This window comes from Seriola dumerili, unplaced genomic scaffold (genome assembly GCF_002260705.1).
Source record: "Seriola dumerili isolate Sdu_G_001 unplaced genomic scaffold, Sdu_1.0 BDQW01000068.1, whole genome shotgun sequence".
NCBI lineage: Eukaryota > Metazoa > Chordata > Actinopteri > Carangiformes > Carangidae > Seriola > Seriola dumerili.
This window is the reverse complement of record NW_019174323.1, coordinates 8,998,192-9,068,792: the sequence shown is the minus strand read 5'-3', so window position 1 is coordinate 9,068,792 and position 70,601 is coordinate 8,998,192. Positions and strand designations below refer to the sequence as shown.

Below are 70,601 nucleotides of genomic sequence, written 5' to 3'. Positions count from 1 at the left end.
GTGTCACTCATAAACAGAAAGCAGAACAAAGGGCAGTATGCAGAGAATTGCTGTGATAGTAATCCTGATGAAGACGCTCTCACAATAATTGACAGGTTATAAATGTAATAATGAAATAATTATACTGAATTTAACGTAACTAACAATAAGCCCAAAACAGAGCAGGTTAAAGTTCCAATGAGTGACCAAAATTACGAGAAAAGCAATGAAAAGAAAAAGAGAAAAGGTTGGCCTTTTACGGCCTGTATAACATTGCTCTAACCACTGAACAATCACATAACCATAAAGTGCTTGTGTGTGTCTGCTCACAGAATAGAAGTGCATATTATGTGAAGGCGGCGGTGTGGAGCTGCCCTCCTCCAAGAGCTGGAGCTGGCTCTGGACAATTAACTGGTAAAGAGGTGAGAGGCTGGGTGAGGTCTCAAACACTGGGATCGCTGGGGGGGAAAAAAAGAGGTTTAAGTTTAAATCATCACAAAAAAAAAAAAAAAAAAAAGTCAGTCAGTCATCTAAGGACATATTTATGAATTAAGAATACAGTGTTCCTGTGATGCACTCACAAGTAGCATTTCCCATCCTCTGAATAAAGGACAGTGAAAAAGGCATGGGGCGGTTCATCTTGAGGAAAAAACAAGCTGGCAGGTCCACGCAGTTGGAGTTAGTCACAGTGGAAAAGGACGGTGTCCTGAAATGCACCGAAAGTAAAATCATCAGTTGTCTCCCTTTTTTCTCAACTAGCTCTGCGATAGGACCGCTAACATAACCTGCACATGATTGATAGGTTCTCTGACAGGTGTGCTACACTTTCTTACCCCTTGTTGTCCACTGGGTGGGATCCAGTGATGAGTGGAGCGATTGGGAGCTTGTAAATGGCGGAGGTTCCCTCGATTGTCACGGAGACACTGACACCCAGAGAGCGCGGAACTGCAAAAAAAAAAAAAAAAGTGCCAGAGGTCACACAAGGATAACTGCAATCCCTCAGCAAATCACATGGCTAGTGGCTGGTGGATATTCCTTTGCTCCTGTGGACGCTTGTCGTCCATGTCATCCACGCACTTACCATTGTTGTCTGTTAAGTTGAGCTGTGTGCCTGTTCCCTCTTCAAATATGTCATAAGGGGACACATAACACTGAAGAGTAACAAGATGGCCACCACTCCTGGCTGTCAGCAAACCCACACTGCCATGAAGAATAGTCTCCACTGTATTTGCATTGGTTGCTAACCTAGAAAAGACACATCAATTACAAATCATTCGAGAAATGCTCAAAGTTGGCTTTTTACTCCAAATTTTTAATTGATACTACGAGTTAAGTAAATTTATATTTTACGTAGTGTACTGATTTATTACATAGGATACATTCTTTTAATATTAAATCCTCAAAAATGAACAGTTCCACCCTTGCTACCTCTCCTAAGTTTACCTTTAATACTCTGATTAGGTCTCTCTTCCTTACATAACTGTGAATGATCACAGTGCTCCTTCAACAATCAAATGATATTAAAAAATGTACATTTACTGTTAGCTTCATTAGCCCATAGCATGACATCATATCCCACACGATACTAAGGCTGATGTGCAAGGTAACAAAAAGAGATTTTGTGAACTTACCTAAACATGTGCATCATCTTGGTGAGATCAAGCTCCAAAGACTGCAGCGCTATATACATCTTGGTTTTCAGCTTACTGGAACAGAAGCAAAGAAGGGTAATTAGCTATAACGGATACAAAAACAATAACAAGCATAAAGATACGTGGCATCTGTGTCTTATAAAAGAACTCGTCTTTGATTGGGTCTTCTGGGGATTCACATTTTCACACAAAGGTGAAGGAGAGAGATGTTCAATTTTCCTTTCATGGAATCGATGGGTTCACCATCAAGTCAATCTATCATTTGTGTAAAAAAAAACAAAAGTCCACTTACTTGTCCCCAGGGAGCTTGTATAGGCCGACCAGTCCCTTCAGATGTTTGGAGAACTCTTCAAAGTTCTTTTCCCTGATGAGAAGCAGGAGAAGAGGTGGTTGAGACAAGTATTTCTCACAGACGCCAGCATTAGTCCACAAAATACAACTAAGAAATTCAACACTGAAGTCTGTGTATCAGATGGGAGTGTACAGTAAAGTGTGCGGTTTCTACTCACCTTAGATGCTGAATCAGCTCGGGACAACTCTGTAGCCAACAAAATAAAGAAAATAAGGATTTAATACACTCATTGACAACGCCTTTACTAAAGGTGGATGAATGAAAATAAATTGAAGGGCGGAAAGGTAGTCAACTTCTCTTCAAGGACAAAGACTAAGAGAAATTCTTGTGGTAATGTGGTAAGCTAGTATAAAATTCATGGTAAGCAATGACCAAGCTTTGACTCATGAGCCTTATGGAGAAATATGGAAGTTAGAGTAGACTGACCGTGGGGTTTTCTCCCTGATGAGCCACCTTGACATCCACTAGCTGGCCAGTGGTGTCCAGCTGCACTTCCACATAGAACATGTCCGATGTGATGTAGCACTCTGTCCCTGATGGGCTGAGGTGAGAGCCCAGCCTGCGCAGGTGAGACAAACAGAAGAAGATGACTGAGACAGAGAGAAAACACATTCAATTTCGGGAATACCCACTCATCTGTTCCAATTTAGTCCATTTAAAAATGGTTTTAGTGTATTGGACAAGCAAGTAATTACGACAATGCATAATTGCAAGGAATACAGTTCAGATGATAAGAACCTGCAATGTTTTAAGGTTAACCCAATCAGCAGTTAATTCTCTGCTGAATTTAGAAAAAAATAATTATCAACTGAACACCTTTCATCCCCCTCAATTTCCTGTACTGAGGGTGGCCCTCTCTATCAGTCATAGACCAGGTTAGAGTACGAGAGAACAAGTAAAAGAGAAAGAACTCACATGTTTTGTCGAGCGATGGATTCTAGACGATCTGTCATGGAGGGCAGAGATGACACTGAAAGAGGAGGCAGAGATGAGTGGGAAATTTTAAAATCACGTAATGTAACCATGTCATAAAATTGTTGCCTAGTGTTCCTTCTGTCCACAGACGAGTTTGCCCTAAAACAGCCTGGCAGTACCACTGGAATTTTCCTGGAATGTTTAACAGTTCATTTAAGTCTAAACAGTTACAGTTATGATCCCCTGTCTAATGAAAGAAAGTAACATGTTTTAATGGAAAATGCTGCCCTTGAGTCTCACCTTTCAGCGCTCTCTGCAGGGTCTCCAGACAGGTGAGCAGGAGCTGGTGACCTGCGGCATTCATCGCACCGCGTTTCTCCTGGGACACATCATGAGGAAAAACAGAGGAATAAGGGAGAAGTTGAGAGAAAAAAAAAAGTCTTTTATCAGCAAGATTTGATATTCACGTTTGTTCCACCACTGGCTTAGTCAGCACAATAGGTCAGACATTTAAATGTCATTACTATAATTTCACCGGCCTAGGAGATAAGTTATTAAAGTAAAAACTTGTTTGTGCAATGCAGTGATTAATTGCTTTAATGTATTTTAAATTGGTTAGTGAGTCTCTCTTGTGGGTACTAATGTGATCTGATGAGGGATTGTCTGGCTGTCTAGCTGGCACTGCTGGGTCTTTATGGATATTATATCTGTGTTTGTGGCAAAGGACTTTAAAAATCACAAATTCAAATGTTAATACTCAACTAAAAAGACAAATAACTGATTATTTATTTTCAATGCAGGGAAAGAGTTCCACCCATAATGACAAAAAATTTTTTTTTAAGTGCTCATTTGAGAATTCAAACAGATTATTTTTTATTTTCTCTCACTGAATCATGTCTCTGTCTCACCATGGCCTGACGCACAACTTTGCAGGTCTCCTGCCATGGCCGTGAAGCGTTGTGTTTGGCATGAAGCCTCTCGAGCAGAGCGGTCATGCGACTCTGCTTTTCCGCTTCTGAAAAAGATGTAACACACATTAATGTATTTTTAACATATTTAATTTCCTTGTTTGAGATGCTGTAAGCCTCACTACACCTCTACACTGATTCCATCTCTTCTCATGCAACTCCAACAACACATAGTGAAAACGATTCGTCTTTGTACTTGACATTCACCATTTTAAAACATCTCTCATATCTCTACAGAATATCTACTAAGGCTATAACAACATGATCATAACTATGTGTCAGGACTTCCCAAAATGTCACTGAAACAAAAATAAACAAGTATACAGCAAATAGCCAACAACCTCAGAACACATGTACATTATATGTATACAAGAACATGTGGAAAATTTTCCAAAGTGATGAAAATTAAGGGTAGATATGATGAACAATAAGTCACGCAAGTTTACTGCTTTTTTAATGTGAGGCCAAATCAAGTGAACAGCTTTTCTTTAATTAGCCCACAAGTAGTACGTTTTACATTAATGTCTTTTTTATAAAATTAGTTAAGTAAATTATTAATGGTAGGGTGTCAATAAGACTATTAGTAAGTCCCTTACTTCCTAGTAGTTTCTTGGAAAGAACCCTACAGTTTGGTGCCAATTAAGTAAAAAACTAGAGCAAGTTATTTCAAATAGTTGTGTTAAGTGTTTCGTTGAAATTGCTCCATTTAAACCCAAGTTAATATTTATTAATGTAAACTTTATACTTAATTTATAGTGTTTATTTTGAATACATTCACATTTGCACGTTTACCTCACTTACTACCTTCTGAATAAAAGTATCTTGGTTGTTCTTCCTTAGAATTTCAAAAGACTGGAAGTGTACTAACTGATCACTCTATTTTATCTGTCATTAGTATCAAATTATATGGTTCTTCCGTAAACTTGGTAAATAAATTTGCATTGTAAAATAAGATGTTAATTAATCAAGTCACATGACATCCCTCAAAAAACAGGAGAATTAGCAACCCGTGTCTGGCCAAAAAGAAGCTAATGTTTTGTTATTATAAACTGTCAGAAGAGTTAGCTACTGCGATGCTACAGTTTCCTAGTTAATATCGGGTAGATAAGCGGGTTGCACCTTTCGTTCAACACAACAAGTCAAAATAAGGCAAACCTATGTGATGCCAATTATTACTTTCAGAGACATTTTGTGAAATACCTAACATTAGTGCTGGCGTTCCTACAAAGTTGATGTTAGCGAGTTGCTAACGTTAGCTATTAGCCCACTACAGAGAGCTAGCTACTACTCTACCAAAAACAACACTGCTCAGAGCCACCAACATGTATTCACGGGCGATCGTTCTTGAGTTTTTAATTTGCCCACATACATGTGAACTCACCCACTTAAAGACGTGTTAAGTCAAAGACACGTCAAAGACGTATTAAGTGAGCAATCGTTAGTGTTACACAGCCGGCTAAGTTAGCTGTTAGCCATCGTCAGCAAGCTAGATCATTATAATAACAAAAATCAGTAGTAAAACACGGGTCATATTCTTACCTGTTACCTCTTCGGTTTTGGCCCGATCCCCATGAGTCTGATTCCCTCCTTGCTGAACCGAGATAGAAAGTTCTCTTGCAGGGCTGCTGCTTTGCATTGAAACACCAGGCCCCGCCGCCATTGTTACCCACTTCGGCTCACCCACTTCGGTTTCCCCGCTTCGGTTCCCCGCTTCACCATCCGGGGATCCGTACAGTCTGAGCAGGGGAAAGACAAACCCACTTTCGTTGTGGGGATTTCTTTCCATTTCACACTTCAGTATGTTTTACAGACAGATGACTTTCGTCTTTAGCTTCAGAATAATTTATTTCTTAGACTTATTTACTTATGTAACTAATTTAGACTTAAAAAATAAAACAAAATTAAAAAAACATAATCTTTGATCTGTAATTTGGCACATCCTCACAATTATTTCTGAATATTTAGCAGCATAATTTAGGGGGAAACATAGCTTTTGTCTCTATTCAAACAAAACCAATACCCAAATCTCTTGACTGGACTTCCTAAATTAAAGTCAATGGTCTGTTTATGACTCCAGATGGCGTGCGATCACCGCAAGTAAATGATTCATGATTTGCCAAGAGCAACTAACCACGAATATCCAAAGGAAGGTTGAAATAATCATGTTAATTGTCTTCAAAAACAGAACAATGCAGCACCTTAATGTGGTGATCGTTTTTCCCTACAAATTCTACTTTTTTATGCCCTCTTCTATGAAACAATCACATGAAGCAATAGGTAATTAAGCAGTAGATAAAGATATTTTAAACAGCAAAAGCAGAAACTGCAGAAAATGCCACACACACACACACACACACACACACACACACCCACACACACACACACACACACCCACACACACACACACACACACCCACACACACACACACACACACCCACACACACACACACACACACACACACACACCTGAGCCTATTGTACAGCTGAGCCTGTGGCAATGAGTGCTCTCTGGGGAGGATTTTCCCACCAACCATTATGACCTGCAGAAGAGAGGGAGCAGGAGTGTGTGCATGAATACATGTGCATTTGTGCATATGCAAAAATATATTTGTGAACATGGGTTTAAAAACCACACACACACCCTCAAGCACACACACCCACACAGACACACACACACACACACACACACACACACACACACACACACACACACACACACACAAGAGATAGCTATAGACAGCGGTGGAGATGGAGAGGGACCAGATTGGCATCGTCTGAGACAGTAGGCAGACCCACAGATAGACATGAGAAAAGAGGGGAGGTGCCGCTATGTAATTGATGTGCCCACCAGGAGCTTTAGCTGGCTGCCTGGCATGGAAGAGAAGGTGGGCACCGCTGCCAAGACAGCAGTAGGAGAAAGGAAAGGGAGGCACGGGCCTTGGGGAGCACAGTAGCAGGCTGAAACCATGCCCATCAATCAGAGGCTAGTTCACCTTGCCATGCCAAGCGGGACCCCCCTCTGTGCCGAGGGAAGGGGTGGCACAGGGAGCGAGGCTGGCACAGTGGCTAAAGCTTCCCTAATCCTCCTGGTGGGTGTATCAGTGCCACGTCCGAATGGCAGTAGAGTGGGCAGAGCCAGACATGACAGGAGAAGAAAAGAAAGTTCAGCCCCTGTGCTGAAAGAGGTGTCACTGCATGTTGTTAACATTGTGATGTGGAAATGTTAATATCATTTCAGCTAAAGGCTGAAAAATTCCACAGCTTCTCATAAAAAGAACACATTTACCAGAAAGGGTATCTTGCCTACTATACATTATTACTATACACTTTTTTCTACAGCTTTGGAAAAGACTGTCATGTCAGAAATTTACACCAATCTATCCATCAGATTTAGCGACACACACTGCATGCATTCTGTGATTAGGCCGATTGTTACTCTGAGTTTTTGCATTATAAAATAAGATGATAACAGCACATCTTTTACATTACTACTCTGTCACAAACGACTGTAAGCGGCTGATCCCACAACAGAAGAGGCCCGGTTACTGTGCATTCCTTTTTTGTAGTAAGGAAATATAATATACCCCCATTTGAGCATATTTCCATAGTCACACATATATATATATATATATATATATATATATATATGGATCTGCATAGTTATAGACACACATACGCACCTGTGCACAAACACCTCCATATAGACACTGTATCTGGGATAGTATACATCTTCCCCACGTATAGGCCCACATAAGGAAAACAAAATGGATGTTACTTTTTTTTTTTTCTTTTTCACAGTGTTATGGTGTTGAAGGAGATGACTGTGTAACATCTGTATGAACACATTTGATTTCTTCTGCATGTTTCCAGTTTTAACACAGGGGATAGCAATGTGTGAACAGCTTGGCAACCTTATTGAGTGCTTTGAAGTTGACTACCCTCCTTTTCACACCATCTCTCTAGGTGAGCTCACATTTTACCTGCAGCGAGTAAAGATAGAGCCTATTTGATGCATACATGCCTCCTTCACAATTCGTGGCTGCAAGACAAATTAACCAGACGACGCAAACAACAGATTTGCTATATGCTTTGGTGGTTGGTTTACAAGGGGCTTCATCAAGCCGACTCTTGTATGAAAGTGCCCAACAAAAGGAATCAACCGAGCCTTTTGCTTTTCACCAGTCATACAAGTTTGAGATCAGTGAGCCTGAAGGCTGGAAACGTCCAGAAAAGCGTGAAGCATTAGCAGGACACAGTTTCTGCTTCTTTGGCACCGAGTGCCTTGAAGTGCAAGGGCAGCTGGGAAGAGTAGCTGGGAGGGTGGTGGAGGGAGGGAAGAGCAAGAGACAGAGGGAGAGGGAGAGGGAGAGAGAAAGGAGGGGTCGGCCCTATAGGACCATTTGTGATGAGGCTCATTTGCACAACGGCACTTAATTGGCTACAACAATTAATTAATGTGTTGGAAAGTTGGCACAAAAAGTTCATTTAAGAGGGTTTTAATAAGCAATTAGGGAGAAGTAACCAGTGAGGTAGAAGCAACCACAAAAAAAAAGATGCTGAAAACTCTGAAAGTATCAACTCCAGCAAGGGCTTTTTGGGAATAATGTGCCATATCTAGAAACCAGGATGTGGTTTGTTATTATGGGTAGTTACTGTGCGTCCCATTGCGAGCGCTGATGACATTAAGCTACATTATTTTTACCCCATACTTTTACAACCCCAACTGTTCATGGCACCCACTTTCCAAAAACAGCATTGTCTCCTCTCCCCTTCATTCTCCCTCCCACTGTCTGCCTCCCTCTCTCTTTCTCACTCTGTGTATGAAATATCGCATGTCTAATGAGTGGAGCAGGTTGAAATCCTGGGGAAGATGTCCTTGGAAGACGAATGCATTTTCAGCAGAATAATTAACTTAATTAACAAATTCACATGCATATTCATCAGCCTATTAATGTCTCTTCTGCGCGGCTTGATGAGCAGTGGGGTAATAACCATCTCATTTGCATTGCCTGTTCACACGACTCCCCGTTTAAAGACAAAATAAGGGAAGGAAGAGCACAGGAGGAAGAAGGAAGAGAGAAATTGGACAAGGAGACAACAAATAGAAAACAAGGGAGAGGCACAGCGGGGTAACACGCAGAGGTGAGGAAGTGACGTGGGCTGGTTGGAAATAGGCAAACAGTTTATCTGATAGATGGGTGACACGAGGAGGGACGGCAAACATGAGCCCCAACAGATTGTCTCAATCTCCCTCTCTCTCTCTTTCTCATCCCTCCAGTCAACCTTGTAAGCCATCTTCCCCCTCCTGCTGTTCCATCATCACCATTTCCTTGCATCCATGCCATAATATCCCCTTCCCTCAAAGCTGGAATAAGTGGGGTTTTTTCTTTTTTAATGACCCTCTATATCTTAACCCTATATCCAAGTCATTACCCATTAGATGTTTGTCTTGGTAAATTGCTGTTGTAGCATTCAGCTGAAAACACAGGATCATATCAGCGTGCCCTCTCCATGTTTCTCTCCCTCTCTGTCTGTTTCATTCTCTCCTTCCTACAGTCTCTCAGGGGGAATCTTCTTGGCATTGCTCCACTCCTTTCTTCTCCACTGCCAGGCTGCTGCTGCCGCCGTCTCTACTCTGTTACCACTGTCTGCACACAACCTGGTGCTCCTAGCAACGCCACCTCTCTCACATACACTCCACATGGCGGTCCGAATGGCATGTGTGTGCGTGTGTACTAAACACACACACACACATACAGACACACACACACACACACACACACACACACACACACACACACACACACACACACACACACACACACACAGACACACGTGTTTGTTGTAGGTTTATTGCCACTCTTATATTTGTGTCTGTAGTATCATAAATCCTTGGTCTACAACATCTAAGCTGAATATTTATTCTACCTGTTTTAGGCACTTGTCAATTAAAAAAAGATTATTTACTATCTTATCAGACAATTATAATACTCTTTATTCCCTTTATTAATCCAATTTTGCCTTTTTCATGGCAACATGCATTACATGTTGTCAGAATATTGCTTTATGAATCAAGCATGTGCATTTTAAATTACTTTTCTTGTGTTCTTTTTAGGTTTTACACCTATTTTCATTCTTACCACCCAGATTTGTTGTCACTTATTGGGATGTGGCTGTGTGTACGTGGTTATCTGCAGCCTGTCTTGTTGTGCTGTCATGGCAGGCTGGTTTATGCACGGTGTAGTGTGTCTTTTAACTTGATATTTTTGCCTTGGCAATGTGCAACACCATTCCATTATCCCATGCGAATTATGTGAAAACTAGGCTATGCAACGTGTTCAAATTGTTTCTTACAGCACCAAAGATAGGTGTTCATGTACATAACCATGGAGGACTGACAGCCTGCAGATTTTACTGCCAACCAAATCTAAAACAACTAATTTCACACATTAACACGTATAGGAGAAATTAATCTGTGGGAAGAAATATACACCACAAAATATACCTCATAAGACGCATCACACAATGAAGCCCTGCTGAAGACTTGCACATGATGTTTTGTTCTTCCAGCAAATTTTGTGGCTTTTGAGTTGTCCATATTGGCCAAATCATGATCTGATGCTTCCTCGGGGGGCGTGCAATGCTCCGGGATCTTTTTTGTTGTCCGTTCATTTTAGCATGCAAAGATGTGCACGAACATAAAATGAGAAAGTTCTCAGTCTCATTAACGATTGCTTTGTAACGTTCCTCTTCTGTCTGTACTGGGTAAGCTCTCTCTGGCTGTGATGAAAAGCATTAAAATGTCATGTTGCATGAAGGGTAGAACTGCCCTTTTTGTCACTCTTTTGTATCGTACACTCTTCCCACCTTTCTATCCTCTGTGCTGTTCTCTCAGCCATGCCATCAATCTGTTCATAATGAGGAGCGTGGATCAAGTTCTACAACTGAGCTGTGGCTGCTCAAGAGGACCCAGAGGAAGTCAATATGATTTTGCTGTCACTTACTGTTATGTCAATAGAGCAATATATGCAATTGGCCTGAGTATGTTACTTCATACACAGTGTGTTCTTTGTTCTTTTTGCCTTGGAAATGTGTGATGCTGATATTTGTACGATTGCTGTTGAAGTATATCATCCTGTAGACATGGGCACAGTTGCAGGTGCGTCAAAGTGGGGCATGAAAAACCAGGCCCACCCAAACAAAAGTAATTAACACAAATGGCGTAAGGGACAAGTAAATCCCTGTGCCACAAAGTTGTACGACGGCCAATTTTTTGCCAGCATTTCAGGTCCTGGCTGAGTTTAGTCTGAATTATTTTCTCTGTGCTCACCCACACTGTGATTTCTGTGACTGGATTGGTGCAAGGGACATCGACACTGATGTCTATGTGACGACCATGAAAATCTAAGGTCTTTCATAGTTTTTGCTCAGTTTTATTCAAAGAGAAAAATTCGACTCACACACCAAATCATATTGAATACCACCAGCACAAGGTTAAAGGAGCTATTTGTAAGTTTTGCTGTTGCTACATAGCCAGCGTTAGCATCGACAGCTGTTTACTTACCGGTCTAGAAGAAAACATTGCAAGTTCAGCATCGAACTTCATTCCTTTATTCGCCACGAGCTGACTTGAGCGGTGGAAAGCAACACCAATGTTAGCTCTTGTCTTTATCATGTCTTTTATTTTATCAAAGTTAGCACGCTAACCAGCTAGCCCCAGCCCGTCTTGTCCCTTTTCAATACTGTCACCACCTGCTCCTGGCAAGAAACTATGTTCAGCAGTAGAGAAAACTTGCAAAAAGCTCCTTTAAAATGTATAATAAGTGGCATAAGGAAATTTTGTCCTTAATTTTGTGTATTGTAACATTTCCCTGCGCTGTTGTTAACCAAGACTTCAGGTTTGAGTTTGTCCAGGTAACTAAATCACTGGATTTTCTGTCAGAATACAATTTAGAATTTTTTTGTAAAGCTGTTATTTTGTGATGCATCTCTTACACTTCTCAGGTCAGTTTACAGCCCAGGCCAACGCAGGCTGTTGTGCATGCAGTCGTGAGGAGATTGCTACACAACAGAGGAAGAGGAAAAAGCTAGGAAAGGCGATTGAGATACAGAGCATTAACCGGTGTCAGGAGGAAATTAAAGGCCGGATCGCTTTCTTAATCAGTGCACAAGCACTGCGTTAAGAAGGAATTAGGTCGACAGCTGCTGTGTCGCTGCTTACCTTGCTCCCGCTCTCTCCTTTCCTCATATGCACACATGCTCTTCACACTCTCTCATTGTCATTCTCCTTTTTGTTTCACTCCTTCACCCTCTCTTGCTCTAAACTTTTTTGTTTAGCCGCACTGTCGTTCTTGTTCCCCTGGGTTGCCACTTTTTGTTTCCCTGTCTACACAACATACACACACACACACACACACACACACACACACACACACACAAAGAAGATCTGAGCTTTGGCCACTTGTCTCTACCGGACACCACATACAAGCAAAATTAAACCTAAACAAGAGAAGAGAAGGGAAGGGAAGGGAAGGGAAGGGAAGAGAAGAGAAGAGAAGCATGATGGATAGAGGATGGTTTTTGGTTCTGTTCCAGGAGGCTCGGTAGTACCCCTGTGGCTGATGGATGAGCTGTCATTGTTGAGCTCTTCCTCGTACACCTGAGATGAATGGACAAACAGCAGTGGCCCTTTCCCCGTCTATCCATCTTCTTCTGTTTAGATACGTTCTGCTGTCCACACTTGTCCTCCACCCACTCACACACACACGAGGGGCTCATCAGATGAGTTTTTGAAGACTATCACTGTTATTTTTAGACCGAAGTTACCAGTAGCTAGTATTAACTGTATTTTTAATTTGACTATTCAATGCCAAAACATGGCAAGTGTTCAGGGTTCCTCGAGATTTGTATTGTTGCTGGAATTGTTTAAAAAAAAACAAAAAAAAAACAAACTCTAAAATCACCACGGGAGACTAAACCCTCGTTTAGATGTACTTCAAAAACATATAGAGACTTAACATCTCAAATTATAGTGTACATATTGTCATTATAAAGCTGTGAAGACAGACAAACAGCACTGACTGGACAATATCATGCACATTTGAATGTCTTGCAATCAAACTTTTTCAGTCCTTATTTCCATCTCCCACATGTCTGTTCATACCACATGTCAGAAATAGGGAAAGACTGGTCACTGGAGTCAGGAGTCACTCCACTTTTTAATTTGGCAAATGTGGCGTATAAATTTTAATTTGTTGCTTTAATCAGTTGAATCAACTGGAATGACCCTGAGCCTGATTGCCAGCGTCTTTCTGTCTTTCCGTTTTTCTGGCATACTCTGAAGGTCACGACTGTATGGAAAGTGGCAGGACTCAACATGGAGGGACGGACTTCCAGTTTTTAAGTTCTGTGGTGGTGGTTTGGCTGTTAAAATCTTGTAAAAGTTCAGTGAGTTAAGTAAATGGGAATTCATCCGTAATTATTATAAGTAAAATATTAGTGGTAAGAAAATGGAGAATATGTGAAAATATGTGGGTTTTGAAAGGTAGAGGAACATTCTGATCACGCATGTTTTCTACATTCCTTTAACATACCATGAAATATTGGACAGTCAGTTAGCATAAATAATATAATATTGAGTTGCATTGCTTAGCTGTGAAAAAGAAGCTGAAATACTCACTTCATTTTGCTTCTAGTTTAAAATGTGAATATTGCCTGTGGTGATCATGTTTTGTGCATGTTGCTAGGGGAGTTGTCAAATAGCATAAACACACTTAGCATAAAACAGATACACAAGAATACCACAAACTGCCTTTATGAAGTTGGTGAGGTGTATACAGTCCGTGTGGCAGGAACACACTTTGGGGTGAAACTACTCTGCGTTCCTCTCCAAGGGGAAAGGTTTAAAAAACATTTAATTAGGCTTTTGGCATGGCTTCACTTTTAGCCTGGAGGTGTTGGAGGGGGTTTTACAGACTTCATCCCTATTAGAGCCTCGCAGATTAAACATTCATGAGAGCAATCAGCAGACCCTATGTGTTCTCTCCTGCTGTACAACTTCATCTGTAGTTTGTGTGTAGCGTCATGTTCCGGCAGCTCTACGCTATTGAATGCTGCCCTTTTTTTAGTGTCCACACTATATCATACTCTCACCTTCTCGCGCTGATGCAATAGTGAACTTGCCTGTGAAACATAGGACATCGAGTTTTTTTTTTTTGAGCGTGTGTCATTTTATTAAAACTGGTGTGTGTATGGTGAGTCTTTAACTCCTTCTCTTCGGTGGTGCCCAGAGCCGGCCTAGAGAGGTGTCGTACGGGTAGGATGGCGCAGGAAGGCGGAGGAGGTTTGAGGAAGAAGGGTGGGATGGTGTTGTGGGGTGGGGGTGAGGTGGAGTTGGGGTGGGTAGGGTGGGGGGCAACAGATGGTATGTCCACGCTGCGAGGGTACGTCGGCTGCCACGATTTGTCGGCGTGGGGGGTTGGGGGGGGGGGGTTGGTGGAGTAGGCGGCAAGAGTAAATGGGGGTGGGAGGGGGGACTTTTCCCCACAGTGCCAGCAGGGATGACGAGGAGGGGGACTAGCTGCACGAGAGTGTGTTTGTATGTTTTTGTATTAGCGTGCCTGCGTCTGTGTGTGTGTGTGTGTGTGTGTGTGTGTGTGTGTGTGTGTGTGTGTGTGTGTGTGTGCGAAGGAAGAGCCATACTCTTCAGACTTCAGTTTCTCATCGAGTGAGGTGAGAGGCCCTTGCTCCAGTGCTTCATGCCCACTCAGTGTCTGTCTGTCTGTGGATTTCCAACGTTGGAGGAGAGAGTGATGACTCCCCCACGCGCCAGTACACAGCTAGTTCACGGGCATAAAGGCTGTATGAAGATGATGCCGGAATTACTCGTAACCCAGTTGTTGTGATGAACTACAAATTGTGATCCTCACGTCAGACGCCATAAATCAGCCTCGAGCAAAACGGCCATATGTGAGGGGAATTTAATAGCTCTCGTTTGATTTTTGCGCTTTCTTGACCAAGGCTGTATTTCATGCACCGAAAGCTGCTGAGCCAAGGGTAGAAAAATGGAAACTTACCCTCGGTATCCTGCATCCCTCCCCATCATCAGTCCCACCCTCCTCGTCTCCCCGCTTCTACCTATGCATGCACAGACGGCACACATGCTCACACACATGCACACACCAACCCCCAGTCATAGTGGCTGCCTGTAAACACACCAGCTTCAGTGGTATATATGGTGCTGCCTATTGAACAGATGTTGTGGAATTTAAGATGCAAATGCACCCCACCACCACCACCACCACCCCCCTATCTAACACACACACACACATACACACACACAACCACACACACACACACACACACACACACACACACACACACACACACAAACCTTCACCGTCTCCCTCCCCCCCAGCTGGCCCTGCCATGAACGTGCCATGTGGCGCTCCATTCCCCCTGGCACTCCGACTCTGGCTGTGCCAACTCTGCCGCGTCTGGCCGCCGCCAACTGGAAAGACCAAGAAAACAGCAGACTCAAAGTGGACTGTTTCTTTGTGTGTCTGGAAGTGTGTGTGTGTGTGTGTGTGTGTGTGTGCGTCTGTGTACCTACAGAAGTACAAGGCTTGAACTGTCAGTCATGGCAACAGTTATTTATTTAGAAGTGAAGAGACAATAATTTCACATTAGGTCTTTCTGTGTGAAAAATTACTCAAATGTCCAGTACATATAGGTGGGATATGGATATGTGTGTGTGTGTGTGTGTGTGTGTGTGTGTGTGTGCGTCTACATCTAATGAGTTAGTGTGCCTTTTGTATGCCTGTGCAGGTGTACAGTGTATGCAGCGTGTGTGCAGCATGTCACACTGTCAGTCCGTGCATGCCGGTTTGTGAATTCACATGGGAATGTCGGTGGAATTCCTGTTACCATGGAGATGTCCAAGCTCATCTGTAATAAAATTTCAACTTGAGAGAGATTAATTCAGGGGAAAGTGTTGATTTATTCATCCTGGTGGATACAGATGCACTTCCTCATTCGCTCTGATGTTTGACTGTGATGGCTGCCCATTCACTGACTGGTTTTCATTTTTCAAACCATGTCACTCTTGAAACTAACTGCTGTGCTTTTCTATCTTCCGCGCAGGATACGTTAAAGGATAAATCTGGTGATATTTTTGTTACAGTATCAAACGACCCTGCTAACAAGTATTTCCTGTGTAGCCTGATGTTGGTGGAGCAACAAGCCTCCATTGTTATCCAAAAAATGATTAAAAACACAAGTGAGCTTCACTGTTGCACTGGTTGATTGTGCCTTCGTGACAAAGAAGATGGGCATTGTAGTTTAGTCGATCCCCTTTACACTGTCCTGCTGTTCACTAGAACACCAAATGTGTATTTATTTGCAGCTGAAAACAGCCCCCAACACATTTTACTCCTATTTGAGTAAGGTTTGCTAAAAACTACAGTGCCCAGCTGTTTTAGGTAATTACAGGGCCTTATTTAAAAATGAAAAGTGTACATTTATGACCCATTTTTAAAATTTTACATCATATGTAGGACCCAATGGGCTTGGGGCTGTGAGCCACAGAGAGGGAAGGGAAGAGAGAAAATATTGGACTCATGTGTTGTTGATTTCGGTCTCTTCATAGGATTTGTTGACTGTGAGAGGGATATGAAATATCACCAGCCTCATCCTTAAAATACATCAATATTCACCAGAAGGTAGTAACATTCAAATCATTATTTTTCAAAAGAAGTTCTTTATATGAATGTACATTAGTTCCTGGTGCTCGGAATGAAGCTATTCTTTGAGCTGCCTCCTTAAGAGTTTTTGAGTTACGGTCAGCTCCTGAAGTTAAACTTACATTACACTGATGACATGTGACAATCCAATATGTCATCATATCATGTCGCATATTACACAACATACAGAAACATGTATTTTCATTGGATCAAGAGAAGATGATACATCACCTGTCCTGTGCTACTGTTTATGTTTGTATACACGTATTGATGCATTCGTGTGTGCATATGCATGAGCATGTGTTCAATATCAGCATGTCTCTATGCGACCCTCAAGTCTCCCTTTCATTTAATGGATGAATCCCCGGTCCTCCCTTTCCTCTCATGTGGTGATAGGAAGTGAGAGCTCCTCTCCTCATTCCTCTTCTGATAATCTCTTTTAATCTGATAAAGCAGTTGCGGGCTGCTATGTCAATACCTCATCTCGAGGCTGCCACCGGGACACACACTCCATTTTGTTTACTTCTTCTTAGCATCCAAGGAGCAATCGAGGGAGATGGATCGGCAGACAAAAAGAGGAAGAGGGAGACAGGCCGAGCATAAGGAGGAGAGAGAGAAGTGAAAGAAGGGGAGAGAGCGGAGAAGTGGGCGCAAGACTCATGGGAAACGGTTGCAAGGATGAGAAAGGCAGTGACATATAGATTTGACTTCTGTTAAACAACATGAAAGAGCTGAGATTATGTTAATAAAGGTCAACAATACCAACTAATTATCATGACATGATTGCCAGTCGTTAGTCATTTGCTCCTCTACATAATACATACAGCTTGAATTACGAATTAGGCTTTGTTTTACTCATCCTAATCAGAATAAAAATGATTATTTACAGCATTTAGCAGAATGCAGAATGCCGTACATCTACACGTAGGATTATGTAACCATTTTTTTTATCATATTATGATTTGTTTCATGCAGAGGCAAAACACACAACACTTCTCTAGCCTTCACATACAGTAACACACTGTCAAAAGACACTGAACTCTGACTTATGTCAGACTGGCTTACAGAAATATTAGCTTAAGACACAAAATAATAAAACTGTAAATCACAAACTCAACATGTATTTCCAACCATGTATTAACAGGATTAGCAGAACTGCATTATTGTTAATTACTTCACCACAGCTAGAACCTGTATGACAGCCTGTACAGTATCTGTTTCTGAGAGGAAAGAGCAGATTGTTGGATATACATGGTGACATGGTTACAGTTACAGTTAGTATTCATAGTAAAACCCCATAAATGTAGATTTGAATAATAAGCTCTTCTATTTTTCCTGTTTCTGTGTAGCCTACTATTTACAGTAATGTGCTATAATAGGCATGTATCTTAATGTATTAGAGACAAATGCAGAATAGATGCCACAGTGTCTACGGGTTTGATATCCTCAGAGTCAGTGCAGAAGGAGAAGGAGATACAGAATTAAAATCATAATGTGTAATTTTTCCACATTAAAATGTCTAAAAATGACTATGGCCTATGTTATCCATTTTTTTTAGTTCAGTACTTACATTAGCCCAATTGTTTCAAGCTATTTTCAGAACCAGAGAAATTTTATGTGAAAATATGATTTAATCATGGTAACAGTATGCGTCATTACTTTTACTTTCACTGATACTCTAAATATATGAAGTGCTTTTACTGTGAAACTGTGAGTACAGGAAGTACATTTACTGTGAAACTGTAACTACAGGAAGTGCTTTTGCCGTGACGCAATTGACGCGTATTGTTGAACTTTTGGAGTATTTTTACCCTGTGTTAGTGGTACTTTTACGTCAATAAAAGTTTACAAAAAAGAAAATTAAAAAAAAAAAAAATCATTTGGTCTCCTGTAAATGACATCATATCCTCTATGCGCACGGGTCGGCGTTGTGGTTGCCTGCCAGATGCTCCGAATTGACTTTCATCAGATTTTAAGATACATACACTTTTTACACCTTAGTCCCTTTCAACTGTGTATTTTAACCAGATGAGGGAGTTTACTTTCATTTTTCGGACGTCTGGATCTTGAGTTATCCGAAAAAAGAGCCAGGCAAATATTAGGCAGCTTAGCTCCCAGCTGCTGGAGACGTCCTGTCCTGTGTCTGCGAAGAGCAGCGAAATCGATTTTTTAAGTTTAACTGCTTTATTCGTTTACCGGTTTTCATCCCCTGGTCCGTTTGTTATAGAGAGGAGGACAATTCTGCGGATAATTCAGCTGCCGATGAAAACCTGCCGAATGTCCGGTTCATAACTTACCAAAGAGAAAGGTAAGCAGTCTCAGTTTGCAGCTACTCCCTGTCCGCTGATTGGCAAATCACTGATTTTTAGAGTGAAACTGCTTTATGGGTGTTTCTATCGGTTTTAATCCCCTGGTCCGTTTGTTGTGGAGAGGAGGACACCCTGTGGGTCATTCGGCTGCTGGTAGAAAACCTCCTGAATGTGGGGTTCGTTAATTATCAGAGAAACAATCAAAACAAAGGTTAGCAGCAATCTCAGCTCCCAACTCTTCCCTGAGGTCTCCTGTTGGCGTACAGCGCCGGCGAAACACCGACTTTAATTGTGAAATTGCTTCATTCAGTGTTTTTAACGGTTATAATCACCGGGTCTGTTTGATTTCCTGAATTTCCAGCTGACACTCAAGGAATCCAAACCAGGAGAAGCTTACCAACTCTTTCTTACTGTATTTTGCCATTGTTTAGATTAAGAGACCCCTAGTGGCAGAAGTTACATATGTGCCTTAACAACAAAATTATTTCAATTTGAAATTAAAAAATGAGTCCCAACATTTTATGTGCACAATTTATCATTTGGATACAAGAAGATATTATTTCTCTCTTTTTTCTTTTCTTTTTCTTTTTTTTTGAGTTGAGTTTATAAACCTCTTCTTAATCAAGTCTAACCCTAACCTTAACTTGAATTACATTCTTTGTGATGGATAATTGGTAAACATCATTTTAGGATTTAAGATGTGATGCTGTCATGTCTTGTGGACTGTATTTGAGCACAAAGATGCAGTGAACTTTGTATTGACTTCAGCCCTTGGAGTTGTTGTTAAAGTTGAGTAAAGTTGAGCAATAATAAAAATACAAAACTAAAAACTAGCTTTCTAGAAATCTCCTAAATAAATCATGACTTTTTATCAACTAAAAAACCTAGAACACCAAGACTGATGTTAGAGTAAAGGAACAAAGCAGACAGCCTGTTACTGTGATATTACATAAAATATGTGAATGTGTAAAGACATTGTGTCAGACCTCAGATTCTTCTAAAATAAATACAGGAGCTTCTATAATACGAATCACCTTTTCTAAATTAACATCATTACTAACAAATGTCATATACAGTACGCACACAAAACAAAATACACACATGGACAAATGCACACTTAGAGGTCAGACCTGCACAAAGTCGAAACCTGTGGGTGGCTGCTAAGTCAAGGCCAGTGACTAAAGAGATGTGTGCGTATGTGTATGTGTGTGTGTGTGTTGCGAGCATCTGCATGTGTGAGACTGTGGCCGTCTCTGTATGTGTGAGAGAGAGTTTAAATTCAGCGACAGCTGTTCATTAGTCCATTACAACCCCACACTGCTGATTCCTCAAAGCAGCACACACCAGCAGAAAGACACACTGGTGATGGCATGAGCTCTACAGGAAGGTATGAGACATATTCAGTAGATGCAGAAAAACAGTCAGTTATTTTCAATTTGTTAGTCTTTATTTAGATTTTCTATTTTATAGAAGTCTATTTATAAAAGCGACCGCCTGGTGCTTTGCTGGTGACTGCAATCTAACATTCAGTGGCCAAACGGTAATATTGCAATCTTGATTTTCTTTAATTCTTCTTTCTTATCTTTATCTTCATTTTGGTTTATTTTCATTTTTAGCAGCGTTTTCTCTTTGTGTCTCTGCTCACCCTTGATTGGGAGCTGTTACTGACCAAATCATATGCTATGACTTTAGAAAAAACACTTTTATGCATCAGTAGATTTTTCCCATGAAAGATTGTCTTGTTCCAACTGAATATATCCCACTAGTTTCTCCTCTGTGACTGGGACATCGTGGAAACATGTGGACAGCGGCCAGCATGGGTGTATTTCCCTGAATTTTACATGAAACCTACACATCTGGCACATATGTTTTTTACAGTACCTACAATCAGGTCTTTTGTAGTTGCACTTGCATGTTCTGATATGTGGAAATGTTCTACTTTCACTACACTGGAAAAAGAAAATCTGATTTTGAAGTATATGCTGCTTTAAATTTTCACATTCTCGTCTTCATTTTCCTTACTTACTTCTCAGTCAAATTCCTATGAGGAAACTCCCCTGAGACTTGGAGCATAAAGACACACCTGTGAACAAGTACTTAACTTTTTTGTTGCTTCTCCGTTTTGCTCCATATTTGAAAATCATTGGCTTGAAACATGTTGACAGCTAACAGCAGCAACGAAGCATTTACAGTGGAGTGTAAACTCCTTTTGATTTTGTGTACGCCAGTGAAATTTTTGCACCTGGGCAGAAGATCTTTACTCATGGCCACCAGGTAACTTCTCTAATATCTAAACTATCACCTCAATCACCTTTTAAGCTTCTGTGAGAACAGACCTGTCTATACCACCATATATGTCATGATACACCCCCGCTCAGTGAGCCTGGAGATCTACTCCTCTGTTTTATAAATCCAACAATTATATGGCAACTATTTCATATTATGCAGCACCATTTCATGGCTGCATCACAGACACTTCCAGACCTGAGTTAGTCTTGTTCTGTAAATAAAACCCCACTTTTTTTCCCACCTGATGTCCGCTCGGTTAACATCAGGCCCTGTTATTACATGTTAAATACCTATGGGAAAAAAAACTGGACCAGCTGTTTTTCCTCAACCTCCAAGTTGACCTGCATCAGTATGTGGCAAAAAGTCTCTTAACTACACCAGGCTTGAAAAAGTGACGGGTCTCTGTATGTCAAAGCTTTCTCTCAGATAGAAACATTTGCACTGGTGGGAACCAGGAATCTGTGTGTCTTGGATGAGGCTTGTTTATGTGTGTGTGAAAGGGAACGTGTGTATGTGTGTGTGTGTGTGTGTGTGTGTGTGTGTGTGTGTGTGTGTGTGTGTGTGCGCGCATGTGGGTGACCAGCGATAAAGAAGCTAGGCGAGGGTGTGATGTACTTTAAGAAGTTGAACGTGTTAGATTGAAGTGACCATGTTCCATGAGTGAGAAAAACTGGCGGGAAGAAAGTAAAGAGATGAGAAAGGTGAGGAAAAAAAGTGATATGCTGGGAGGGGAAAGTGAAAAAAAAAAAAAAGTGATGAGTGTGTGATTAAAGAAAAGAGGGAGTTTAGTGTAAGTTTGTGTGTGGGATGAATCAGAGACAGTGAAGATGGGTAAAAGGGCAGTGAGAGGAGGGAGGAGGGAAGAGGGGGGGGGGGGCAAAAAGAAGCAAACATGCCAGAGAAGAAGTGGAGACAGAGGGAAAGAGAGGAGAAAGGAGCAGAGGAGCGAGGGCAATGAGCTGGATTGAATACCATCTGACAGGTCCAGCTGGGAGTTTGCCCACCCCGCAGCACCGCAAAACCCCTCAATATGGAGGCCAATTACTGCTGCCCGCGTGACCGTGGCATGGCAGCATCAGAGATGCAACCCTCCTCCTCGCCTCTCCTTTCCCTTTTCCTCTACCCCCTCCCTCACCCCCATTTCCTCACACACCCCCCCACCCCCCAAAAAAATAAATAAAAAACACTCCCACCATCTGTGCAGAGTGACAACAACCTCTATACCCTACCATGCACAACACAGACTGTATACTGCACACACACTTGGGGCAAACACACACATCAAACATGACAAATCCTCACTCATGGGCTCTGTGTGCTGTTATACTCGACAGCAAGTCTGTGAGTGGTTTGGTTTCCGCGTGTGTGTGTGTGTGTGTCTGTGTGTGTGCGCGCGTGCATCTTTTATGACCCCAAAAAAACATAGTTACCTAGTTACTGTCACACCTTCTGCATGTATGTAACACAAAGACAGTAAGCCGCAAGCACAGATGGACATTCAGGTAGTAGGCTACCCAATCACACACACGCACAGATGCATACACGCACACACCACCACCATTGTTCCACAGATGCAGGGGAATTTCACCCCCTATGCCAGCTTCATCTCTTTTAACAGAGCTGGGCGTGGCGCTCAGGCTGGCAGGGTGGTAATGGTGGGAGGGTGCAAGGTGGGTGAGCATGATGCAGTGGCACCCGGTGCCCACTGTGGTGGAGGTGACTCCCAAATTTAGCTCCATGTGCAGCCAGACAAGCTTGTCTAAATGGTGTTTTTTGTTTTTGTGCCCTCTCCTCTGCTGGTGTGTGGAAAAGAAGGGGAGTAAGTGACAAATAGAACATGTTGCATATGCATCACAGAGCTCTCTTCTGTCACACACACACACACACACACACACACACACACACACACACACACACACACACTGCAGGGATATTATCACTCATCTTTTAATATTTAAATGGCTATTTTGAGGCTGGTTTATTTCCGCTTTCCGCCTGTCACTGCCCTCTCCCGCACAACAAACCACTCTATGTTATAATTATGACACTGATTAGTCCAATGAAATATTTTTCGAGATTAATCCCACAATAATGAATCCAATAAATGTTTACCTAATCTGATAAATGGGAGTAAAACTCTCCAGATGGAGATTTATGTACAGTAGGCCTGGGCCTACTTTGTGTTGTGTTTGCTGTGCTGCGGCTGCAATTTCAGCGGATCAGCTGATCGTTTTTAAAGCAGTTCAGATGAGCTCTTTGCGGGATTATTTCATCACAGTAATTGCATGGAATTTTATAAACACTCATTTGAACAATTAATCTTGAACAGGATTCCAGATAATTGATTTTATGGACTTTAGTCGGGTCAGTTAAGCCCATTTGTCATAGATATTTAAAATAACCATTACAATATACAACGATATCAGCCCTGTTGGACAGTGGCGCCGTTTTATTGATGAAAACGCATCAAAATAAGGGACTTAATCATATTTTTTATAAATAATTCGTTCAGTCCGAAACCCATACATTTCTTAAAAGGTTAATTGGCCAATATATGTTCGTGTAATAGCCTAATACAATTCATAATAATAATTATTATAGTAATAGCAATAATAATAATAGATGTTTGTTTAAAACAGTATTTTCTAAGTGAAGCGTGAAGGTGAATTTTACCGGTTAAAAGTCACACTCTGTTTGAAAGGCTGCTGCAGGAGCTACTACCAGCATTTTAAAAGCCCCTCTTTAACCCTGTGGAAATGTCCGATTAGTTCAATGCGTCGGTTTCTCTGCAGTCCCCTGCACAAGTGCTTGACCGCGCGAACGTGTCTCTTTTTGTTCGGGGCCGCGCGCGTGGACACTCAGCCTCCTTTACCGGCGGAGAATAATGAACAGATGCTGAGTGAATTAGGAAAGAAATACTGGGTCCCTCCCACAAGGGCCACTTTGGCAGGGGCCGCCTGGCTGCCACGTGGCGCAGCTGGCACCGGGGTTGGTGATGGTGGGCTTTACTGGTCTCTGGCGTTACTGGTGCTCAGACATTTAGCGACTTGGCACCGCGCTGCGCCATCAAATCCTCTGCCAGCCGCCACCCCTCCTCACTAAAAACTCCACAGGCTAAGTGAGAGGTTAGAGCCGAAAATAAAATCAGAAATGTGTCTCTCACCTTGCCCTCCGAGGCCTGCCCTTCACCCGGGACAGGAGACTAAAGTAGACTAATCCCCACCCGGAAGACTGTTCTCCGTTTTAGGAATAATATAGTTTTTATTTATAGACTATTCTGTCCTATACAAAACACAGGCTCGCTTTTAGGCATTCGACCACTCATACAAGTGTTTGAGGATTTTTCGTTTGCGATTACTGACAATCTTTTTTCTTTTTTTTTTTTCCATGTAAAATCTGTCCACCTGAGAGGGAAATGTCAAACCTTGGACAAGACTTCAATTTTACTGAACCAAAGTGTTGTATGAGAGGCTCATACAATTTTGTTTACAGTACAAAGAGATTAGTAATTGTCTCTAAATTATTAATTATTTTTAAATTGGGATATAATATCTATTCAAGATTATTTTTTAAAGCGCCCTAACTTAATTTTCTCTTTGCATTTATCCACCTATAACAGAGGGGGGGGCGGTTTTAACAAAAAAAAAATGTGTGGGCTCTGTGTATCTTTTAATATGAAATGATGAGAGATGCTGTCAGTGCTACAGAAAAGTAAACCCCTTATTTTAGAAGAGTCTTTCAGAAAAAAAAGAAAACAGGTCCTATATAAAAAGCAGCTTTGTGTTTGTTTGTCTTTGGTGATTATAAAAAATGGCAGCCTTTCCAATCATTACATCAGCCTTTCGAATTTATCATCTGTGGTGAGAGGTGTGAGTGTGTTTGTATGTGCACATGTCTGTGTGTGTGTGTGTGTGTGTGTGTGTGTGTTTGTCCATGATGCCATCCCTGGGCTTCTTCATTTCAAACCAACGGGCCATTGATTCACCTGATTTTGCACCTGCAGCTCTTCCACTGATGGGATGAGTCAGATGGGCCTTTTTGGCAAAAATGAAATCAAATTAAAAACGTTAAAAAAAAATTTATATATATATATATATATATATATATATTCTAAAATTATTAAACGGGATATCTTTATCTTTTCATGTAAGAATTTGCTGACAACTCTCCTGCTCTGTTTTCTCCTGCATGGGTCAGCGTTGGATGGGACAGTTTCCACCCTGCAGTGCCCGGTGCTGATTTCCCCTGGATGTCTGCAACAACATATGGGACCCAGGGCAGTGGTCCAAAGATGGTACTGAGCTCCACTATTGATTTGAGAAATGTGACCTAGCCTACATAAACTCAAATGATCAGACAGTCACTGTAAATACTAGAAACATGCCTTTCTTGCCATTTTGAGCAGCCTGTGTTTCATATTTTCAGGTTATTGTCTCTGCAGTGAAAAGAGGGTTTTGAAACAGAGCTGTAAAAAAATTTGATAGGACAAAAAACAAAAAAAAAGAGTTCATAAATATCCTATTTTAATGTATTCTTGGGGAATTATGTGACTTTAAGTATAATTGTATTATTTAACTCACCTGCTGTGACCACGCTCAGCTCCACCTTCACTGTGCTGGAGACACACACTCTCATCTAAAACTGCACTTTATTTGTACAGTATATCAAGTGTTGGCACTTTGTCTGTCTCATGGCTCTGGGTGACTGCGGCCTTTTGCTCACTATCTAGCGTATCATGTGTGTATCTGAAGCTCAGAGTCAAAAACACATGGTAAAGTGTCTTATTGCTTTTGAAAGGGGTTTAAGCCCCTGTTGGTTTCAGAGAGCTCATTCTAGCTTAAAATGGTTTCCTGTGCTGGTCAGTAACTGCTACATTCGTTTCGTTGAGCCCGTGTTGTGTTAAAACGAGAAAAATAAACATAAAAATAGCTCAATTAGCCTAATTAATGGCAGTTCACATTACAAATAACATTACTTTACATGAATATATAGGCTTTACGTTGCAGGTTTTTATAGAGCAGGCCTATTTATTCTCGCTTGTTGCTGTAAATAACCAACGGTTTCCAGATCAGGTCCAGATGAATAATATGCACAGCATCTCAATCTCACTAACTCAGTCATTTAAACCAAGGTGAGCTGTAAGGAAGCAGGATCAAGGCCACTTCATAGTCCATAGCTGCATCAATGTCCGAGCTAGAGGATGACATTAAAGTAAAACGTGAGAATTTTGGTCTAAAAATAGAGTTCGATTCTTCCCCCACATGTAATTCAAAGTTGATGTATTTTTAGTTTTCAATTCTATCAATTTCTTTAACGTGTTTGTTTGATTTCTATACCTTAACTGCCCGATATCCAGCTAGGCTATATCCAGGGTTTACTTGAATTATCAAAGTACAGGCATTTCGTCTAATTTAATTTCCAGTGGTTATTAATCTAATTAGGCCTAAAGCACTTAAGATTTCTGTTTTGCTATCAGTCTTTTATATGGCTTGTTCTTCAGCTATTTTAGATGCAACAGGCCCAGAAACTTATTCATAAGCAAAATCCATTAAAAAAAAAAAAAAAAAGCTATACAGTGTTTTGTGTGTGCCTCCTGTCATCAGTTTTGTTTCTATAGTTTATCCAAGCCTATAAATTGCTCATTTCTAAAGATAGAATTAAGAGAAAACTTATAGTTTCACATTTATGCACAACAGAGGGGATGATATTTTCAGTAGAATTAAAATAGTTTTACCAGAAAAACTTCAAAAACATTCATGTCATCTGTTATATACAGGCTGCATACACAGTCGACAACTACTCTAGGATACAACCATCTGAAAAGCGCTTTTCATGTTTCATTTAAATAAACAAAAAATAGATTATTAAAATAAGACAACTACATTAAAATATGTTTGACGTGCCTGTGTCTTTAAAAAATTCGATCGCTGACAAGCAGCAAAAGATTTCCGATGATATTTCAGACGAGGTTTTTATTTTTTATTTTTTATTTTTTTTATTTTTGAAGGCTTTTATTTTTATATTTTTAAATACTTTTCAATCTAAGATTATTTCCCGGAAACATCAGAGCCTCTGCTTTATCCACCCAGCCAGAGTCAGTGTTCCCCTTGATGCTCACAAGAAGATTTGTTCGATCATTTCAGACAATTATAAAACATTTTTTTTTATTTCTGTTGTTCGTGTCATAACATGTTTCTCGTGGGCCTATACATCGTTTATGTCAATTGCACTCGTTCTGCATACAGGATAATAGTGGACACACTGTGATAGGATGTACAACAGTATAGGGATGACATCAGTAGAATACAGAAGGTAATCAGAGGACTCTTTCCATCACTTCCATCTCTCGTCCTTTCAGAGACTCTTGTTTTCCAAACAATATTACACGTTATAGGATTGTCAGTATAAGGTCAGTAAGCCTGACTGGGCCAGTCCAAGGGCTCAGTTGTGGAAAAAAGCATTGAGATCCTCATATGGAGGAGCCCTGTCGTGGTGCAAGTGCACGTCGTGGAAAGGTGGAATGTTTTCCGAGTGCGAACCACCACTGCGCGCACCCGAGGGCCCAAACGGTAGGCTGTGGCCGGGTCGAGATGTGGTCAGTCCGGAGTAATGCATAGAGTAGTGATAGTTCCTGTCTGTCTCAGAGGACTCCTGCTGTCTCCCAGACAGTCCGCCGTTCAGGCAGACGGGTGGGCTGTGCTGGCCTTCATAGTCCGGGCTGTTGTAGTCGGGAGACGTCCCCCCCGGCGGGTACACCCCCCCGGCCTCGTACCCAGAACCATATGCAGGGCCCCGCAAGTTGAGTGCACCGGTTCCGGGCTGGTAATGCGGACTGGAGAGGCGGGAACAGCGGTAGGAGTAGGGGTGGACGGAGAAAGGAGAGCTGGGCATGTGGAAGCGGGCTCCGTCTGAACACGGTTCAGTCAGGAAGTTCCTTGTGTTGAGCTGCAGGCAGCCTGCCACCAGGTTGGTCGTGGGCTGTGACAGGCCCTTACACAACATCTGCACGTAGGTCACCACATCTGGACGTTTCCCGTTGCGTAAAATCTCCCCAAGAGCCAATATATAATTCTTGGCCAGCCTCAGAGTCTCGATCTTTGACAGCTTTTGGGTTTTGGAGTAGCATGGCACCACTTTGCGCAGATTGTCCAGCGCAGAATTCAAGTCGTGCATGCGCGTGCGCTCCCGCGCGTTCGCCTTCAGTCGACGCACCTTGGAGCGCTCCGCGCGCGCCGGCGTCATCTTGCGTTTCTTTGGGCCGCGCTTCTTGGGTTTGTCTCCACTGCTCTCGTCTCCACACTCTTCCTCCTCGGCCTCATCATCCTCATCGTCGTCGCCGGCCAACTCAGACTCAGCTCGGCTGCTGCCTTCCCGCGCGTCGTCCAGATCGTCATCCTCGAGGTCACAGGGCTCGTGCTCATCGTCCTTGGCCTTGCAGTCCTCGCTCTCATTGTCCTCCACCCAATCAGCCGCGAGCCTCTGAACGTCCGGCAGCACCTCGCTGAACAGACGGCTCAACATTGTGGCAAGCAACCTGCAAGAGACAAGCAACACTTCAGCTGAACCGTACTGCGTCCTCTGCTGCTGCTGCTGCTTACGCACCCATAGGTGCACTGTAAAGCAAGAGAACCTGCCTCAGGGAGATCCCAGAAGGCCCTAGGCTACCCAGAGGAAAATGGACTATTATTCCGTTAACGCTTCTATCATATAATTGAAGGCCAACACTTCTTTAGACAGCATTTCATCTCTATTATAACACTTTTCGATTACAGATTATAACCTGCTTTAATATCTCTGGGCCATTTGCATAAAACAGTTATAATCGATCTTTCTCTCATCTTTGAGGGGATAAGGCTGGTCCAACATCCGGGCAACGACAGACTGGTTGACTATAGGAAATATTGATGAAGGCAAACATTTTGTCACCTTAAGAGGAAATATTGAAACCACAGTTTCCATGTTTAATCTGATATTGATCCGGTTAATTCATATGGGATTAAACAGAATTTTCTTCATAAAATTGGGCCTTTAAACGTATAAATCTTGTATCTTTTTAATTATTCGACATATAAGAAAGATTCATAAAAGAGTGCATGTTGTTTTAAAATTTCCTGTAGTAAGATCGGATCTTTTTAATGGCAGGCAGCAACAGTATGGGCCACCGCCTCGGCCTCCACATGTGCGTCGGTCTGTCCCCTCCAGCAGTCCGGCACTGGGAGCGGTGCTGCCCCCCCACCCCCACCCCCCCACCCCAGGGACGCATTAAGGGTGCGGTCCCTCCTCCGTCCTATAAATTAACCAACCTGGAGGAATTCCAGCACAGTCAGGCTGCACACTGGAGTACAGGATCCCCAACACCTCTATGTCTCTGAATTAACAGGTTTTCACCCCCAAACCACACTTGAGAAGATTTCTGTAATTAAAAATACACATCATTCTGTGTGACTCGTCCGAGATATTTCAGAAAGCGAAGTGGTAATAACGATATTGAAATGTGCCTTTAGGACCAGAGCCTCTGCAGGTGCACGAGGCTAATTTTGGACACCACTCAAGTTCACGTAGGCCACTGACCAAACGTTATCTGACGTATTTTTATTTTTTATTTTTTTTGGCTGAACTTTAGTCAAGTCTGAGAGACAGTGGAGATGGAGTATTTTAGATCTTTTTAATTTCATAGACGTCTTTCTTTTCCTTGATTAAAAAAAATGCAGGTTTTAGGTTAATCAAAGCTCAGGCACGAGGCCACGTTTTAACATCATATTTTCTAACACTAAAAAAGCTTATTTACTGTGATAGATTCACGGTGTCATGTTGACCAATAATGCCGACTAAATAAACTATTTTAATTTAAAAGGTATAATCCCATCATATTTCCCCAGTATTATGAGCTCAGCTGTGCGCGTGGAGGCCAACGACGGATTTTTTTTTTCTAATCTTGTAAGCACAATGTAATTAATGCCAACCAATACCTTGTCAATTAGCCTGTGTATCTCTACGGAGAATTCTACCCCCACGGTGCTCTGAAGCGCGTCGTGCTAACACACACACACACACACACACACACACACACACACACACACACACACACACACACACACACACACACAAATAAAACATAACAAAATAAACTCTGCGGTTCTCGTTTTTCTAAGATAACACAGTTGAAATGACAGTAAAAAGTGCCAGCCAGAGTAGCCTTTCTTTCTCTTATAAAGATGAATATGTGTTTATGGATTTAGGCAATTGAAACGAAATCTATCAAATTAAACGTAGGTGGATCAATATCTTCGATTAAAACCAGCGATAAAGATCCTGGAGAGGACATTAAAAACCTCTCTATTCACGTCGCCCGCGAAGAGAAATAGTCCCTTATTCTAACACATGGTTTAATGCATAAGATTATCCCTGTCTGTTACTAAAACACTAATTTCCCTCTTCATCGCACAACACAAAGACGAAAGCAAATCTAGATCTATATCTGATATTCTAAGAAATTGTCTTGGAAATGTGCATATCCTACCTCCGTGGTGGGGCTCAGTGAAGGGGCGAAGCGGGTTTGTTTACACCATCTCTCTCCGGGTGGGCATCACATCCACACGCCCTGCACGGATGCTTGTGCAGGCGAGGCTCTGTTAGTTGTGCTCTCACACCTCTCTCTCCTCTCCTGCCACCCTGCTCTGTCTCTGCTGCTGCTGCTGCTGCTGCCGCCGCCGCCGCTGCTGCTGCTGCTGCTGCTGCTGCTGTTGCTGCTATCCCCAGCCCAAACGCGTGGAGGGAGCCGTGTGGCACGTCAGAGGCAGGACTGGATGGGTTACATACCAGCTCTGATGCCAGGCCCATATGGCTGGCACGTCATTGGCAAGAGCCATCACATGAGAGCCGGTGATTGACATGCGGCCGCATTCACAGAGACTGGCTTCCCCTGGGGGAGAGGGACTCGCCATCTGTCACTGAGCTGAAAGAGAAAATGGAATAAGGAGTGAATGGCACACACAAAAAAAAACAAAAAACGCACTGGATTCAAACCGCTTCTGTTAGCCTCCATCTTTGGGAGGAAAAAAAAAAACGGGGTTAATCTCATATAGAAGGTTTAGGAAAACAATCCCCTTATGAGAAATAATTATAGTAATCCCATAATAATACATTTACAGTGATATCATTCAAATTTTAGGCGACAGCAAAACGAGAATCCTCCAACTGGATTGTTATAGGATTACTTATAGGCTAATGATTTTGTTGGATAAGAAAAAAAAACTGATTCATAAAGCTACAAATAATCCACATAAGCCCTATGGGAAAATTAATTAAATGTTTTAGTGATAAATAGTCTAAAAGGATCAGCTAAACACTGTAAATCCCTATAGAAATATCATAAGGAAAGGCCAAGTTTACAACTACAAGAAATAGACAGTTAACACTACCGGGTCCACACAAAGGCCTGGGATAAATAAGGGACCCGCCATAAAGATCAGAGTCAGGGTGCAATTGCCTAAACGAGTCATTTGAACTGAGCTAAGCAGAGCGTCTTGGTTTGGGTTGCCAGGCTTGGCACAGGTGCCTGTGGGCGGGCTGGTGCCAAAGGTGGCTGAGGCACAGATTGCAGAGAGGGGCCAGAAGATGGGGCAAGACAAGAGAGAGGAAGAGAGAGAGAAAGAGAGGGAGGAATAAGAGTGAAAGAGACCAAGGGGAAGAGGGAGCAGGCTTGTCATTACCACCGGGCTACAGTTTACTGGACACTGTCCCCGCACAGTTTCTCTGTTATCAGTGAAACAACCAAAAAATGCTTGAATTGAGAAGCGAATGGCAGTATTTCTGGTCATGGCTGCTCACTCCCATCTTCCGATGAAGACCTAAAGCCAAGGTCACGCCCCAACACGGTGTCCCAGGGACATGGGCATAGACGTAGATGTAAAGAGTGGTCAAAATGAGTTAACAACACAATCTTTTTGTCCATTGTAAATCAGCCTTTAGTCAACAATACTGCCATCCTTTATCATTCTCAAATAACATAGGCTACATTTCAGATTACATAGATGTTGTATTAATGACCTTTATCTCCAAAGGTCATGTAGATTTCCCAAGTGGTATAATGACAATACAGACATAGACGCAACCTCTTACTCGTCATCACTACAATTATACACATCAAATTCACGTTTGACAAATAAAGAAGTGAAGATGTTTCCCAATAAAACAACAGTTTAATCATGATGATTTTTTTTCTATAATTTTGAGGTTTTCATCATCGTGTTTTATGATACAAACCATAATGCAATTCCTTCCACAGCTTAGTGTCAATCAATAGTGGACAAATTGACACTGTTTTCGTGACAATTAAAACCTAGAGATATCTGGTTTGTTGTATTGTTTCATTCATGTTAGTTTTTTTTTTTTTATTTAAGCGGTAAATGTCAGGAGGAGTTTTGAAGTTACAAACAAGGGTGAAACTTAAACTTTTTAAGTCTTGGCATTTTATAAGTAAAAGCAATTCTCTACACATTATCAGACAACTGCGTGGTTGAGTTCACAGGAGCAGCCGGTCTCAGGCCATGTGCTTTCTCAGGCGACGTGTGGGTGACATCTACTGGTCAACACAAGCTGGTGCATGGCTGAGAGAAAAAAAAAAAAAAGAAAAGTTAAGTGGTTATCCCTGCTACAGGACGTGGAGTGAGGATTTCATTGTATACTCACTTTCTAGTAATTAGAGTGTGACAACAAAAATGTGGAAATGTGTCCATCTTCGCAAATGATATTGTTATTTGAATAGTTGCACCTGTCTTCATCAGATGCACAATTTTTATTCCAGCATGTTTAACTTTGGCACTGAGTTTTTATTTATTTATTTATTTTTTATTAATTACCTGAAGTTTTCATACTTTTACTCAGTATCAAATATGTTGTTTGAAATTTTTGGAAAAATAAATTAAATGTGTTAACTAAATATTATCACCCAGAATATTCAGATTTGATCATGAACATTTGCAGTGATTGTATAGATGCCTGTCTCTGTTAAATACAAGCATTTGGTTATGAGGGAATGTTGCAAGTAGGTTGGCTCCCCCCTGTGGTAGTATGAACAATCGCATTGTGGCCGACTGCATTATTGATAGAAACGCTAATGCATAAAACACATTCATCTTTTATGGTTTTAATACTATAATCCTGTAGATTATTTCTCTGCCGCTCTGTGCATTTAGATGCTATCTGAGTGATTGATTGTAGCAGGTGTTGTTGTGTATTTGCATTCACATAAATCTTCTCTCCCTTTCACTGAAAATGCATCTTCTGTTTTCAACATTAGAAGTCCTATATCACACCTCGACGCACGGTGTTGCAAAATGCTCACGAGAAGCCCATATGTTCGTTTTTCAAGGTCAACAGTTGAAGTGAAAGTGAACCGAGCCACAGATGGCTTGTGTTTAAATTTCCAAGGTGGAAGTTTTACTTTTTTCCTCTGAAGACCTCTCCCAGCAGGTCTGAGTTTGCTGTCAGCAGCTACTCTCCCTTGAGCTGGCGGAGATCCAGAGCCTTTCTCAAGTTCACTTCGGCACAGGGCGTACCAGTGGGCTCGTGGGAACTGGGATCAAAACGCGGGAGCCCCTGGTTACAGGATGGTCTGCTACGTGTCTGATCGAACTGCATGAGAGCCGAGCATTTACCGAGCCACAAGGAACATGAACGGTTAGTGTGGTACGAATGTGTGAAACTCCCAAAAGTCTCAGTGAGCAAAAAAAAAATATATATACCCACAAAACGAAAAGCCTCCTTCTCTCTCCTCGCATGCAGACTTCTCGCCTGTTAGGTTTCTCTCCCCTTCCTCTCTGCGTCCTTGTGTCACCTCTCCTCCCTCTCTCCCTCCACGTTGACTCTTTCTTGAGTTTAGTTCAGCTTTTAATACTCTTCAGCCTCATTTATTACAGGACAAATTGAAACAGATGTATGTAAATTCTTTCATTATCTTAATTCTCAGATGACACTGCCATTCTCGGTTTACTACACAGGGACCCAGAGACATCGTTCTACCACTCTGAAATGAGACAATTTGAGGATTGGTGTGACGCTCACCACCTTGTTGTGACCTTGAAGAAAATTATGGGGTTGATATTTGATCCGTGGTCAATCTGCGATCACAATCCAGGACTCGTTCATAATGTTCCCATAAATCAGCTAAGTAGATATCTTGGTGTCAATATCAATAGTTCGTTCACATGGCATGTCCATTTTTTGAAAACCTTTGTTCTAGTCAACAACAGATGATGTGCTTCTTGAGAAGGCCCAGATTTTATATAACTATATAACTTATGTTTCTGTTTTATCAAACGATCCCAGAGAGTGTAATTTGATATAGCGGGTCACCTGGCAACACAGTTACAGTACAAGCTCCCACGTCTCATCCAGACAGCAGCATGAAAATCATAGGGACAAAAGAACATCACTGTCTTCAGTCCTTACACGAGAAATCTGTGCTTAACTGTGGATTTTGAATCCACAGTGCACTGTGGATTTTATTCTTGTGTTCATATCTGGTTTTATTAGAGAATTATTGTCCTCTGTCACAATTTATTATTGTACCTGGTTTTATAATATCTAATCCCTCTTTTTATCACCCTGTCTCACATTCAACATGTGATCCTGGGCACGTTTTGTAGAGGTTTGCATGTATGATTTATGTACTTGGGCACATGTGCATTGTGACGTTGTTGTGTTAGGTGATGGAGCCCAGGGCAAGTTTCCCCTGTGGAATGATTAAGTGTGCCTTACCTTATCATACCATACCTTACCTTACCTTACCTTACCTTACCTTACCTTACCTTATCATACATTACCTTACCTTACCTGACCTGACATTGTCTGATACTGACATAATGTGCTAAAAGTTGGGTGAGGATTCATATGGAAGTCTGTACTGTCAATCCAATGCATTATTGTCACCAAAATGTAAAGTGAAATGAATCTCTTTTTCTCTTCCTGCTCCCTGTATGTTTTGGTTATACATTTGCATAGTCGTTTGCACACTCGTACCCAAACTGCCTCTCCTCTGTTCTCAAACTTACTCTCAAGCACACACCAACACAGGCATACACACCGCACTCGCTGCTCTGCCAACACTCAACTCTGTGAAGAGAAACTGTTTCCATGGCAATGAATTTCCCAACTGACCACCTCGTTTACTATATATCAGATAGCCTAGGTAGCCACTGGGGAATGAGCAGATAAAATCTTTGACTCTACACTAAAGCAAACACACACATCAACGCTGTTTCAATTATAAAGGGACTTCAAAATGATTTGTTGATAAAAGTGGATCTAGATGTTTTAAAATCAACCTGGTCCTGTTGTCTGCACTAATCTTTCAGCCCCTCATAACAAGATGAGAGCACAAATGAACACGTGTGGATGTTGTGCATGTACAGTACCTTGCAATTGCAAAGTGGTCCACTGTCAGAAATGGAAATTGGGTCTGCTATTTTCCCATCTCCCTTAAATGCTGCATCTATATTGAAATACAATCTCCAAATGCAGTCCGTTTGTGCCAAGAAGATCAGAAACAGCCAACGATGATGTTTCTTGATATTTATACTCAATAAAATAGGTGCTATTGTTATTTAAACACTTAAGTTTGACTCAATCTGCCTTCAATTGCGTGTCAAATTACTGTTATTCCTAAATTAAAATGTAGTTTTTTTTCCCTATTATCTCAGTATCATTTAATATTTGTAACTTTACAGACCCTTGTGGAGGTTGCACTTTTTAAATGAACTCTGCTTACAGTTAATTGTCTTTATGTATATCTTTAGATTTCAAACGATACGTTTTGAACCTGTGTGACATTGAAGGCATCTCGACAGTTTTAGAAGCGTCTTATTTTCAGCCCATCTCAAGGGAAATTGCTTTCTGGGCCACTTTTGAACTGCAGTTGAAGCAAGTTTCCGACACTGTACAGACACAGTAGGACAGAGAGACGTACTAAATGAAGGGTGAGCGCGTGTGTGTGTGTGAGAGTGAGAGAGAGAGAGAGAGAGAGAGAGAGAGAGAAAGGTAGGGAGGGAGGGAGACGGAAAGGCGTGAGAGAGGAGGACGCAGGCAAAGCTGACAAACGCAACCCAAGAGTCCAACGAAATCTGCTGGGACAGAAAGAAAGCGCTGGTCATTTACAGTTAATTGATTTAAAAATATACCCACATTATTATTTGTTTTGTTTGTTCTTTTGTTTTTGTTTTTTGTTTTGCAGTTTGTGACATTAGAGGAGTCGCGCAGCTTACACAGGCAGTTAAATCGGAAGTGACTCCACTTGGACTTTTTTTTTTTTTTTTTTTTTTTTGACCATCTGTGCGCTCGGCTGTGGCGGTGTCAGGCTGGATGCCATGGACCCGCTGCTCCCCGCAGACACGGAGGTGATGGAGCGAGAGGAAGACAAGGATGCGAAGAGGAAGATCCAGTTCTCCGTGCCTTCCTCCGTACCCACCCAGCTGGACCCGCGACAGGTGGAGATGGTGAGAGCGTCATGTGCAGCCTCTAGGGATGAGGATGATGGTGGTGGGGGTGGGGGTGAGGGCGTGTGTGGAGGAATGAGGTCAAAACCTGGGTCAACATAGTAGCCTACATCAGCAGTTTTTTTTTTTTTTTTTTTTAATGCAGCCTGAAAGTTAATATATAAACACATAGACACTTTTCTAGTGTAACGTTCAAGTGCGGACTGCTTCGTGTCTTTGAGACTGTCGGTAGTTAGAAGTTCCTCCTGCTGTGAAAGTAACGGCTGAAATGTGACACACGCTTGCCTCCAAGTTCAATCACGACTCGTGTCTGTGAGTGTTACCCTCTTCTGTGGCATCTGAAGCATCAGGCCCTGCCACCGAGGTTGACAGACAGTTACGTAACCCGTCTAGCACGACTTTGCAGAAGTCTGTATTTTGATGTTGCGTATTAGGACTCTGTGGGCAGCAGGGTATGGGCAGCACTGGGATTAAGCTGAGCTGTGCAGCCTCAGTTTTTTTTTTTGGAGCCCTTAAAAAGTGATGAGGCATCTCTGCCCTTCAAAAGGATTGGAGGAGGAGGCGAAAGAGGAGGAAGATGAGGAAGTGAGGGATAAAGCACTGTTAGTAATATTAAAAACAAGATTATGTGCCTGAGTAATAATGCCCTTCCCACATCTGTGAGGAAAAATGGCAGGTGTCGGGTTGTTAGACATATATTCCAAAGAGGTGGTGAGTGCATAATGTAAAATAAACAAGTCTGATTGCTGTAGTTTATGCTGAATCATCCCAAAGCAAAGAGCAGGTGAACATGCTGACATGGTCAGACAGAAACTATGTTAGTGAAATAGTGCAGTGTGAACAGGAATAATGTTGGCCTGTGCAGTATGGGAGCAGCTATTACATCTGGCACCAGCCCATAAAGGTCATCAAGGTATAGACTGAGATAACTTTTGGTTAGATCTATGTGATCCAGTAGGTTTCTCCATTTCCTCTACTTTCAAGACAAGAGACATTCATGTTTTAATGGCGGGCTGCTTCCTAGAGCGAAATCTCATTGGCACCCAAGTGCAATGTCAGAAATCTTGATTTCTCCCCAGCAGAGGATTTGGAAGATTCCAATTGGGCATCTGTTTGGAAAGCTTGTTTCAGACCGGAAAGTAAAAATAAACTAATAAATCAGTAATGTCTAGGCGCTCAAATATTTCTCACACATCTGTTGTTTACAGCCCAACTTGCAGTCTCTAGGGCTTTGGACTACTTTCTTTACCCTTTCTAGTGCTGAACCATTCCTTCATTTGCTTTACTAAGCAGCCCCACAGGTCTTGAAAATCTAAACACATTCCTTCAGAAACACTTCTGAACATTTTTGAGTTAAAACAACAACATCTCATGGTAATTATACTCAAATGATCCAGGAAAGGTTCACATTACTAGCATTGCTCATTACTTCTGTTCTCCCACATGAATCTCACCTCCTTAAATGCTCATTGGCAGCTTCACGTGGGAACAAGTGCTAAGTCAGTTTCCCTATAAGATGCTCTGGCAATTTGCCGGCTTACAGGGCTGAGTAAGATTACTTCAAATCTTCCACCGTGGATCTAATGAGAATAAAAGCAGCAGCATTCCCTGGTAATGCACGCAAACAGTCACAAGGTTACTACGCCGTAATACGTCTTAGGATGAGTCTTCTTATAGCCACCAAAGTCACCCTAAATCTGCTGTTGCAATGTACAGGAAATAAGAAATTCTGCAAAGTTGAAGATACCAGAATTCCAGCTGAGGGGATAAAGTCATTCAGCTGCAAAATCATTTTTATAATCCATTTTCCGGGCTGCCTGCATGAGAGTCTTTCTCCTTCCTTCTTATTTTCTAGCTGACCACTGTTTCCCAGCAGAGTAGGCGGCACCATGGTGATTAGAAAAATCGCCTAATGGCCATGTCATCTGGGGTGAGACTCAGCTGTACTCGAGACATGCTGCAAACCAGTACCCCTCCTAGATTAAAAAAAAAAAAAAACTCAGTATGTTGCAGTTGCCTCTGGGACGGGGGTTCACTTACCCCCTAACTTGTAATCTACCGCTGCTTAGATTCCTGAGGATTTGATGAATTATTCACTCAAGCGTGACTGTGCAAGAGTCAAGCAAAGCTGCTGTTACCAAGATGGTCGTCAAAACCAAAGCCTTCTCGTCCAGCCCTCAGAGATTTGGTCGGGGGGGGGAGGGGGGGGGGGGATCTCGTCCTTGTGTTACCCTTGTGAAAGGCTGACCATGCTTTCCACTCACACTGATAGTGACTGAAAGCTGTGGGAGTTGGGACCAGCAGAACAGCTGTCTATAAGGGCTAGTGTAAGGCTAGCCAAGTGCTTGTGCACAACTTTTCCACAATGCAGCCATAACATTAGCATTGAAATGGCAAGCAGAAGCTTGGGAAAAGAAACAGGTAGACGGAAGTGGAAGGTGTGGGTAGGAATGAATGAAACAAGGTGCTGAGAGGGACAATGGGAAGAAAAAAAAAGAAAAAGAAAGATAACTCGGAGAAGACAAGTAAGAAAAGGAGAGGGAGAAAAATCATCAGCCAAGGAGATGAGTGATTAAAACCAAAGAGATTAGCTGTGGATGACTGAGGCCTGAATCAAGGGCAAAGACAGCTCATGCCAAGAACAAATTTTCACCACAGCACAGCCAAGAGCTCTAAACTCCAGTAGGGTCTTATTCAACAAAGCCATCATTCCCCATGCTGCCCCTGTTATCACATTATTCTCTCATACAGACTGGGGCAGATGCATACAGTGACCAGCTGCAAATGTCTGGGTAGAAGGTAGGTGCTTGCTACTGAGGAAGACACAGTAACTGTGTGTGTGTGTGTGTGTGTGTGTGTGTGTGTGTGTGTGTGTGTGTGTGTGTGTGTGTGTGTGTGACTGGCGCGTCCTCTCTACAGCCCAGGCCTCTACTGCAACAACACTGTGTTTCCATCCAAGTCGTTTGGTTGAATAAAGGTTAAAATGAGGCGTTGGCTCACTGGAAAACAAAGGTCAAATGGCAGGAGTGGGTATGATTCATGTTTCCTTGAACGTGTCGTGGTCAAATCAAGCTCGACACAGGATTATTCACAGAATAAATTGAAAGCATCGCATGAACACGACATCGCTGCGTGGTCCTGATTGTTAAGTGGACAGGTTATTTCTGTATCAAGGGCTCCTTAGGACACTGTACCCACACAGTGATGTAATTGTGCATTATAAACCTTCAGATTAATGTATTGAAGTTGAATGTTAGGTAACCATGAAGGTCATCCTACATACCAAAAATGAGACAGGGCGGGGGGGGATTAGTGATTTACTACGTGAGGTCCTGTGCTACTACAGCATGGCTGGAGATGCAATATTTCTAATTTAGCTGGATAGGAAATAAATAAAAAAAAAATGCAGAAAATCAGACCAGAAACATTTATAAACAAACCGGACGTGCACAGTTGGCTTAGAGTCTGGTCCAGCTGTCCTCACTCTCACTGGCATGTTGTTCTGTGATTGGTTGCACCAAATATGATGCGACCTCTCTGGCTACGTTAACACGTTTTTGTAGAGTGTGAGCAATCTGAGTAGAGAGTAACCTAAAATGTTTCTGTCATCCCTTAACTTGTAAAAAAAATAGCCTAAAATATTATGTGTTTCTTTCCAAATTAATCCCAAAGGCACGTCTCATTCACTCTTGGTTTGCTGTTACTCCAAGAAAAAAGCTGAATTATTAAATCATTATTGGGCCACTAAAATGCATTTGTCTAACAATGATAAATCAAAAATCAAAACAAATCCCCAAAATCCCTTATCCCCAAATTTCTCTAGTCTGGTAGGTTACATACTAACCCATGTAGCCCATTCAAGAAGCTCAAATCAGTCTCCCCAGTCGCAGCCACACTGAGCTACCGCTGATATTTAACAGGCATTTGCAGCCGTGCACAACAAGGCTCAAACGACAATACCATGTTCCCTGCAGGTGCTTAACCTCCTGCCTGCAGTGTTGACGAAACACTCAGAAAAGGTCAGTGTGTCTGAAAAGGCTTTCAGACAGGTGCAGGACACAATGGCGGTATGCTTAATTCTAGTGGGTGAATATGTATGAGTCCAGCACACAGAGGGAGGCCGAAGCAGTGAGAGTTACTCCAACGTGAAAGCTGCCCACACATTTCATGCCTACACTCTCAGCTGTGAATGGCTTGGCGGCTGCTCGTACCTCACGACGATCTTTATCAACATAACATGTTACAAAGAGAGAGAGAGTGATGAATAAGTTGTGTGTATCATAACACCTTTGGTTATCGTTAGCCAGAAGAATGTGTTTTACGGTTGCTTGTATTTTAACAGGAATAATCCAAGGTTGGCGTAGTTTGCTTTTAAACCATAAAAATAGGTGCTCATGCTCATCTCTAACTAAACCCTATTGTGTTATAGGTGTCTTCACACTCCAGACTGAGGCTTTAAACACCTTAAAAACTGGCTGCAGAGCTCGGAGTCAGATGTTTTTGAACTGAACAATAGAATGAGACCTTTTAGCTTCAGCTAGTGAGTATTAAAAGAAAAAGTACTCAGAATATATACACAGTGGCACCTACCAGTGTCACATTATTGTATTATTTGATTATCGAATACCAAACATATAAGGAGTACTTAAATGTTGGTCAACGTGGAGTTAATTTTAAATACTTGAGGGGCAGTTTAATCACTATCAGTCCATTAAATTCTAAGCAGAGATAATATATTTTGTTTTTAAAAATCTTCATTTGAAAAGGAACTGCTTTAGCTGTCAGAAATGTTAAAACTATAACCAAAATCCTGGCTTCAGTGTAGGTTCAGTGTAGGTGGAATTGGACAAATGCATTCACGGTGAATAACTGAATAAATTGTAATATTTTGAATGATATTATTGTCAAGCTGTGTTGTGCAACAGTTTCTTTTTTTTAATCATAGCAGACTGAAACTGATTTGAGATATTGAAGTCACATTTCATCAGTTGCATAACCCTTGGTTTGTATGACTCACACTGCTTCAGACAGAATAAAAGGAAGATGATGAATCTGCAGGAATTCAGATAAAGAGTATGTGTTTTTGAGTGGCGACATCAAATTCTATTCAACAGCAAAAGAAAAGTCCGACACTAGCACTTATGTGAGAGCTGCGATGACACCTGGAGATGATTTTACACAGTTTATATAAACTCTGCTTTATATTCATTTTACTGCAGGCGTAATTAAAAGATTGAAAAACAGCAAAAGTGTCTTCCCCTTATGAAGTGACTATGAAGAGTGTAAAACATAAATAACAGAATACCAACGTTTAAACTGTGAAACAGCCGCCGGCCAATCACTGAAGGCAAGAGAGCAATTATTCCACAGTATGATGTTAGATTGTTGAAGAGGGTAAAAGTAGAAGTAGACATTCATCTCTTGTGGAAATCACACAGTGGGCAGCAGAACTGAAAAACATCAGTGATTACAAGCCAAGCGATGGGAACATGCAGGAAAATAGAAAGCAAATTTAAGTAATCCAGCCGCCATCTATGACAAGATGTAATCCTCATTCACACACAATGTGGACAACAATCTTGAATGAATGTTGTTGTATAATTTAATGCATAGTTGCCATGGAAAAAAATCCTCAGTAAACACAACGTCAAGAATGACAAGATAGTTGTGAGCTGCACAGTTGTGACATTGTATCTGCTAACCAGACATTTTTTTTTTGCATAATATACACACAACTACACAAATTCTCACAGAGCTCTCTCTCTCTCTGTCTCTGTCTCTCTCTCTCTCTCTCTCTTTGCAAAGATCCGACGTCGGAGGCCGACACCGGCTACACTCTTCAGATTGACAGATCCACCTTCACCGGACGAAGACAGCGGCCCCCATCAGGTAGATCAGCTGGTGTGCACTCTCTGGGAATCAAAACCGAGCGACTTTCAGTGAAGGTCCGGTGATTTCAAGGGGAGGAAGAGATGCCAGTTCTCTCTCTGATCGTCGTCTCGCTACATCAGAACATAATTGCGATGAGAAGTCGCTGTGTTCTGAGTGAGGGGGATGAGATTTTATGTTGTCTTGATTGTTAAACCCTCACTACGCTGTCAAGCTCTGTGTGTACACCAAATTGATTGTTGCGATGTTTGTTCTGTGGCGGCTGCAGAAGAGTATTCCCCGAAGGCCGGAAATTCGCTTTGTATTATGTATTATGTGGGTGCACAACAACAGCAAATTCTCCTTGGAACTAATGCTGTTTCCTCAGATTGATACCAAACCATATATATGACCATATATATGAGTTTTCCTTTTAAATTGCAAACAAAGTTTCAATGTGAGTAACACATGTTGTGCAGTGAGTGCAACCCTACTGACCCTAACCCTAGAACAGGCAAAATGGGATAAAGTGCTTATTTAAATGAACTTTTTCCCTCTCTTCATTGACTCTGGGTTGTATCTCTCTTACATTAGACTCTTCCATCTTGAAGGAATGTGTCATCTTTTCTGCCTTCCTCCCACATGCCAACAACAATCTACTGTATTTCATGATTGATGTGAACAGTATTTTGAGAAACCCCACTGATGTAACACTAAAACGTATACTGGATGTTTCACAGTGGGTTCTGGGGGAAAATGGAGCCTTGAAAGCCAAACTGGTCCATGCGTCCACCTACCAGCCACCCTCACTTAAAGGTAAGTGCTCTGTCTCCAGAGTTTGTGTCAACACAATATTTGTGTTTTGAATTTACGTAACAAATGACAACGAAATGAGTGAATTTGGGAGGCCTAATTCTGGCATTGCCATGTGGTCTATATCTGTTTGGAATGCGTGCGTATCCAAAAAAAAAAAAAAAAAAAAAGAAAACACAGTGAGAGGTGTGTGTCTCTGCGTGGGTCTCCATGTGTGTGAATGTGTGTGTTATGTGTGTGTTATGTGAGATTAGGAGCAGAGACAGCTGTGAGTCTGTTCTGGATCATCCTGGATTATAGGATGGGCACACAGCTGCAACATGGTCACACACACACACACACACACACACAAACAGAAACACCCATAGTCACACTAAAATATTACTATTTGGTATGAATATATAATCTATTATTGTTTATCTTCTGCTTCTTGGGAATTAAGGATTGTACCCCTGCAATCATGACTGCTGTTTCTCGTAATATCTGTTTTACTGAAATTTGATCAGTGTGACATATAGCATTTCACATCATGATGATACCTGTACAATTTTACATAACGGCAATACAATCTCTTTATTTCTTAAGATACCAAATATCATCTGCCACAATGAAAAATGAAAAAAAAAAAACATCTGAATGCTTGAAATGCTCAAACATGGGACCATATCAGTTTGAGATGCATATTAATACACAGGGGTGAAACACAGGCACTATGTATGTATACAACTCAGGTGGGGGCACAAATGCTATAACAGAAGATCATCAATACATAGGCTTCTATATTTTCATTGGTGGGAATTATGACACATATCTCATCTTCATGTGACTTAAGCACATCCAAACCTTGATTTGACAACCCCCAACAAAGCTTGCCTTTGCTGACCTTCAGTAGTTTAACTTCTCACCTTGCCGCAGTGATGTGCAGGTGTAGTCCAGGACTACGAGACATCGCTGTTGAGTAGTAGTGACAGGTGCAACAAAGCAAACTTCTGACCACACCCAACCAGTGACAAGCAAGTGACAGAGGTAATAATTGATCATAATAATAGGTAATAACTAAGAATATAGTTTCAAATTAACAAGAGGCAGCTGTCAGAGCTCCACCCTCCTTTTTTTAAAATTTTATTATTTATTGAACCACTGGCTCAGTCATTAAAGCATATCCTTTAAATACAGGTTTGACAATGGTGCAAGCAGCAAAAGAAAGTCAAAGCACAAACCTAAATGCAGGCACTAATAATCTCCATCCATATCCATCCATCCATTATGTCCGTTAAAGGGGTAAACTGAGCTTTATTTGTGAAATCAAGTCTTTTTTCTCTGTATTGATTTGTATTCCCAGCTGTCCAGAGGATGGCCCAGGCCCACCTGGCCTCCCTAGACAGAGAGGACCCCTCCTCTGCGGAGGAAGAAGAGGAAGGTGAGAAAAAGAGCCAGCAGTCAGACTCAGCTACAGGTGGGGTCTTTCACATTACGCCATTTTTCTATCTCACACTGGCACTTGCACCAAATATAGATGTAGATTGCTTACACATCTGAAATCTCTTTCTCGTCAGATCTAAGAGGAGAAAGCAGACCGCTCAGGGATCAATGTACTCCGTCAGACATTTCAACAGTAAGTGTTGATCTCAGCCGTCACCACGGAGACGAGGAGGAGGCCAAAGAAAGAGAGGAAGGAAAGGGAGAATGACAAAAGAAGACGAAGCTCTGATGGAGTGTTAGTGAGGAAGCCGACTTGCATAGCACATGTGTGGGCATGCATGGGTGTATGTATGAGTGTGTGTTAGATGGGTCTGTGAGTGTGTGCATGCATGCGACAGGAATGTTGAATGTGGAAAAGAGAGAGAGAGAGAGAGGGAGAGGGAGAGGGAGAAAAAAAAAACAGACGGGCATCGAGAAAGGTCAGAATGTTAATAAGCTGTTCATGAGGAAAAGTTTAACCTGAGACTTTGCGAAGGGAATCACGTCTTCGGTCAGCCGAGGAAGCCAGAGCTAAATTCCAATCAGCCAAGGACACTGCACCAGAAACATGAGAACTGCGGCGTTTTCTCTTGCAATTACATGTGTTTGTTTGTTTTTTATATAAGCTCAACAGGATTCGAGATATCAACATGTTTTCCTGACAATTGCTCCACGGGACAAGTTTTCCATAGAACTCCATCCACGTGCGAAGCATCGGATTCAGAATGACCTTTTATTTGCCAAGTCAAACATACTGCACAGGTCACTGGTGCTCAAACGCGCACCTCGAGAACAATAAGAAATAAAGCAGAAGATGCATACGGCTTAGGACAGTACCTCCCTTTTATGCAAGGGGACAAGTAATATGCACCTGAAATAACCATGTGTATACTGTGCAAATGTATAAAATTCAGTTTTATCTGTTGTGTAATGGCAGTGTAGTGTTGTTGCAGCAGAGAAGCAGTGTTGTTCGAGGCATGTGATGAGGCTGTTGTCTCATACTGTGTGGGCAGAAATTCTGAGTAATGTCCCGGGGTTAGCATAGTATATAGATATGATAAACTATAAAATTATATACAGTATAATACACATTATATTACAGTGTACAAGGGTACAAAGTCAGACTCATTCAAAACTCAATCTGGGTCACACAAGGCTGCCTCTCAAGTTGAACTCTCAGTTTGAGTCTGATTGCAGACGATTTGAGCGCAGTCGCAGCCACAGCAGACCAGATTAAATCATGTCACCCTAATCCAACTAATCGTGATAATGCGGCACAGTTGTACCGGTTTCATATTTGCAACATGGCGATTAGCAAGCATGATCTGTGTCAGATAACAAAGATGGTGCGGTAGGTAGGAGCTGAAAGTAGATCTATATTTTCGAAAAACAAATATATCCGTGATGAGGATTAAGGTTCGTTCATGGCCCTGTATGTAAATAATGTTTTGTGTTTGGTTGCTAATAAAACAATTATAATGGGCTGCTGGTGTTTGTGTGATTGTACGCCTGAAGAATTCGACGTGGAGTGGGATTTGTGCATGTGACGAAGTGTATGTGTTCGAATACAGCAAATGACAGCAGACAGGGAGTTTCATTAAATCAGAACCCCGAACAAGTTTTTGCACTTTATTTTTTTACCATTTGTGTTCCTTACCACTGCAGGGTACTCCCTCAGAGAATCATCAATAAGAAAAGAACGGCAGTTTTATTTAGACACATTTAATATCCCTCAAAATTAGCCAAGTCAGAAAACATAGAAAAGATATTTTGGTTTTTATATTTATCTTTGTTCAAATCAAATCTATCAACAATGTATGAGCAATATTACAGATGTGGTTTGGGGTCCTTGACTGATATTTTCATAGCCACACAATATGGTCAATTACTGACACCCAGTGGTGAATACTTCTAATTACACAGTTCATATTTGATATATGATGTTATAAATAACATTGATCCGCATAGCAAATATTAAGATTAATCCATGGAGCTGAAAGCATAAGCAATCATGAGCCATTTTTTAAACCCTTTTCATTCTTAGTCCCATTATCATATTTACAATGCTGTCAACCATCTCTACTTCCATCAAGTTCAATGTCGACAACAAGTTCATATCAACACAATGTGCCCAAAGAAAACATCATGAAAAAAAACCTCTGCTTTAACGTTGCTCCTTTATTCACATTATCACATATTACAAAACACAACAGGCAACTCATCAACCTCTCAACTGAGTAGCAGTTAACTGAAGAGAAGTATATAACATATCAAAATATAGGCCTAATGTATATAAAGAGCTAGAACACTGCTATGTTAAGATACGCCATAAGAACTGAACTGAACTGAAGCATTACATTCTGGTGCTGTAGTTGCTGAGTTTGAACAGCAGGAGGCAATGTGCAATTACGTTTCTACCACCAACAGCTGCTTTGGTAAGGAATGGGAATGTCACGCATCTCATTCACCCTCAGAAATTTACTGGACCAATGAAACAGAGATGAATAAAGTGGAATGTTTCATCCTCATGTTTTGTCCTACAGTTGGATATTTGTAAAATGAATGAGGATCTCTATCAAAGCAACCTCTCACCCAAAAAACACTCTGTAATATGTGTGGGTATTATTAGCATTACAATTAATTCCATTATCATTTCATTTAATTGTTTGCTGTGCTACATCATGCATTTACCTCGGTTTAATCTACAATATTTTCATCAGTAGAGTTACTTCTTTACTGTCACCTTTAATAACCTTTGCCTATCCTATCCATTACCTCCTCTCCTACTTTATCTTTTAGTCCTTTCTTGCCTTTACAAAAAACACCCCATTCACATCATCGACCCCGACCCTCATGTCTTGAGGCAGTGTGTAAACCTCCAGCCGGATCAGAGTAAAGCCGCTCTCCTTCAAACTACCACATACCTCGGCTTCATTCAATGGGACCACAGGGATCTTTACCCCAGGCCCCCCAAAATAGTAACTCTCTCCCAGGGCTCCAATGAGCAGGAGGTGGCCACCGGGCCGCAGGAGCCTCCCAATGTGGCCCAAGGCCCTGGTGAAAGTAGCCAGGTCAGGGCTGACGCTCTCCAGACAGAAGCAGGACACGAGACAGTCGGCCCCTGCTGAAGGAAGGGCGTCCGGAGCCAGAGGCTGCGGGTGATGCACGTCGACTGGGAGGATGTCCGTGATGACCTCACGTAGCTTGGCAGCTTTCTCCATCCATGCTGAAGGGCTGGTAGAGACAATATCAATGAAGCACCAAATAAAATGAAAACAGCCATCCACACGGCATCTAGTTTTGAAAGAGATTCTGTTCTCTGTTTGCACATAACTTAGCATTGCTCCATGGTGATTGCCCTGATTTTTTCACAAGACATTAACACATTACGTTTTGGGAAATGAAACAAACTCTTGTTGAAAAAGAATACCTTCATGTCTGTATGGTAAATATGAAGCTGCGGCCAGCAGCCAGTTAATTTATAGAACACAGACTGGGAACAGATGGCCTGGCGTTGGCTGAAGGTAACAAAACCCCTCATACCAGCATCTAAATTCACCAAGTGACAGGTTATATCATATTTTGTTCAATCTGTAATATATCTTCCAATGTCTTCTTCTGCTAAATGAGATGGCCTAATGAAATGTGAGATGTTATGATACTTTATAGAAGATCACTGACTAATTCTAAGGTTCTTGAAACAAATTAAGACGGATACGATAAGGCTGTAACGCCAGGGTTAGAAGGGGAGAAGGAAGGAGAAGGAAGGAGCTGTATATAATTAAAAGAACAATATATTTCACATTGCAAATACATCTATAAGCATGTTCTGATGGCATTAGTCTATCAACGATCATGTTGTTTGAGAAACTTCCACGCTACGCGGTTTTCTCAAACACAGAGGAAAGGGATCGGGCTGTACCGTCGTCCCTCCAGCTTGCACACGTGCTGCAGGTACGGCGTCCAGTCCAGGTTGCAGCCTTCCTCGTCCTGGAGCCAGCGCCTCAGCTCCTGCCTGTTTACCTCCAGATAGTCTGTGAGGAGCACCTTGTTGAAAACCTCACAGCCGCTCAGCACCTGGTACAAGGTAGGCCCCGAACCTATGTCCACCAGCACCTCGCCACTCACATCTCCTGGGAAAGGTGGAGAACAGAGGAGCAGACAAGAGAAGAATTAGTAGCATCCAGCATCTGTAATACTTACTCCCGTAAAAGTCCCAATATTGGTGTGAAATCAAATTAACACATACTATTACTGAAAACAATTGACTATTTTGAACAGTTTACATCCATCACCCGATTTCTTTACCTTCAGTGAAAGCTCTATGGAGACATGCCAGTTTCCACGGCACAATGCTGTCTTTTCTTTCAAAATCAGCCCGCGGAGGAGTGTAGTTATACTGTAGATACGCTGCAGGATCAAATCTCTGGTAGCAGGCTGCCATGGCCGCCACTCCGTTCTCTTTTCCCTTCTTTTCCATCCTCACTTTGCTGTGTGGCTCTGCCCAACGCTTCCGTTTGGTGGTAAGTGTTCAGGTGCATGACTGCCAACTCAGCCAACTTATATACCTGTGCATGTGCATGTGTATCTGGGTCATTATGTGTGTGTCTGTGCTTTGGGCTGCTTTTGAGTTTCATGGGCAGAGATAGCGATCCTGTTTTTCGGCCTGTGTTGCTGCCTGATAGCATTTGTTCTGTCCACTCTCCCTCGGGCGCTGATACCATCAGATCAAGGGGCTTCCTCCAACACTAGACCTACTAATGGACTCCTCATAAGGCTTTCAGGTCTTCCACTCGTCCCTCAGAGGCCCTCCATATCTCCACAATCATTCTAAAGGGCCTTTTACACTCAAACGATAGACCAGTTTGGTCGCAGGAAACCCTGTTTGAAAGGCACAAACAGGTGTATCTCTAAGACAGTCCCTGTTGGCCATTGTACTTTGGTGATGTTCGCATTGAGTGACAGAGAGATGGGGAACGGTGATTAGTGGCAAGGGAAAGGAAACGTCTCCATGTTGCATTTAAATTACCATATACAAAATACAAAAATGTTAACTACGACACTGCTAAAATATAGGTCAATAAATATAAGGAAACAGACATTTAAATTGTTATGTTACACATCATCTTGTGTATGTTTAAGTATTGATTCAAGCTCATTATGGATGATTACAGAAACATTTTTTTTGATAGGCCTGTGTCTGCATAAGCATGTGGAGGAAACATATGAAAGTATTGGAAATGCTAATTAAAGTTCTGCTTGCACAGAATGTCTAAATCCACAGGTGTTAGAAAAATGACGTGTCCAGGCATAGTTAATTAAAACATGCATGCAGGTGGAGAGTAAGTGCAATATAACACATAGTCATTGATGCTCTAGGTACTGGATGGCTTTCCCAGCCTTGACCACTACAGACAAAAATCCCTCTCTTGTGATGAACTGGATTAAACTTTTAAAGGGCATATCGTTGACCTAAATCGCAGAAACTTGTGGAAACTATGATGACCTCTGGCATATGGAGTTTACATTTAAGATCCACATCAAACCTGACAGAGTTACATCTGCTCCACTACATGAATGCGTATATCCAGTTTCAGTTTGAGCAGACTAAAAATGTCACATACCTCCTCGCTTTACTTCTAGAGAATGGGGGGGGGGGATCTTATTTATTGTTCCATTAAGCCAGCCTCTGTGGCCAGCTGACAAATCACTGGGCACTCTGATTGAATTTATTTACTGTCCATTCTCAGCGTTTCCCAAAGCAGCAGCTGAACTAATGTGGATCTTTGCCATGTAGTCATCAAATGTATTTTCCCCAGGAGTCTCTTAACACCTGGCTCATCCAGCTGAACCTGGATCACAAACACACACACACACACACACACACACACTGACCCTCCTCAGACATGCAAAATATTACACTGTCCAAAGGACACAAGATGTAGAATTATGCCATGCAATGCTGTTAAAATTGGGATATTTAGAGATTATAGTGAGAGCCAGGATTAAAATGGGTCGAGAGTTTTCTTTCCCAGGAGAATGTGAATGCAAAGAAAAAAAAATCCCATTTGCAAATACAAGTCCAGTAAGAAATAAAACAGTGTATGTTTAAAAATATAAACACGTAATATACTTATTTATCTACACACAGACACACAGACACACAGACACACTAACACACGAACGCAAACACAGACAGTACAGTTAGTGGATTAGTGAAGCCAGGAGCAGGGTAAGGGTCAGTTTCTTCCCCTGAGTCAGATGGAGAGATAAAAGCGCAGAGAGGAGGAGGAACACAGAAGAACAGATAAAGGGCAAAAGCGGACAACAGAGAAAAGACCAGGACAGATATAATGGAATAATACACATTTAGCCAGAGCTACAGGAGCCAATTTAGTTATCTGTGGTCCTAGGGGCAGTGGGAGTCCAACAGTGTCAGTCAACTCTGTTCTGGGTTACTTTTCATTTTGGCACAGCAGGATAGAGTAGGTACAGAAAACTTTCATCAGTGCTGCAATGATTTTTCTACCACATGGTGTAAATGAAAGGTGACAAGTCCTTGAAAAAAATGATTAGGTGAGTTGGGTCCTATAACCTGGTCTTCCAATTTGAGAATAGTTTTTAATAAAGATTGAAGAACTTTATGAAAAACTTTGTGGCGAGTTAGTTGTGTGTTATATTGTCTGCTAATCTACAATTAACATTCTAAATACCATACCTCATTGCTTTTGTATGTTGCAAGTATTGTGGATATAGATTTCACCTCACTGCCAGACGCCACCCAACTTTTCTTCAGGACTATCATATTGTAGCCTGATGATAATATAGACTATTATGTTTTGCACATGATCTTTTTAAGCTCTTAAACCGTCATGTACACAGTAGCGTACACTTTGCAAATTTACTGTATGCTGTTTGGCAAAACATTGTTTAAAATTTTAGAGCATTATCTACATTCTAGTGGAAATCCTAACGTTCTAATTGTGTTCGACACACTTAGATGAACACAATAGTATAAAATACATTAAAAACATGTATTTATCGAGCAACAACATAAAACCTTGGGTAAGCCTACGTTTAGCCATCACCATTCAAACAGTGGCTGGATTGACTGTTATATTTATATGAGAATTTAACTGTTTGGTGGCCAGAGAATTAAAAGAATATCCCAGACATTACAGAGAATGAAGACGACACTATAAAATTACTCAGACTGATGAAATCTTTAAAATTTGTTATTATTCACATTCTAATTATTCAAGAATAATATCTAAAGAGAATAGTTGATTTGTTAAAGTTATATTTGGTTTAAAAGCATGACAGGAGAATTGGCATTTGTTTATTTATTTATTTATGTAAGGCGGGGTTTTATTTTGAAATGTGAGCGTTTGCACGACAATTCCTCTCCTTTTCCGTACATCGCTAGGCCGGCGTGACGCCACTTCCTGCCACTTCACCGCCGCCAACTTACGAGGCTTCCTCTGTAGATAAGCAACATTCGTAAATTTAACGTCGGTGCCGCCTAAAGTGCTGAATTAAACAGTGGTCCTTTAACTTTAGCGGAACTTAATTTAACAGACCCCGGGCTAACGTTAGAGAGACCGTCCGTTTATACTTGTTGCAAACTGCAGTGACAGTTTCATCAGCAGCTCTGTCAGTCAGGGGAGGAGTCGTGCACATGCTGAGCCCACCTCTGTGCAAACTATTGTGTGATAAATGAAGGAATAACGGGTTCAAGAAGATGAGCAAGACTGATTAGAAGACGTTATACAGGACAAGATACACTGGGACTTCAGGAGGTTAAGTAAGAACAAATCATCTTCAATACTTTACAATCCAGGGACCCAGTAGTTGCAATTTAAATATAATCTCATCTCATGAACCTATCTCTCATTTTTCAGGCAAAATACCATAGTTTAATGTTTTTGATGCTGGTGTGTCTCCCCCTGTTCTCACTCTCTGTATGTGTGTCTCTGATAGTACAGGCTTTAAACTGAACCATGCTGCTGCAGAGGCTGACCCTTTGCTCACGGATCCCACTGGGTTCCTCGAGACACGTATGCCGCTTTCTCACCAGACCACTGACCCAAGGCAAGCAAAGCTGCACCACCACACTGTCATATTGTATATCCCCATGTAAACTCTCTGTATACCATTCAGTCCATTCACAGCCATCACATCACACCCCATCTCATCCAGCCGCCTGGATTAGAGAAAAGTAACTCAACCAACTTGTGACCCCAAAATCGTTGGATAAAAAGAGATGATTCTGTTGCTGAAACGATTTGTTGATTACTTGATCAGACAATTGACAGAACACTGTATTAATAGGAAACTATTAGATACATAATTAATTGTTTAGCTCATTTTTCAAGCAAAAATGCTAAACATTTTGGAGTTGTAGGGGATACATCATGAGGATTGTCTGCATTTCTTTTCCCAATGCAATAGTAAACTGAATATATTTGGGCTTTTGTGGTGTTGGTCAACAAAACAAATATTTTTAAAACAACACTACAGGTTTTAGCAAACTGTCAAGGATACTTGTCACAATTTTTTGGCATTTTATAGACCAAACAATTCATCTAGTCTAATTGATAATGAAATGTATCATTAGTTGCAGACCAGTCAACAACAGTTTTAATAATCTATTTTAAGTATAATTAAAAAGAAAAAAAGCCAAATATTTGCTGCTTTCAGCGTCTCATATGTGAGGATTTTCTTCTTTTCCTTTTGTTGTATCACTGTAAATTGAATATAATAGGCTACTGATGATTATTTTATGACTGTGACTATATCAACATTGACAATAAAGTATGTGCGGGCAGATGTGGTGAATTCCACAAGTACATCTGATCAACTGCTGTTCAAACATGCTCTCTCTTTCACTCTCCCTCTCTTTCTCTGTCTCTGTCTCTCTGTCTCTTTCTCTGTCTCTCACTCTCTCTCTCTCCCTCTCTTTCTCATGCGCTTCATTGCTCCAGAGAGATGTGTAATGTCAGCACAGGCTTTTTACTTGCACTGCTGATGTGGCAGTTTGAGGGCAGTGATTATCTGTTTCCCAGGTTACATATGGATGTAGGCGAGGGCTTCACTTTGTTTGCCTCAGTCTTGTAATCAATGAAATGAAAACACAGCAAAACATGCTTGTTTGCACAGTTATGAAATGCTTGCAAGGTTTTGTGTGGGTTTGCAGTTTCTTGTAAGCAAAGTTAAAGGTGCCGTTTATACCGGCACCATTGTTCATTTCATCTGATCTCTAGTTTTTTTTACTCGCACATTCTCAAGATTTCTTAGAAGAATCGATAGTCTGCAACACTATTTTCAGTGTTAAGAACGAATCTCCTAACCCCCATATAAATGAGATAAATTCTCAGTCAACATCTCATCCCTCCACACAGCTCCCCAGGGCAGGGCCCATGGCAGCTCCTTTGCCCACCGCGGTGAACTGCGTCAGGCTAAGAGGATCGTAGTCAAGCTCGGCAGTGCTGTGGTCACCCGTGGAGATGAATGTGGCTTGGCTCTGGGGAGGCTGGCCTCCATTGTGGAGCAGGTGAGGAGCACACAACCAACACAGACTGTAAATAAAGTAACATTTTGGTCCTGCAGAAAATTCTTGATAGGGAGGAAATATAAGCTTCAACACCATTTGTTTCAAGTTCTGTGATATGTAAACTCATCGGTGGGTATTCATGATTTTTTCCCATCCACTGCAGTTTATGTTGATCTGTACACCAGCTCACAAACATATATTTTCACATTTTCCAATATCTTTTCCCTTTGTTTTTAATCACCTTTTTTCTGATTGTAACTTATTTCATTTTTTGTTAATACTTTTGTTTGTTACATATTTAGTTTTCCTTTTCTACTTCTTTACTGTCTGTCTATGAGATGTAATTAGACAACTGTAACCTCCCAATATCAGAAAGAAGCGCAAAAACAAAACAAAAAGAAGATTCTGGATGGTTCAACCAAATTATGAAAAAATGTTTTTTCTCACTTACCTCTAGTCATGCAGATACAGTGGAAATAAAAAGTCTGCACACCCCTGTTAAAATGCCAGGTTTTTGCGATGTAAAAAAAATGAGACCAAGATAAATCATTTCAGAACTGTTTCCACCTTTAATGTGACCTATACCCTGTACAATTTAAATGAAAAACAAACTGAAACCTTTTTATAAATGAAAATTGAAAATAATGCGGTTGCATAAGTGTGCACACCCTCTTATAATTGGGGGTGTGGCTGTGTTCGGAATTAACCAATCACATTCAAACTCATGTGAAATAGTAGTCAGTACACACCTGCCATCAATTAAAGTGACTCTGTTTAACACCAAATAAAGTTCAGCTGCTCTGGTAGGATTTTCCTGACATTTACTTAGTTGCATCTTACGGCAAAAGCCATGGTCTGCAAAGAGCATACAAAGCATCAAAGGGATCTCATTGTTGAAAGGTATCAGTCAGGAGAAGGGTACAAAAGAGTTTCTAAGGCGTTAGATATACCATGGAACGCAGTGAAGACAGTTATCAACAACAGGGACTTTACCAAGAACTGGACGTCCCTCCAAAATTGAGGAAAATAGAAGAAGAAAACTGTTCAGGGAGGCTGCCAAGAGGCCTACAGCAACATTAAAGGAGCTGCAGGCATTTCTGGCAAGTACTGGCTGTGTACTACACGTGACAACAATCTCCCGTATTCTTCATATGTCTGGGCTAAGGGGTAGGGTGGCAAGACTGAAGCCTTTTCTCACGAATTAAAACATCCAAGCTCGGCTAAACTTTGCAAAAACATACATCAAGTCTACCAAAAGCATGTGGGGAAAATGTGTGATGATACCAAGTTTAAACGTTTTGGCCATAATCCTAAAAGGTATGTTTGGTGCTAAAACAACACTGCACGTCACCAAAAGCACACCATACCCACGGCGAAGCATGGTGGTGATGGCAGCGTAATGATTTGGGGCTGTTTTTCTTCAGCTGGAACTGGGGCTTTGGTCAAGGTGGAGGGAATTATGAACATTTCCAAATACCAGTCAATTTGGGCACAAAACCTTCAGGCGTCTGCTAGAAAGCTGAAGATGAAGAGGAATTTCACCTTCCAGCATGACAACGAGTCAAAGCATGCATCCAAACCAACAAAAGAATGGCTTCACCAGAAGATTAAAGTTTTGGAATGGCCCAGACCTGAATCCAATTAGAAAATCTGTCGGGTGACCTGACGAGGGCTGTTCCTCCCTAAAACATTTGTTTGTTTTTCAATTGAGTTGTACAGGTTATCGGTCACATTAAAGGTGGAAAATGATTTATCTTGCTCTCATTTTATCTTTTTTTTACATCACAAAAATCCACTGTAGTTTTAGTTTTATTTTCACAGGATTTAGGTCTTTCCACAACAATACAGTGGGTAAATGGACTGTTGTCATTGAATAATCACACCTGAAATATTTGACAAAAGTCAAACTTTCTGTGTTGCATTTGATCACCTTTGTATTGTGGGGGAGGCAGAAAGCTCAGAGATGATGTCATAATATCCACAAATAAAACAAAATAACATCATGGGTAGTCCCTGTGAGGAGTTAGTAAGAAAATGTTTTTTTTCTTAAATCCTCAGTGAAACTCTGTGCTTCCTATCTGTGATCCATGACTCCTAATTGGTTGTATTGTCATCCAGGTGGCCATGCTGCAGAATCAGGGCAGGGAGATGATGATTGTCACCAGTGGAGCAGTGGCCTTTGGCAAGCAAAGATTAAGACACGAGATCCTGCTGTCCCAGAGTGTCCGACAGGCGCTGCACTCTGGACACAATCAACTCAAAGACATGGTAAGAAATACAACAATACAATACAATGGCGTTTAATAGATACTACCCTTTGTGAAGCCTAATGTTCAGTATTTCTGCAGACTGATCCATCTCTCTGGTAAGCAGTTTATGCTAAAGTGCCATTCAACTTATTTTATTTTTTGGATACACCAGCTTGCCTGGCCACATCCTACAGATAAACTGTAAAACACTTTTGGAATGTGGAATGGTTTGATTGAAATGTTTCTCAGAAAAGCAGAACCAATGTTAACAGACATTTACTGGGCTTTATGTTGCAGTCCCTGCCAGTGCTGGAGGCCCGGGCCTGTGCTGCAGCTGGACAGAGCGGCCTGATGGCCCTTTACGAGGCCATGTTCACCCAATACAGCACTTGCACTGCACAGGTACTTATATTTACTTCATAGCAAAAATAATTCCTTTGAAATGGTACAGAAGTGTGTGTATTTTATGCAGTTTAACATCTTTAAATCTCTCTCTCTCTCACTCACTGGTCCGTTTATTCTCTGCTCATCAGATCCTGGTGACAAATCTGGATTTCCACGACGACCAAAAGAGGCAGAACTTAAACAGCACACTGCAGGAGCTGCTGCGCATGAACATCGTGCCCATCATCAACACCAATGATGCTGTGGTGCCCCCGCCGGAGCCCAACAGCGACCTGCAGGGGGTAAATGTGGGTACAGAGAGAATGGGTGTGGCGCTGCTGGTGGTGATGGTAGCGGTGGCAGCAGGTGTGCTGAACGGGTTGGCAGAGACGGTGTTTTATATAGTATAGACATTTGCACTGTTCATTGGCTACGGTATTTTCTACCATTCACACACACACATGCTGGAAGACCTCTGCCACCCGGCCTCACCTCATCTGCTCTGCCCTCAAGCATTAAGGCATGTGCATGCAGGGAGGGGATGGATGGCAGTGCATGCTGTCACTGGTCAGGAGGTACTGTCAGAGGGGACCGGGACTAACTTCTGTAGGTAGACGTCTCCTTTTCCTTCTCCTGCAGAAATAACACACCTGCAGAAATAACACCTTTTTGGTAATTGCACTTCACTCTCTTGTCAGCCACTATTCTGTTTACACACTTAGCTGCTGGCAACACAGCCAGTACAGAACTTTTTCTGCTTTTTTTTATATTAAAACATTGTCATTACACTGCTAAAATAGATCAGCTCAACTTGTGCTTAACATATGGTTGTTTGTCTAAGGGATTTACTCTATTATCTGGGAATAAAAAATGGCCCTGCAAATGCAAAGGCTTGACTTCAGGGCTGTGATAATTTGGCTTTGAAATTTTCCCTGAATGATCCTGTAGAGAGACAGCTCATTAACAGAAGTAAATGTTACACAGTTGTAATAATACATAAGTGTTTATTTGTTTGTATTTATCAGCTTGCCACTCAAGCCTTTTTTAAAAGAAAAAGGCTTAGATGGGTAAATTGGCAGATGGCTGACTTTCTGCCAATGCTTTTCTGTCTTTAGCAGCTTACATCAGTGATTTTCTGGTTCTGTAGGTGATCAGCATTAAGGACAATGACAGTCTGGCGGCGAGGCTAGCTGTAGAGATGAAGGCTGACCTGCTCATCGCGCTGTCTGACGTGGAAGGTATGCGTGTTACCACAACAACGGTCTGGATCAGCTGTTGGGTAACAACACCATCTGTCTGCACTGTTCAGTGGGAGAAAAAAAAACACCCATTTCAGGGTCAACTGAGAGTCATATGAGAGGCAAACACAGACCTTCTGCCATGATGTTTGAAATTGATGCTGATGGGGTTGACACAAGGTGTTCTTCTGCATGCACTTGTGTCATGGCTGTGGATCCATTTAGCATGAATTCTGTAGATTTAGGAAGCAGATTTTCTTGAGTAAAAAGTGGACCACTGGCATGAGGAAGTCTTTTCTTTTAAAACAAAAAAAACATAAATAACTAAGAACTGACAACAATTTTTATTTTATATTCTGAATGAAAACTGAAGGGTCCCAAGTTTGTGTTATGCTTGACATGTATAAACAAATAAGTTGAATAGAAAATGTTGATTTCTTAGGACTGTACAACAGCCCTCCTGGAACAGATGACGCCAAACTCATTGACATCTTTTACCCTGGAGACCAGCAGTCCATCACTTATGGTACAAAGTCCAGAGTTGGGATCGGAGGCATGGAAGCTAAGGTATATTGACGATCCATAATCCGTCTGTAAAAGTGTTCAAGTTAAAAGTCTTATCTTAGTAGACATTCAACAGATCGGCACAGCGAATGGACTTTTGTACTATGGATTTTTCTTATCATGTTTAAAAGAGAGAACTTGCTTTCAAATAAGAGATTATTCACATTGTATTGAATTGTCTGAATTATAATCAACCAAAGATCAGAAGTGCAAACTACAGGGACTTCGTTGGCACAAACTCCACTTAACCTCCTACATGCATGAAATGATCTGAAGAAGTCAAAAACTTCAGCCACTTGTATGCTACAGGAGAACAACTTGATTGTAAGACGAACACATTTTACGTACGTGGCCTTTATTGTGGTCAACTGCTCGGCCGATGAAATACAAGTGCGTTGTCATCCTGCTGAACCATATAAAGTGAGCTACAGGCTAATATTCATGTAGCCACTTTGTGACAGATGCCTGTGTTCAAGTGAGGAAACATATTAACATATAAAATATTGTCTCTTCATGCAAAGTAAAGTGAGGTTTTGACATTTATATTGAGATTGTAACAAAAAAAGACAAGTAGAGGTTTTAAAGAGACTCAATTTAACTTGTGTGTTTCTTTTGGTGTTTGTCTGCAGGTCAAAGCTGCGCTGTGGGCGCTGCAAGGTGGCACCTCAGTGGTCATTGCTAATGGAACCAACCCCAAAGTAACAGGTCACGTCATCACTGACATTGTAGAAGGCAAAAAGGTGGGAACCTTCTTCTCTGAGATCAAACCAGCCGGTGAGTTAACCTGGGCTGAATGGACTCTTTCACTCCAACCTCATATCTGTCACACCAAAGCTGCAGCTGTAGGTTAAGTCTTTGACTGAAGTCTGACCTTTCTCTGACTCTTCGCCAGGCCCGACTGTGGAGCAGCAGACTGAAATGGCACGTAACTCCGGAAGAACCCTGGCATCTCTTCACCCCGACCAGGTGACACATTGTTTTGAATAACAACAAAGGCTCACTGTTGTCTTCAGTAAACATGAGTTCAACATCAGTTTATTAATAAAAATATGTTTAAATAGGTTACAAACCCTCATACCTCAGCTTTAGTCCTAAGTCTTCCTATATCAGAGAAACACTGACCCCCTGTGGATAGATGTGGTACATGCTCATCCTGCCTGTATTTGGTTGACTGTGTTGTCAGAGGAGTGAGATCATCTGCCATCTCGCAGAGCTGTTGACTGAAAAGAAGGAAGAGATTCTTGCTGCCAACAAGATGGACATGGACCTGGCTGCTAATGCAGGTAGCACAGGGCACCATGCACTCAGTGTGTGTGTGTGTGTGTGTGGAGGATGTAGCAGTTTAGAAACCAGCACAAAGGAAAAGTTTGTTTTATCCATACAGGTTTTTATCATCAGAAATGTATTCTGTCATTGTTGCCTTCAAGCTGCTGCATAAACTTACCAAGAGATAATTGTGTTAAAAACTAAAAAAATTACAAATGGACAACTCAATCCATTTATCTCCACCAGAGGGCGCCTTTATCACTTTCCCTCCATATGCATGACCTCAGTCAATAAGATATACACCACCTGATAGCAGAGTGTAACCCTGCTCTCCCTCCCTCCATAGGCCATTTGCCACCAGCCATGCTTAAGCGTCTCAGTCTGTCACCGGCCAAACTTAACAGCTTGGCCATAGGTCTGCGCCAGATAGCCGTGGCGGCCCAGGACAGTGTGGGTCGCGTGCTCCGCAGGACCAGGGTGGCTCACAACCTGGAGCTGGAGCAGATCACCGTGCCCATCGGAGTTCTTCTGGTCATCTTTGAGGCCAGACCTGACTGCCTGCCACAGGTATCCAGGCAGAGTTGCCATAACGCAAGCAATCCTGGCAATTTAAAGATTGTATTAACTTTTGTAGAGATATCGATTTTACAGTATATACAATATATATTTCTCTTAATTCTCCTGTCAGTCTGTCGGCTTTTTATCCATGCAGAACTTTTTGCTTTCTTTGAGATGACTGCAGTAATATCACACACCATGTGTTTTTATCCAGGTGTCAGCATTGTCTATAGCCAGTGGTAACGCCCTCCTTCTGAAGGGAGGCAAGGAGGCAGCCAACACAAACCGTGTTCTCCACCAGCTCACCCAGGAAGCCCTGTCCATGCACGGAGTCAGAGAGGCCGTGCAACTGGTAAGATTGGTCTCCTGTATTATAAGACAATAAAAAAAACTTTAGGTAGTATGTTTCATAGATGGAGAAACTCAGAGCTCTATATGAAAGCACATCACGCTAAATGGGTGAATTAGAAACCAGTCCGAGAGAACCTGCTTTGTTCATCTATTTTCCTGAACCTTTTTTTTTTTTATTTTTTATTTTTTTTGCAAGGTGAGCACTCGTGAGGAAGTGGAGGATCTGTGCCGACTGGACAAGATGATCGACTTGATTATCCCTCGAGGTTCATCCCAGCTTGTGAGGGACATTCAGCGAGCTGCCAAAGGCATCCCGGTGCTGGGTCACAGCGAGGGAATCTGTCATGTCTACGTTGACGCAGAAGCCAGCATTGACAAAGTCATCAAGATTGGTCAGCAAATGCAAATCTCCACGCTGATTTATGCACGTTCATGTGTACATTTCTGTGGTTTCATACTGTGGTGCCAAAATAACACGGCTAATCAATTTACCAAATGTTAGTAAATTGTGGATGTGGTACTGGTAGACCAGTTCTGCCAGATGTGTGTTTGATTACAATCATCAGTGAACATGTCAGTAATTGACTGATATTTACACATTGCAGTCAGAGACTCCAAATGTGACTACCCAGCTGCATGTAATGCTATGGAAACTCTGCTGATTCACCGAGACATCCTGAGGACCCCATTTTTTGACCAGATCATTGACATGCTGCGCACTGAGCGGGTAAAGCACCTAATGCATATAATAACTTTTAACTTTAATAGCTACTCAAAATCAGATCCCTCTCTAGTGAGCTTTTTTTTTTTTTGTGTGTGTGTCACTAGGTGAAGATTCATGCAGGCCCTCGGTTTGCTTCCTACCTGACATTCAGCCCATCAGAGGCCAAGTCGTTGCGGACAGAGTACGGTGACCTGGAGTGCTGTATGGAGGTGGTGGACAGCATGCACGAGGCTGTGGACCATATCCACAAGTACGGTAGCTCCCACACAGACGTAATCATCACAGAAAACGGTACGTGACTCTTGATGTTTGTGCTATTACTTTTTTTTTTTTTTTCTTGTAAATTCCACGTTTCACCACGGTTGAGCATTTTAAATGGCATACACATGCATGCCGGAAAAATGCTGTCTCCCATAATTGTAGTCGCATCATATTTTACTAAACGGCACCTGTCAATCTTGTCTTGCTCCAATCTTCCTCATATAGGTGTCTCTGACATCTCTCCTCCTTACACTCATCTCCATCCCACTTTCTGCCACAGCGACTAATGAGCAGTGACACTTGTTGACAGGAGGAGTGCGCAGCCTCCCCGTGTGACTCCAATGCAGGGGACAGAGTCCATTTAAAATGTAGAGCAGATGCTAAAACACAGTTTAAAAGACTTGTCCCTGTTGTTACTCTTGGGTCATGTTTTAAACAAATTTGTCTTTCAAGTGAGCCGTCACACTGCATCTCTCTTAACTAGAGTATATAAAGGCTCAGGCCATATTGCAGGTGGACAGTGAAGACTAAGACTTGTGGGAGTAAAAGGTGTTCTGTAGAATAAGGGCATCTTTTACTTTTTTTTGCTCATAAGCAGCAGCAGCGCTCATAACATGGATAACAAGCCATTCTAAGAAAAAAATGATGTACAAAAGACTGAAGTACAAATACCTCATTAAAGGCGGAGATACAACTATGCAAAATATTTGACACTTCAAGTTTTAAGAAAAAAACATTTAATAGCATTTTGGAGAAAGTGTGCTGTGCGCGTCTCTACATTGAGGATTATTCTCAGCTGCAGTGGAGGATGCACTGCTGCCATCTAGTGACCACAGAAGGTACCTCAATGAATTCAAATGTATTGATTGTGTCAGCTAACCTCAAAGTTGATCACTGAGAGGATGGATGGATGGATAGATAGATAGATAGATAATGGGTAGTGGGTACATAAAGACTCGTGGATGAATGATCTGTGAAGTCATCAAGAGAAAAATTTTTTTTTTTTTTTTTTTTTTTTTTTTTTTTTTTGTCTGAAAATAGAGCCTCAGTTTAACTCAAACAATATTTCTATCAGAATTTATATCTTATACCTCAAATTTGGTTTACCTGATTTTAGCGTCTTTGAACGCCTCATGGATTTCTCCTGATGACATTTTGAACTTAGTCTTGGCCACTTTTCGGTGGATGTTCACAGTTCACATGATTTTTAGAGTTTGCAGCACTGGGTGTCTACTAAAATGACATGGGCAGAGGTCTTTAATTCAGTTATGCAATTACAGTGGTAGCAATGAATACCTGTAATTATGTCCTCTGAACTGCAGATTTTTAAAGAAGCTTTTGCTTTTCTTCATCGCATTAATTCATTATTTCAGCTCAGTTTCTTTGGTATAACCATAATAAATAGTTGTCATTGTCACATACTTCATGTTAATGCCTGGAAGGCTCTTATGTCATAGATAGAAGTTTGTGAATTAACAGCTGCTCTTCTCTTACAGAGGACACAGCGGAGCAGTTCCTGCAGCAGCTGGACAGCGCCTGTGTTTTCTGGAACACCAGCTCACGTTTCGCTGATGGCTACCGCTTTGGACTGGGTACGTGGTGGTCTTATCACCATATTATTTGTCTTTTGTTGCCTCTTTCTGTGTGTGTCTCCTTTTCCCAAAAGCCTGCATATTCTTACCCATATTCATTTGTTAGAGAGAATTGGCACGCTTCTTCGCCACACATGTTTTGTTTACCTTTCTCACTTTCTGTCTTTCTTTCCGCTGACTTTTGGCTTTTCTGTTTAGGAGCAGAGGTTGGTATTAGCACGGCGCGTATCCATGCGCGGGGCCCTGTGGGCCTTGAGGGGCTGCTCACCACCAAGTGGGTTCTGAGAGGTGATGGGCACACGGCAGCCGACTTCTCTGAGCACGGCACTATGAAGTACCTCCATGAAAACCTGCCTGTTGTGCAGCCTTTAGCTGGACAGAGAGACAGCAACTAGACCGGAGACTTTCACAACGCTCTCTTGGCTTTAATGTTGGTCAAAATGCTTTGCATTGCCCACCAGCAGCCTCTGTTTTAAACCTCTACAGCACACAGCACGGAGAGAGATGCTCAACACGCCAATGGTCAATTTTATCAGTACAACCAGAAAGTTGTCCCTGCTCAGATTATACTGTTGTTCATTGACTAAGAGTTTACAAATTTTTTAAATTCTACCTCAGCTTATGATACCTTTTTTATATATGAGTTAGGGGAGTCACCCCCATAGGCCTCTGCAGGAGGTATCATGTGGTGATCACAACACATAAATGCCTTCACAATGATATTAATATAATTGGGGACAGTGTGAGCCAGAAAGGAGTGAATTAAGATTGCTTTCTGTAAGACAAAGTAAACACACGTCATACATGTATCAACGGAAACCAAGGTGCTTGATGTTTTTTATTTTTTATAATGCAATCTCAGGACATCATTTTCATCAGACATTAAGTCACAAGCCTCATGCTATAAGAGAAGAGATCGTGCTATATTGTCATTATGCTGGCTTTGCTTGTTTACACCGAACCAAACAAAGCCAGCATATTGCTGCCTCTGTGTGTGAATTTCAAATAACACAATATAACAGTGTTGGTATCTCTCCCGCCATGCCAGCTCTTTCACACAGATGTTGATCCAGCTCTGTGACTACCTCCACTGCCGGCTTATTGCCGGAACAACAGTGCCCTGCCCCCACTCGCTGTTTGTATCTTTTTATACAGAAAGACGAGGTGCAATAAAGGTGCACTATTGCCGCCATGAACAGGCTGTGTTAAAGTGGCTACAGAAACAGTATTTAATTTCACCCACAAAATGGCTATGAGAAAAGAAAATGTCAACACATTCTTAATCATCAGTACCAAAATTAACTTACTTTTACCCATTTTATTTTTTATCTAAAATATTTTTCATTTAATGTGATCTATTCTAGTCTGATCTTTCAGAAAAAAACAAGGTTGATGCTGATTGTACTGTATCTGCTTTCTTTGTTTCATTTCAACATTTTCTTGCTGTAATTTCAGGATGAGTTTTCTGTATGATATCTAAATGTACAGGTATTTTTGATTAGCTGAGATGCTGGTTTTATATCACTACAAGTTGGCATTTGACAGCCGAAATGTTTACCTTTTCTAACTACTTTAACCACTTCTGGTGTGTTTTCGGACTTTTAAGTTTTCCTTTATTAAAACTTAATTACAGGATTAAGATTAATAGTATCATATATGATACAGAAGTATAAAGTAAATTTACCAGTTGTGTCGTACAGTAATCCAAGTTAAAATGCACTTCAACTTGAATGCATCCATTTTATTTACTATTTTATTTATTTGATCATTGTTACAAGTTCTGCTCTTTTTTTTTTTTTTTTCCACACCATGATTTGCTGTTTTCCTGTTTGTTCCTCGTGGCGCCCAAAGCCTCTGTCAGAGCAGGAACAGTAATTGACAAGCTGCCTCCTTCGAGCTGGAGGGGAGAACGCAACTGCTTTTAAATTAAGCTCTATAACATTCCAGCCTCTGAGCTCCTATCTGATGTCTTGCAATGCACACTTAAGGATTGGTTTGGGTTGTTTAATAGCAATATTGTAGAATTAAAAAAAAATGTTGAAAAAGAATATTTGGATATTTTTCTTACTTTCTTTGATTTTTTTTTTTTTTTTTTTTTTTTTTTTTTTTTTTAGCAATTGAAATGTTGAGGATTTTCACACAGATGTTCATTTCTGTCCTGGCACTAGTCTTTCTACTTTCACAAAGAACACAAATTAATGGGGAAAAAAAGTCATACTGATCTGAAAAACAGATGTCTAAAAAGGGCCTTTTTAAAGTTGCCCATAGGGGAATTCACATTGCTGGAAGTGGGGCAAAGAAGATGGAAGACAATACTATAGAGGTTTAATTATCCAGCCATCAGAAATGAAAAGGGGGAGAAGGAGAACTGAGACTAATAATGGAATCACAGGCTTATGTTCTTGGTTTCTGTTTCTTTCCTTTTCTTTCTTTTCTATCATCTAAAGAATTCATTCTCCAAAACGCACTACTTACCCTTCAATCAGCCTCCCATCACCAAGTCCAAAGGGTTCAGAGATGAAGAGAGAGACAAAACTCGGATCTCACTCTTTTGTCCTTTTTATGTGTGAAGCGATTGAAAAAAATCATCTAAATGACTTGAGGTAGAGTAGGAACAATCCAGGGACACTGAGTATTGCGTCTTTGATGCATAGTGTTATTATAGAATTGCATTTTACAAAATCACATGCATCAAAGTTGTTTGCTACAGTAACAGTACGGTAGTTATTGCATTGCTGTATTAACACCAGTTTTCGACTTAAGCAATAAAAGGGCGCTGTGGAGTGTTTTGTTGTGAAAGAAAGCTTCCATTGCCAGGTTCCTTACTCGGATGCCTCTATTTTACTTTTAAGTCGATGCTAATTTTGCATTGAAATATTATCTTGGCAATAAGCTGTAACCCTGTATGTCAGATCATGCAAATTCCCAGCTTAACACTAACCAACTTTAAAAAAATAAAAAAAATAAAAAAAAAACCTCTCTTGGTGCTCTACAGAAAAAAAAGATATATAAGTGTTACACTGATGATTCCAGTGCAGGATGACCAAACATGAAAACAGAAAATATTTTCCTAAATTTTATTTTTTGACATGCTGTTTTTGGTCAACCCAATTCTGTCCCTGTTATGTACCAACAAGAGACCTAAGGGCAGATTTCAATGATGTTATGAGTAAAAAATGCAGTAGAACTCAGTAGATTATGCAACTTGACTGTGCTGAATATTTAAGCAAAGATGTTTGGAGAGTCTTCAGGTTGTTTGCTTTTCCTGTTTTTATCTGAAGTTTGAACTTCAGATAAAAACTTAAAACACACGTTCTTTAGACACTTGTTTTCTGCAGTTGTGTGAGTCTAAAGAGTTATGCGAGTCTAAAGAGCTTATTTCCTGAATTAGTTTAATATTTGAAGCCACTGCCCCTTAATGACCTTAAATTAACTTCCAGTTTGTTCATTTCCTCTCTTCTCTTATCTGTCATTGCCCCCAGACCCCAGCTGATCAGTTATCATGTTGCACCCGTTGATGGTGTGTTGGCTGTTGGGTATTGTTGTCCACAGAGATATAAGGAGGATGATAAGGGCAAATCACTGGACTTGTACAGCAAAGCCGACAACCCTTTAATTGGACATTACTCAAGGCCAAAACTCATATTTCTTGTTGTTCTTGATCTTAAGAGATTCTCAAATGCACTCCCCGCTGGGCTTCAAATTTTTTTGAATCAATAATTAATGGTCAAAGTTATTTATTCATGTGTATCTTCACCAATTACGCAGTGTCTAATTAACAATTTCAATAATTGATATTTATTTCTGAAAGGGTTGAGTATCTTGGGCTGATGAAAAATGCATGAGCAGGGATATGGACTGGGTTTTGTTTTTTGTTCTGAGAGAGCTTGATGCTCGGGGCTAATACCAGGCCACTTTGACTCCAACTCTTTGAGTTGGCACTGGCCCTGTGATGTGGATCTAATATGGGCATCTTTCATGGACCCAAAGCGCTTACTGTGTACCATGTGATCTCATAAAGACTCCTACATGCCCATCCTCAGATACCCCTTTTTTTTGGTCTTTAATATTGAACTTCAAAGAATAAGCTTCTGTTTCCTTGATAATTTTTCTTTGTGTATGTGGAATGACAATATCATGGCAAACTGTAGAAACTCTTCGTCTTACTAGGACCTCAGTGGTTACATCTACATCTAACTCTGTGGCCTGATGAAACTAAAGTTCAATCACCATGCTAAAAAGAAAATTATCCCTCAGATTTATGACAAGCCCTATCCCCCTGATCTTTTGATAGTGACAGCTGTAGTCGTCAATAGAAAATTAACAAAGGCTCACTTTAGCTGACTTTAATCAAGTTTTCATTTATTGTGATTCCAGTAGGACAGGAGGTTGGGGACTAGTGAGGCAAAACCATTTTGCAATGGGACGACCAAAGCAAAAAAGATCATCACTATTTACTGTGAGCATTGCTTGAGCACTGAGTTGGGGAGGAACTTTACCCAACAATGCAGAGCAACCCAACAAAACCAGAACCCAACATCAGACGCACCAAAAGTCCCATCATTAAAATGTATAATTTCAGGTTAGGACACCACATTGTTGTGACCACATTGAAACACTGTTGGCATTAGGATGACAAAAGGGTGGAAAGCTCAACAGTGGGCTTCAGTAAGGGTAAAAAAAACAAAACAACTGGGAATCAGTTGATCTCAGTGACACGTCTCAGAGAGCCAATGGTAGGGCTGGTGCTTCCCCACTCACTGTGTCTCCTGTACTCTCCGGGACGCAAGAAGTACTGGCGTCCCCTGTAATTAGGGTGTTCATGCAGCATCCAGTAGCCCTCCATGACGTTGACGGAGGAGATGTCACGGGTGTGGAAACGCTCGTGCAGATCTGGGCAGTCATCCATTAGCTCCAGATTCTGGCCCCCAAAGTCAGACCGCTCAAAGATCTTCATCCTGTAGTTCCCATTATACTAGGGAAAAAATGATGAGAGAAGACGGTGATACTACCATCGAAGATGCATATTTCTTCAACTTTATAGTATTATCACAGTCGAGTAGAATAACATGGCAATTTGACATAAAATGACGGACAAACTTTTTTGCGCCGTACTAAACTTTTCCTGATCCGATGACCCCGTCTATTTTTTTTTTCTTGGCACAATCTTTTTTTTTTTTTTTTTTTTTACTGCAGTCACAGGTCAAGCCAAAAAGAGATTTTTTAAAATAGCCACAGGTATTGGCACTGACTGGTGAAAACAGTAGGACTAGGCTTGAGAACTAAATCATCCTAAACTGGCACTTCTACAGAAAAGCCTTAGTGGGAACATTGCTGCACACAGGGTAGGGCATCAGTTAAAACTCACAGGTGGCACCATACGGCAGGAGCGGATGCAGTCATTGAAGCCTGCCCAGCGTTGGTAGTCGGGGTACTCGCCCTTGTGCAGCATATACTGGTAGCCGCCATAATTGGGCTTCTCGTAGGCCACCCAACAACCGCTCTCCACTCTTATCGAGTTACAGCGGCTGAAGTAGTTTTGCATCTCAGGACAGTCATTACTGCACTCATAGTGACGACCCTGGAAGTTCCTGTCTTCGTAGAAGATAATCTGCATATGACAGACAGTTGGATATTATTACCACAGGGCTATACAAAAGGCAAACTAAGAAAGCTTTTGTATAGAATAATTGTAAGTGAAGAATTAGGATATAGATCAGCATGAGAAATGTCCCAAATGATGTACCAGATGCAAAATATAGAATCACATGTGATATATTTTAATGAAGAGAAAAAGTTCAATTAATAATTGCAGTTTTTACTATCCTCAGTAGAGGACAAAGCATAAAAGTATGTCTGATTTTGCAGTTTCTATTTAGCATGTTGTTTAATTTAATTTATTCAAATTTTTGACCATGATGCTTTGCCATTTCTAGCATCTTATTACATCCCTGTATATGTCCTGAATATATTGTAAACAATCCAAAGAACTACTGACCAAAACCAATTTATTATTTATCACTCAATGAAGATATTTAGCATTTTATGTGGCAAAATAGTAAATATTTTTTGAGTGTGTCATTGCAGCATTTATCAGTTCAGTATTGATCAATATATGACATCAAATATATGAGTTGCTGTTACTACGTATATTTTAAATTGCACACTTACCTTGCCCATTGTAACTGTTAAGTTCAGACCAGGCCAGATGCCGGGCTGTACCAGACCTCTTTATAGACCCTGCTGGGATCAGGGCTTTGCAAACACGAAACAAAGCTTTGTCGCATCAGCACAATACGCTCTATAGACTGCAGAACACTATAGGGCTGGTGAGCTGCGACAGTCGCTTTGTCTTTGTCAAAGCTCTGTCTGTCTATGGAAAATACTGTACAACTGCACTTTCTCAAAGGGCTACAATAAGAGTTGCAACATTTGCCTTTATTGGCATGAATACCAGAAATTTACATGCAGACTGTGAGGATAGACATGGCAGCAAAGATAATAGGTTTGGTTTGTTTCAATAGGTATTTGAGGTGCTATAGATCATTAAGCAGCACTAGGATTTGATGGGTTGAGGATGTATACTAAACTTTGCTTGTCCAAGGAGTGTTACTGCACTTCAGACTTGTGTTCCAATTGCACGAACGTGTTGAAATAAGCACAAAGGACATTGTTGTTTGAAAATCAAACATTTAATGTTCATGAGTTGCGCATGGTTACAGTTTACATCATTGTCCTCATCCTTCTGAATGAGCCCACCATGGGGTTGTGGCAGCCCCAATCACCACAGGCCCTGTACTCTCCAGGGCGCAGGAAATACTGGCGTCCCCTGTAGTTGGGGTGCTCGTAGAAGATCCAGTAACCCTCCATGATGTTGCAGGAGTAAATGTCACGGAAGCGGAAGCGCTCATGCACGTTGGGGCAGTCATCCATGAACTCCATTGTGTGTCCCATCATGTCGGGCCTGTTGTAGATCCTCATCTTGTAGGATCCTCTGTACTGGGTGCGAAAAAAAATCAG

At 41.4% G+C, this 70,601-nt stretch overlaps 7 protein-coding genes across 7 annotated transcripts in view; 2 read left to right on the top strand and 5 right to left on the bottom strand.

The window, feature by feature from the left end:
* The window catches only part of med1 (mediator complex subunit 1), an 11,150-nt gene extending 5,624 nt beyond the window's left edge, over positions 1-5,526 (bottom strand). Inside the window, exons 1-12 of the mRNA XM_022743366.1 lie at positions 5,406-5,526; positions 3,807-3,913; positions 3,199-3,277; positions 2,899-2,953; positions 2,410-2,542; positions 2,141-2,169; positions 1,924-1,995; positions 1,611-1,685; positions 1,061-1,224; positions 813-924; positions 561-685; positions 310-437 (exon numbers count right to left, since the gene is read on the bottom strand). Of these exons, the coding sequence (XP_022599087.1) occupies positions 310-437; positions 561-685; positions 813-924; positions 1,061-1,224; positions 1,611-1,685; positions 1,924-1,995; positions 2,141-2,169; positions 2,410-2,542; positions 2,899-2,953; positions 3,199-3,277; positions 3,807-3,913; positions 5,406-5,526 (1,200 nt within the window). The remainder of the gene's footprint in view (positions 1-309; positions 438-560; positions 686-812; positions 925-1,060; positions 1,225-1,610; positions 1,686-1,923; positions 1,996-2,140; positions 2,170-2,409; positions 2,543-2,898; positions 2,954-3,198; positions 3,278-3,806; positions 3,914-5,405) is intronic.
* A 21,826-nt stretch (positions 5,527-27,352) lies between these two features.
* Positions 27,353-30,984, bottom strand: LOC111220128 (neurogenic differentiation factor 2-like). Its single transcript, XM_022743110.1, has 2 exons — positions 30,726-30,984; positions 27,353-28,739 (listed from the first exon to the last, which is right to left on the bottom strand). The coding sequence occupies exon 2, from the start codon at positions 28,724-28,726 to the stop codon at positions 27,647-27,649; it is 1,080 nt and encodes a 359-aa protein (XP_022598831.1). The 5' UTR covers positions 28,727-28,739; positions 30,726-30,984; the 3' UTR covers positions 27,353-27,646.
* A 5,565-nt stretch (positions 30,985-36,549) lies between these two features.
* Positions 36,550-45,070, top strand: LOC111219607 (protein phosphatase 1 regulatory subunit 1B-like). Its single transcript, XM_022742322.1, has 5 exons — positions 36,550-36,699; positions 42,505-42,588; positions 43,308-43,383; positions 44,723-44,800; positions 44,937-45,070. Exons 1-5 carry the CDS (start codon positions 36,571-36,573, stop codon positions 45,068-45,070), a joined length of 501 nt encoding a protein of 166 aa, XP_022598043.1. The 5' UTR covers positions 36,550-36,570.
* Positions 45,071-46,999: 1,929 nt separating this feature from the next.
* Positions 47,000-49,363, bottom strand: pnmt (phenylethanolamine N-methyltransferase). Its single transcript, XM_022743117.1, has 3 exons — positions 49,150-49,363; positions 48,764-48,974; positions 47,000-48,075 (listed from the first exon to the last, which is right to left on the bottom strand). Exons 1-3 carry the CDS (start codon positions 49,319-49,321, stop codon positions 47,637-47,639), a joined length of 822 nt encoding a protein of 273 aa, XP_022598838.1. The 5' UTR covers positions 49,322-49,363; the 3' UTR covers positions 47,000-47,636.
* A 4,967-nt stretch (positions 49,364-54,330) lies between these two features.
* LOC111220059 (delta-1-pyrroline-5-carboxylate synthase-like) lies at positions 54,331-65,377 on the top strand. Its single transcript, XM_022743004.1, has 16 exons — positions 54,331-54,394; positions 56,513-56,662; positions 56,941-57,045; positions 57,177-57,335; positions 58,175-58,265; positions 58,708-58,832; positions 59,459-59,603; positions 59,722-59,795; positions 60,013-60,112; positions 60,442-60,662; positions 60,868-61,005; positions 61,201-61,396; positions 61,610-61,731; positions 61,833-62,019; positions 63,486-63,581; positions 63,780-65,377. Exons 2-16 carry the CDS (start codon positions 56,519-56,521, stop codon positions 63,974-63,976), a joined length of 2,100 nt encoding a protein of 699 aa, XP_022598725.1. The 5' UTR covers positions 54,331-54,394; positions 56,513-56,518; the 3' UTR covers positions 63,977-65,377.
* Positions 65,378-68,280: 2,903 nt separating this feature from the next.
* Positions 68,281-69,761, bottom strand: LOC111219963 (gamma-crystallin M2-like). The gene is made up of 3 exons (XM_022742845.1): positions 69,753-69,761; positions 68,950-69,192; positions 68,281-68,556 (listed from the first exon to the last, which is right to left on the bottom strand). The coding sequence occupies exons 1-3, from the start codon at positions 69,759-69,761 to the stop codon at positions 68,281-68,283; spliced, it is 528 nt and encodes a 175-aa protein (XP_022598566.1).
* A 543-nt stretch (positions 69,762-70,304) lies between these two features.
* LOC111219606 (gamma-crystallin M2-like) overlaps positions 70,305-70,601 on the bottom strand; it is a 4,381-nt gene continuing 4,084 nt past the window's right edge. Inside the window, exon 3 of the mRNA XM_022742321.1 lies at positions 70,305-70,580. Coding sequence (XP_022598042.1) covers positions 70,305-70,580 — 276 coding nt within the window. The remainder of the gene's footprint in view (positions 70,581-70,601) is intronic.

Excerpts from the sequence above, each read along its gene's own strand:
- LOC111220059 (XM_022743004.1), top strand. The coding sequence starts at position 56,519 with ATGCTGCAGAATCAGGGCAGGGAGATGATGATTGTCACCAGTGGAGCA. Across the intron at positions 58,266-58,707 it reads CGCGCTGTCTGACGTGGAAG|GACTGTACAACAGCCCTCCT; the intron begins GTATGCGTGTTA and ends TTGATTTCTTAG. Across the intron at positions 62,020-63,485 it reads CGTAATCATCACAGAAAACG|AGGACACAGCGGAGCAGTTC; the intron begins GTACGTGACTCT and ends CTTCTCTTACAG.
- LOC111220128 (XM_022743110.1), bottom strand. The coding sequence starts at position 28,726 with ATGTTGAGCCGTCTGTTCAGCGAGGTGCTGCCGGACGTTCAGAGGCTC.
- LOC111219607 (XM_022742322.1), top strand. The coding sequence starts at position 36,571 with ATGGACCCGCTGCTCCCCGCAGACACGGAGGTGATGGAGCGAGAGGAA. Across the intron at positions 42,589-43,307 it reads AAGACAGCGGCCCCCATCAG|TGGGTTCTGGGGGAAAATGG; the intron begins GTAGATCAGCTG and ends GATGTTTCACAG. Across the intron at positions 44,801-44,936 it reads TGCGGAGGAAGAAGAGGAAG|ATCTAAGAGGAGAAAGCAGA; the intron begins GTGAGAAAAAGA and ends CTTTCTCGTCAG.
- pnmt (XM_022743117.1), bottom strand. The coding sequence starts at position 49,321 with ATGGAAAAGAAGGGAAAAGAGAACGGAGTGGCGGCCATGGCAGCCTGC. Across the intron at positions 48,975-49,149 it reads CCATAGAGCTTTCACTGAAG|GAGATGTGAGTGGCGAGGTG; the intron begins GTAAAGAAATCG and ends CACCTTTCCCAG. Across the intron at positions 48,076-48,763 it reads TGCAAGCTGGAGGGACGACG|CCCTTCAGCATGGATGGAGA; the intron begins GTACAGCCCGAT and ends TGTCTCTACCAG.
- LOC111219963 (XM_022742845.1), bottom strand. Across the intron at positions 68,557-68,949 it reads CCTGCCGTATGGTGCCACCT|TATAATGGGAACTACAGGAT; the intron begins GTGAGTTTTAAC and ends TTTTTTCCCTAG.